Source organism: Xenopus laevis, chromosome 5S, assembly GCF_017654675.1.
Source record: "Xenopus laevis strain J_2021 chromosome 5S, Xenopus_laevis_v10.1, whole genome shotgun sequence".
Taxonomy (NCBI): Eukaryota; Metazoa; Chordata; class Amphibia; order Anura; family Pipidae; genus Xenopus; species Xenopus laevis.
The window spans coordinates 103,544,240-103,616,328 of record NC_054380.1 but is presented as its reverse complement, the minus strand read 5'-3'; the positions used below and the strand labels follow the sequence as shown (position 1 = coordinate 103,616,328).

General features: G+C 38.1%; 1 protein-coding gene across 1 annotated transcript; it reads right to left on the bottom strand.

Moving 5' to 3' along the window:
* Positions 1–34,940: 34,940 nt before the first annotated feature.
* ccnl1.S (cyclin L1 S homeolog) lies at positions 34,941–58,119 on the bottom strand. The gene is made up of 11 exons (XM_018265738.1): positions 57,786–58,119; positions 57,529–57,603; positions 54,699–54,808; positions 44,670–44,790; positions 43,302–43,366; positions 40,703–40,802; positions 40,457–40,561; positions 39,083–39,224; positions 37,609–37,708; positions 36,854–36,943; positions 34,941–35,638 (listed from the first exon to the last, which is right to left on the bottom strand). The coding sequence occupies exons 1-11, from the start codon at positions 58,026–58,028 to the stop codon at positions 35,299–35,301; spliced, it is 1,491 nt and encodes a 496-aa protein (XP_018121227.1). The 5' UTR covers positions 58,029–58,119; the 3' UTR covers positions 34,941–35,298.
* Between the last annotated feature and the right edge of the window lie 13,970 nt (positions 58,120–72,089).

Sequence of the window (72,089 nt, the reverse complement as noted above, 5' to 3'; positions counted from 1 at the left end):
AAATTCCTTCCTGATTCCAAATTTCCTGGATCAACTTGTGTTGAGGTAATTTCAATAACCCTATATTTGCTTACTTGCCAAAAGCCATCCAACCACTTCTATCTATCTTATATATTTACCATATTTACTGTCACTGGCGAATTTTCGCAGGTTAGGGAATTTGCCCCTAAGATGGAACTTCCTTTCTTCTAATCTTAGGGGATGCCCTTGTGCTTGCCAAAAGGGCTGATTGGTAAATAAAGCTTTAGAGAGTTTATTAAAATGTTTTTTAAACTCCCTTATGTATTTATACATACAGTAGTTATTATATCCATCTCTGAAGCACCATTTGTACAGTGCAAACGAACCCAACTTGGCCAGTTATTCTTTCCATACCCTTTACCAGCTTAGTTGCCTTTCTTTGGGCTCTCTCTAATTCAATAATATCCTATTTGAGCACTGAAGACCTGCACAGCATATTCTATCAGTGCTTTGTAAAGGGGAAAAGTGACATCTCAGCCCAGGAATCTATGGCCCCTTTTAATCCAGCTCAAAACCATGTTTGCCCTTTTAGCTGCTGACTGTCATTACTTGCTACAGCCAAGCTTAGTATCTACAAGTACCCCTATGTCCTTCTTCATCAAGGATTTGCCTAATGTAGTCCCATTAGGGGTACAATTGGCTTGCAAATTATTACACCCTTGGTACATGATCTCTTATTATCATTGAGTTGCGTCTGCCACTGAAAATAAATGTCACTGTGTTCAAGCTTTTAAAACGATTGATTAGAATTGTCATAGTGGAACATTACTAATAGTCATGATCAGGAAACACTTGGCCAATAGGAACCCATTCAGCACATGTTGATATTAATGCACTTGAAACTTCTAGACACCCAACCACTTTGGGTCTGTGTGGCCATATTGCAAAAGATTTAGGGGGTTATTTATTAAAGTCCAAAGTTAGTTTTTTTTTAACTATAAAATCAGAATTTTTAATGGAAAAAAAAACTTTTCAGATTTTCGGAATCTATTAAATCCCGAGGGTGTTAAAAGTCTGAATAAAAAAGTACTCCAAGTCAGACCTGCATGTAGAAGTCAATGGGAGAAGTTATCTTGAAGATATCCTGATCTGCTCTGGGTTTCGTGCAATAATCCAAAGATTTCATATGCTTTCGGGCAGAAAAACAGAAAAATTCTTACAAATCATTTTTTTACATATTTCCCGAGTTTGTTCCCGCACTGGAAATTTTGGGAAAAATGTGTAGATAAATAAGGGGGAAAACCTGTGCAGATTTGGTCGTAGTAGTTTTCAGAAAATAACCCCCTTAAAGTTCAACACTCATATTATTTAATGCACTGTACAACATCATGCTGTTTGTCCAAAGAGATTGGCTAGTTCTGTCCTAAATCTTGCAAATGTAAATCCTTCAGGATTATAGATATATATAATTTAATACCCTCTGTGTGCATTTTATGAATTCCATATTGCCCTTTCCAGTCCATTAGACGTCCAGCGTTCCATATGTCTGTTGTATATCACTGTTGGTGCACCTGGTGCTCCTGATCTTTTGTTCTGGGAATAATTAATGTCTGAACAATAAAATCCAGGAGAAATAATTGCCCACCTTTCTCAGTCAGCTGTGGAGAGTTTGTTTTTCTTTCATCTGCCCTAAAGGACATAAGTCGGTTCTTCATGCCTGTATCTGAAATCAGAGAACAATACGTATCTGTTGCACCCTCTCATATGCCCTCAATTACAGAGACATGTTGATGTTATTAGCAGTTAACCAGAACGCACTGGGAAGGTGCCTTTTCATTAATGATGTACTTCTAGGAAGGCATAATAGAGAGATGCAGTTCAGGGATTTTGCCAAATATAATGAGTTTTTTTCACAAACAGTTCCAGTACTCAATCTTCTTAGTACTTAAAGTCCAGTCCCTAAAAGGGTGTGTTACATAATAATCTCAAAGCATGAAAAAGTAAGTTATTAAAGTTCACTTTTGTTTTCATGCTGCTAGACAGACATCACCAGGGCAGATAAAAAATCACTCTTCCTTTTATATTATTAATGCTTCCCCACAGAATTATTCCCTTGCCAGTAGAGACATCACATTTTTCCTTTTGGGGGAATAATTGTGTAAGTGCAGGCATTTGTCTATTCAACAGTATTTACTGGACTGGTATTTAAGGTAGAGGTGAAATATTTATAAAGTAAAGTGCTTTTACTGTATAGCCAAAGAAGGTCTGCGACTGGAAGTAATTGGAGATTAAAAATAACTCTTAATTTCTCTAAGTCAGAAGCCCTTCTTTATAATGTTCAGATGGTTAATAGCATTTACATTTTAAAGGGTTATAGCCCCTAAAGTTAAATATACTAAATATATTCCTTTTTCACTTCTGCTATTAGATTTTATAGAATTTGTTAAAAACTTTGGAAATATTTACTTTTTGAAATCCTTTTTTGTCACGGGTGTTTCCCAATGTATGTTACTGCGAAAATGGAGTTTGCAACATACATGTGAGCGTGTAAGTCCTTTTGGCCATAATAGACAGTGGTGCCAAGCTGGGAGAAGCTGCTCAGTGCTGAGACCAGTACTATATACAAATAACTATGTATTACTATGTCACATTGCTCCTTCATAGGGAAAGTAACTGCTGGGCCACCAGCTCTGTCTTAGCTATCAAAGGAAAAGAAGCTTTAAAGCTTCATCTCACTCTCTACAGTGCTATAGGTTTACTGGCAAACCTTTCATATATGGCCAAACGTCCTGCAGTCTGTTCACTTGAATTACAGTTTGACAAGTCAGACTGAATGGAAATCAGTCCAAATGTGATCAGTTATTGCTCTTCAAAACAGTGTACCATTGTGTGCATTGTAATAACACAGCTCATGCAAATACATTTATTTTGTATTGTGTTTATGTTCCTCAAATAGTTAGAAGAAGAGCTGGAGAATGAACTTAATAAATAATTAAGAAAACTCGAGGAAACATAGCAAAAATATGAGGAAGAATCAACCATGGAACTTACTATTGAAAGACAGAAGAATGAAGAATTAATAAAACCACTCCAAAACCAGCAACAAGAATTGAAAGAAAAGGTTTGATAATCACCCCAAAATATTCAAGGTGTTAGAATCTGGCCATCCTAATTTTATTCTTTATGTAGTTTGCCTTCAGATGGTACATGCTCATATACAAGCAGAAATGTAAAGAGCTTGTAATAATAAATATATACAGACAAATACAAGTAATCATCTGCACTAAACCCACTATCAATATAGGACTGGCCATAACAGATAACACTTAGGGGCAGATTTACATAGGATCGAATATCGAGGGTTAATTAACCCTCGATATTCGATTGCCGAATGTAAATCCTTCGACTTCGAATATCGAAGTCAAAGGATTTACCACAATTAGTTCAATCGAATGATCGAAGTATTTTAATCCATCGATCGAACGATTTTTCTACGACCAAAAAAACCTTAGAAAGCGTATGGAGACCTTCCCCATAGGCTAACATTGCACCTTGGTAGGTTTTAGGTGGCGAAGTAGGGGGTCGAAGAGACAGTACTTCGACTATCGAATGGTCGAATATTCAAACGATTTTTAGTTAGAATCATTCGATTCGAAGTCGTAGTCGAAGGTCGAAGTAGCCAATTCGATGGTCGAAGTAGCCAAAAAAAAATATTCGAATTTCTACGTTTTTTTTATTCTATTCCTTCACTCGAGCTAAGTAAATGGGCCCCACAATATAATGTAAACTATGTGTTGCTTAAGTGTTCATTTTTGGGGGTATAGTTTTCCTAAGGAACTCTACATAGAAAGGAAGTGACATGCTTCAAGTCTCAGGAAACAGCCAGCTTCATTTAAAACTGCAGGGAAAATATTGCACAAATTACTGATTCCAGTACAAACAAAATCTAACAAAATAGCTGCCTTTTGCAAAACTTCTGCATGTAGTGAGACAGGATTTCTGGTGATTTTAATAGAGTGAGCTCTAATACATCTTCTAGGCAAAAGGAGCCCACCTATAAGATCTACTGGATCATTCATCTGACACCTAACTGCTGCATGAAGACCGAATGAGGAGAAACAGATGCTGAGAGAGGAATAAAGATAAACTTGATTATTTCAGAAACGGTACAGAGTTTTTAATTGACTGTATTTAGAAAAATTCTTATTTCAGTATGCTGAAGCTTATATTGAATTTTAATTTTGGCGATAGTTCCCCTTTCAGGAAACGGTGCGTTTGGAGTGTGAAGAATGCTATGAGCTCACAGAGGCATTAACACAGGCCAGAGAACATCTTATTGAGCTGAAAAGAGTAAGTGGGAGCCTTTCATTATCACATAGAATGTTTCATTCAGATAAGGCTGCGCTTTCCAATACTCTTGCCAATCCAGGTCAGAAGCATTCACTGGGCAAATCATCCACTGCGCCAGCCAAGCTAACAAGTCTTCTGGGATCCTATAACCAGGGACAGGGATCACATCCAGTATGAGCGAACACAGACACAGCAGCCATAGGAGTTTTCCATTGTTACCATCACCACCACCTCCAGCAAAGGAGAGAGTGGCATCTGTCACTGATATGAGACAAACAATAACTGCTGTTCTTAAAGGAACAGCAATATCAAAAAATAAAAGTATTTTTAAATAATGAATAATTAATGTAGTGTTGTCCTGCACTGGTAAAACTGGGGTGTTTGCTTCAGAAAGACTATTGTAGTTTATATAAACAAGCTGCTGTGTAGCCATGGGGGCAGCCATTTAAGCACATGACAAATAGTAGATACAGATAAGCTATGTAGAATAGCATTATACTGTATACTACAAGGCTTATCTGTTATCTACTGTGTAACCTGTGCCTTTTCTCCTTTTTCAGCTTTGAATGGCTGCCCTCCCAGCAGCTATAGTATAGCAGAGTTGCTGAAGCAAACAAACAAGTTTTACCAGTGCAGGCCACTAGTGCATTATATTTTAATTTATTTAATCTACTTGCAAAAAATGAATTTCTTTGCATTCTGCTTTCTAGACTCACCTCCAGTGCCGCAAAGCACGGCCTTTTCGCCTACCTTAAGGTTATGTAATGGTTAAATTTTGCTGAATTCTCTCAGTGGATGATGGAGTATTTTTACATTTATTTCTCTCAACATCAGCTGTGGGTGCTTTCAAAAGAATCAGAGAAAGGGCAGTTATTTTATAATACGTCTATGCACATTGTTGCCTAAAGCTGGGGAATTTCCACAAAAAGGGGACAGATTTATAGGGTTTTAAGAACCCTTAAGAAGAATGATGTTTCTCTTTCCTAGGCATGTGGGTGCAAATCTTATCTCAACTGCTGATGTATGTTCGGCTCCTTCATAGGGCATGGAGGGGTTACCTTTAAATTACACTGAAACAAGGCTGAAATCATTACATGAACACATTATTACATATAATAAAAATGGTTTGCCAGAGTGTGATGATGAATTTAAGTCTGATACTTCTAATTGTCTCTGGTCTACTGACTCTGGGTCTCTATGATGATATGCGGCAGTGTGACTGTGACAGCTCATTATGTAGCTACAAGTTCAAGCATCATGATCATTTTAATAGATCCTGGCTAATTTTGTATTACAGCAGTGCAGCGATTGCATTTACCACTGTTGACAGCTATACTAGCTAGCTAGGTATTTTATTTGTTCTTTTGGTTCATGAAAAAGATGTTCTTCAAGGGAAAATATCAAAGTCAAAGTCAAATTAAACTTTATTGTCATCTCAGCAGTATACAAATATACAGTGAGACAAGACGACGTGGCTCCAGCTAGTACATATCACAAAAAGGCACTTAAAAATACACAATAAATATGTAAACATGAAATGTGCAATATATTGGCAGAAATTGGATATATACATGTGTAAACCTTTAGAATTGTGCAAATAAATTAACAATTCTCAAAGTTAAGTTCACAGTTCAGGTGTGTCTGGAATGTAGTGGGAGGGCAGGCACTCGGAAAATGAGTGGTCATTGCTTTCGGTATGCACGGAACATTTCTCCGGGCACATAGATCTCGGCTAAATGTCTCTACCTAATGAGTGAAAATAGATAGTGCAGTTCAGTTCATGTTTTTCCCTGGTGTGGTCCTTTGCTTTCTTTTTAAGGAGAAATAAAGGAATTCCCTTAAAACCATTAGAACTTAAGGGCAAATTTACTAAAGGGCCAAGTGGCCGTCACTAGTGATAATTCACCAGAAATCCAATCCGCAGGAACATCGCCAATTTACTTACAGGTTTAGAGGACAATTCGCGAGTGAAAGAGTACATCACTCAAGAAGTTTATCGCCCTTTCGTCAGGTGAATTTTCACTCAGGCAAACAATTGTTTCTCCGCAAATTCACTGGTGTGAATTTTCCATTACGTTAACCCTTTCGCCAGAGTCTGCCTTGCCAGGTTAAAAAAAAAGATGTTTTTTTAAATATTTCAAAGTGAGATTATTTTTAAAAGTTGTAACTATTAAATATTTTTTTTTTATAACTATTTGAAGTAGGGATGCACCGAATCCAGGATTTGGTTCGGGATTCGGCCAGGATTCGGCCTTTTTTAGCAGGATTCGGATTCGTCTGAATCCTTCTGCCAGGCCAAATTAAGGACAGGGAGGGAAATCATGCGACGTTTTGTCACAAAACAAGGAAGTAAAAAAATTTTTCCCTTCCCACCCCTAATTTGCCTATGCAAATTATGATTCGGTTCGGTATTCGGCCTAATCTTTTGCGAAGGATTCGGGGGTTCGGCCAAATCCAAAATAGTGGATTCGGTGCATCCCTAATTTGAAGGTCATGCCACATTTGTTTTAGAGTGGGCTCATGTCTAGGACAATAGAGGATCTCTTTTGTCTTTAAATGTTCCTTGGACATTTTTAATAATAATAAATAAGCATTTACACCAACATCGCTAATAAAGACATATATATAACCTATATGTACCCGCCCTATTTAAATTGACCTAAACGTAAGTGTGTTAACAAAGTTTCACTAGGCAGAAATGAACAGTAGTGAAAGTTTGCTATGAAATGCTCGCACTGACGGAGTTTCACTAGTGTCTGACAAAGTGGCACGTCGTGTGGATGAGCCTTCTGAGGTGAAAATTTGCCCTTTAGCCACTTTCCCCCTAAGTCTCTATGTGTGACAATAAACATTTCTTGCACCAAGTAGTTATTTATTCATATAGAAATCGTCGCCTTGCAGTTGTTCATAAACTGCTGATACTTGGCATGTACCTTTCTTCTCTTTCTCATACTGCCAATCTGAGCGGCTCTTACTTGCAGGTGCAAGCCCCAGGCTTCTTCAGCATTTTTTGTACATTTGGCTTTGCAAAAATATTTTAATTTTTCACATATCTGTCTAATATGCTTCCCCGCCCTGTGATTAAACACTGAAATGCTGCCATTCAGGCTAAAAACTGTTTTAGAAAAAGTTGACCCATGGCTGGGCTTCTATTTTACTCATGTCTGGCTATCTGTTTTATTCTTACACATTTACACTGATACAATGCATCAACCTTAATTTCAAATTTTTGTCTTGGCAACTGGAGAGCCACAGGTTGGATATCGTTCCACTTCAGATAGGAATCCCAGGTATCCTGCTAGTGACTTCAGTGTCTCTATATAAATAAATATTATGAGCACTCATCAGAAATGAGCGTACCTATTTGCTGCATGTTGCATTTAAAAAAAATGCACTTAAATGCAGGTGTTTGAATGAAATGCAGAAATATAGATTCTACATCACTGGCACTTTCTACCTCTATTGTTGGCAAAGTAGATTACATGCCATTGGCAGTCAAAGGATTATGTTTCCATTATAACAGACGATCACCAGGAAGCAACCTGTGTATAGAACAGTTTCTGAACAAATTGAGTCTTACAATAAAGAGGCTCTTTTTTGCTTTGTGCCCAACACCACATATTTCTGCGAGACACTTTCAGCATGGGCGGACAGATTTCTTCGAGAGGCATTCATACATAACCATCATTCATCTTAATCAGCCTTTACATATTTCTCTGAAACAATTGACAGAACTCTGGACAAACTGCACTTTTCAGTAAAAACAAAGTCTTAGATTAGCAAGTGTCCTCGTTCAACTCTGCAAAAGGATTCTATATAAAATGCTAATCCATGCCTGCTGGGAATAGTTCCAGATAAAGGGCTACATGTGCTGCATTCAGGTTCAGCACAGGCCTGCTAAATATCATACTGTATACTCACTGACATCTTTAATTAGAAATATATCAGAACAGATTGTGTCAGTAATGATTTTCCGGTGCAGGCATAAGCTGCCATAGAAATCAATGATCTAATGTTATTTATAAGTTTATTCATTGTCTGAATTGCCATAATGATACTCATTATACATCAATATTCCTTAAACTGGGTTATAATACATATTCTATGTATTAAATTGTGTGGGTTTGAGTCTATAATGCCAAGTTAAAGTCTAGGGGTTTGTACTAATAGATAACAGCCTTATTGTTGTACTGTTTCTTTGTCTTTTAAAGGGAATGTAAAAACAAAAAAAATAAAATCACATTTTTACTTTCTTTAATGAAAAAGAAACCTATCTCCAAAATGCTTTAATTAAAAAATGTGTACCGTTTTTATAAGAAACCTGACTGTATGCAGTGAAATTCTCCCTTCACTTACTTGCTCTGACTGTTGTGAATAGGAAGCTTCAGAGGGTCCCTAACTCCTCTGCAGGGAAATAATCATACTTTTAAACGGCAGTGGGAACCCCCACCTTACTTTCCAGAACTTGAGCAGCTATTTTTGTTTCCCTTTAGAGCAGCCGGCTACCATGTAGAGATTCGTATCCACAGCAGCAAGTAAATAAAGGGAGAATTTCACTGTATACCTTCAGGTTTCTTATAAAAATGGTGCATATTTATTATTGGGGATATGTTTCTTTTTCAGTTAATAAAGTAAAAGTGGTATTTTATTTTTGCCTTTACATCCTCTGTTTCCAACTCCAGCTGCAGGGACAAAGATCATGGAGCCAGATTTAAACAAATAAACTGGGATTCTATTTGGAGGATGTTTTTTCTGCAGCCACTGGTTCTGGAGAGTTGGAGAAAGTTTGTATTAAACAATTCAAAAACATCCACATTAGATTACATGACAACACAGGACCCAGTGCAGTCTGCATATTCTGATTATTAATCAGTCTTGCTGTATCAGCTTCTGTGGCAGATATTATTTGACTTGTGCTGTTTTGAAAATTTATGACGATCCCTAAGCAGCAGCCCAGACCACACTGAGCATGTGCATGGTCTTGGTCTTGCAGAGATGTATTACAAAGTTACAAGATGGTGACCCCCAGTGGCCAACTTTGAAAGCATAAATCATTTGTTTTATTAGGCTTCTGGTGCAGTAAGTTCATGTTTAGTATACAAAATATTGCATTTCTAGCATTATTCTATTTTAGACTTTAGTTTCCCTTTAAGTATTTAAGCCAAGGTTCCCATATGTTCCAATATTCTTTACTTCTGTTTATATTGTATTTATATGTATCATATAAGTTATTTCCTATATTTGTCTCTTCTACTAGGGCCATCCATTCAGTATGTGATGGAGGTTGTAGAAATGTGCACCTAGGAATTAACATGCAGTGTTTTTATCTATAATCACATTCAATAAGATCAAACTGATGAGTGATTGATGTAGATACTGTATATACCTTAAAACTTTGTTCCAAAATGCTGTAAGATTGGGGCATGTTTCCTTTGTATTCTATTAGCCACAACCACCGCTGCCCATATCTACCTGGTGTTGATGTTTCTATGAGCAGATTGTGTTCCCCGGTTACACTGATCTGCCTTCCTCTATCTGTGTATACCACTGCATCACTGCATGTGCTTTCACATATTAACCAAAGATATGTGGATCAGCAGTCTGTCGAGTCCAGAAGTATTGGTACAAGTAGTGTTCATGCAGTGCCGTAACTAGAGGGGGGCGGGCCCTGGTGCGTGACGTGCAGCCGGGCCCCACCCCCCCTCCGTACACGACAGATTTCACTGCCAAGCGGGCTGCCGGGGGGCCCTGAGGGGGTGCGGTCCCTGGTCCGCTTGCACCCCCTGCTCCCCCGGTAGTTCCGCCACTGTGTTCATGAGTGGGACTAAAGGGCTCATTTACCAGTGGCAGAAAGCAATGCTATGTGCAATCATGGGTGCAGTACTCTTAGCACATGCACGCAGAGCTGTCAACTTTTTACTGCAGGAATCTGGGGGAGATGGCACGTCACCGCCAAAAATTTCCAGGGGAAGTGACATCACACGCATGCAGAGAACCCCTCCTGAAGCTGCAAAAACCGCTGTACCGATGTCAATCAAGTAGTCTACGAACAACGTATTTTTGTCTGCAATCGTGTGAAAAGATGCTACATCATCAGAAATGGGGGGAATGTGTGTAATTGATGGAAGACTGGGGGACACAGAGCACAATCTGCTAATCCTGATAAAATAGGGGAGTTGACAGCTCTGTGCACCTGGCAGTACAGGTAAAGTCTCCCTTATGCAGAAACCCATTATCCAGTAAACCAAATTAAGGAAGGAAATCTCCCATTGAGTCCATTAATAGAAAATAATTCAAATTTTTAAAAATAATTTCCTTTTTCTCTGTAATAATGAAACAGTACCTTGTACTTGATGGTAACTAAGCTGCATGTTTATTTAATGGGTACATGTGTTTTAGCAGACTTAGGGTATGGAAAAATCCATTATGCAGAAGACCCCAGGCCCCAAGCATTCTGTATAATAGATCCCAGATACCTGTACTAAAGAGCAGCTGTGCTGTGTGTATGCCACTTGTACATTCAGTGGAACATCTCATGCAGATAATCTGATGAATTTGATTGAACTAACGGAATGGCTGATCTCATAAAAGGTGGTGCTTTTGGCTTTGGAGCTTAGCATTTCCCATAAACTGTATACTGTATATGACTCTGATTAAACAAAAAAAGGCATGTACCATGGGAGGTGGGGACTCCCATCATCATGAGAAGGGGCTTATGGCTTTTGGTTTAATTGGTATTTAAATCTTTTCCATGTCCCTCACCCTGTTGCCTGTTATGTTTCTGTTGTATGGTGTACCTCTTCTACTGGGATCTCCTCTTTCTTCTTTGACATCAATCATGTATTACATTTATATGTTTGCTTTTCCCTTGCTCATTTGAAAGCTAAACTGATATTATGGGATCTCCCAGTGGGTCCAGCAAAGGACAACTGCCATTGACCCTTTCTTATTTCCACCAAAGGCCTGTATAACACCTGTTATATTCCTACTATGTATATCTAGTTGTTGTGAGAAGGGACACTGGAGGGCACAGAAGGCCCAGTTCAATAAATACTGATTACTATATTTTCAATGCTCCAGGTCTACTTTTATTGGTGTTGTCCCATTATGATCTACATTTTTAAAAGCATTATTTGCATTCTGTTCCATGGAAAATATTGCATAAATATTGATTTCTGAGAAAACGTATATTGTTATATATATTTTTTTTGCTCAAAGAAAAGTTTATTAAACAAATAGCAAGCACATAATACAGTGATACGTTTTCATTGTTTTCACATGTTCACAGGTTATCCAAGCTTGGTAAGCGTCATCTTAACGTTCACATATATACAGGTAACAAATATACATTAATCATTCAGCCCCCCTTGTGTCCTGAGCCAGCTATCCCAGACCTCCTCATACTTCTGGTAGTTACCATTTTTTGTGTATATGACTTTCTCTGTGTTGCATAAGTCCCCCACCGCCTTAAACCATTGTTCATAAGTCTGAGGGCAGGGCCATTCCACTGGTGTGTTATACCCTTCCTAGCCAGGAATAGCACTCTGTGGAGGTAGGGCTGCTTCCCAGGCGGTATATCTTGGGCAATCATTATCCCCAGTAGGCACATCTTGGGGTGTCTGGGAAGCGGGAACCCCAGCTGCTGGGATAAAGTATCTATTATTTTTGCCCAATACTGGTCCAACCTGTGGCAATCCCACAGAGTCTGAAGAAGGGTACCCTGTTGTTGATTACACCTGTTACAAAGAGTTGATATGGCTGGGTTTATTCTGTGGAGCCTGGTTTTTGTATAGTATGCCCTGTGGATTATATAGAGCTGTATCATCCTGTATTTATAGTTTAGGGAGACCAGTGAGGGCACCTTGAGAGCCTGGGCCCACTGGGCATCCGTGAGGTAGGCGAGATCTTGATCCCATTTGTCTCGTGCCGTCAGAACCTGGATCAACACGTTCTTGATTTAATCTGCCAGTACAGTTGCTTCAGGGAATAATGTCCTAAACTTTAGCGCTCCCACAATAGTTCCTTCTGGATATGAAGTCTCTCTAGTTTATGTCATAGATGGTGCACAGATTTCCTGGAAAGCAGAGGGACCTCCAGAATCCATCACTTCACAATAGAAAAATGTGGGGTTGCATTACAGTGTGAGCTAAGTAATTATTTTGTAATTAGTGACAGACTTTAATCTCTGAAAATCGGGTATGTAAATTCATTTATATGTATTTTAAGTTCACGTGGGGTTTGTGTGCCTTTTCCACATAAGCCCAACTAAATGAGCTCATGCCAAAAAAGTGGTACATTTTCCCTTTAAAAGACCTGTCCTATGACAAATCTGGTCACTGAGCCTTAGAGTCACACTGTCAGGTCTCCAAATTGTTTGGCTACAATTAGTAGCAGTTAGAGTCACACGTAACCTGTTTGCTCTGTCAACATAAGCGTCAGGGGTGTTCCATGGTTTAACGTGCTTCATTCTAGGAGGCACTGACCAAATAAATAGCTTCCCTCATCAAACAAAGTACACAGATTCATCATTTCTGTATAAAGAGAGAGTTTAGATTTCATCAATGCGTTACTGTCGCCTGCTGAACTGAATGCCAATGAACTGCTTTGTCATTGTAAGACCTGGGATACATTGTGTCTCAGCATCCACTTTACCATGTACAGTAACTGATCAGTATTCTTGCCTAAGAACACCCTTAATGAACAAGATCAAGCTTGCACTCCCACACCTGCTGTGTCTTTACAAGTGCACTTATTTCCTTGGCAACCACAGACATTTTTTTTAAACATTGTTGACGTAAAACAAAGTGGGTGTTGGCAGATGGAATGTGTTTTTCTGGCATTCACACAAATGTTGTTTTGTGCAAAGGGGGGGAAAAACTGGTCGTGTTCTACTTTTCTGTACTGAATGTTAAAAGAACACCACCATTAAAAAGTTCCTTTTGTGCTTAACCACAACATGTAATGAGTAAATACATAATGCCATTCAGCTTCAGCTTTTTGTTTATTTTAGTTCCCCAACTTACTGTTTTTGTTTTTACACACAGGAGCATGTTTCCTGCTACCTTCAAGAGTTAGATCTTGTTTTATAGAATTCAGAGCAATATACTTTCATGCAATATAGGATTCAGAGCAATGCATTATCTTGCTGCATAGGATTCAGAGCAATACACACTCTTGCTTTATTAGATTCAGAGCAATACATTATCTTGATTTATAGGATTCAGAGCAATACACTCACTTGCTTTATTCTATTCAAAGCAATACATTATCTTGCTTTATAGGATTCAGAGCAATACCCTCTCATGCTATATAGGGTTCAGAGCAATACATTATCTTGCTGTATAGGATTCAGAGCAATACACAATCTTGCTTTATTAGATTCAGAGCAATACATTATCTTGATTTATAGGACTCAGAGCAATACACCCACTTACTTTATAGGATTCTAAGCAATGCCCTTTCATGCTATATAGGGTTCAGAGCAATACATTTTATCTTGGTTAATATGATTCAGAGCAATACCGTCTCATGCTATATAGGATTCAGAGCAATACATTATCTTGCTTTAAAGGATTCAGAGCAATACACTCTTTTGCTTTATTGGATTCAGAGCAATACATTATCTTGATTTATAGGATTCAGAGCAATACATTATCTTGATTTATAGGATTCAGAGCAATACATTATCTTGATTTATAGGATTCAGAGCAATACACTCTCTTGCTTTATTGGATTCAGAGCAATACTGTACATTATGCTGCTGTATGGGATTCAGAGCAATACATTATGTTGTTGTATAGGGTTCAGAGCAATACATTCACTTGCTTTATAGGGTTCCGAGCAGTACATTCACTTGCTTTATAGGATTCAGAGCAATACCCTCTCATGCTATATAGGGTTCAGAGCAATACATTATCTTGCAATATAGGATTCAGAGCAATACACTCTCTTGCTTTATTGGATTCAGAGCAATACATTATGTTGCTGTATAGGATTCAGAGCAATACACTCACTTGCTTTATAAGATTCAGAGCAATTCCCTCTCATGCTATATAGGGTTCAGAGCAATACATTATCTTGCTGTATAGGATTCAGAGCAATACACTCACTTTATTAGATTCAGAGCAATACATTATCTTGATTTATAGGATTCAGAGTAATACACTCACTTGCTTTATAGTATTCAGAGTAATATACTATCTTGCTTAATTGGATTCAGAGCAATACATTATGTTGCTTTATAGGGTTCAGAGCAATACATTCACTAGCTTTATAGGATTCAGAGCAATACCCTCCCATGCTATATAGGTTTCAGAGCAATACATTATCTTGCAATATAGGATTCAGAGCAATACACTCTCTTGCTTTATTGGATTCAGAGCAATACATTATGTTGCTGTATAGGATTCAGAGCAATACACTCACTTGCTTTATAAGATTCAGAGCAAATCTCTCTCATGCTATATAGGGTTCAGAGCAATACAATATCTTGATTTATAGGATTCAGAGCAATACACTCACTTGCTTTATAGTATTCAGAGCAATATACTATCTTGCTTTATTTGATTCAGAGCAATGCACTCACTTGCTTTATAGGATTCCAAGCAATACCCTCTCATGCTATATAGGGTTCAGAGCAGAGGCTGATCAGGCCAGCCAGGTGCCCTAGGCAACCCAGTCGGCAAGCTCGCCCCAGCTTCCCCCATTGCCTGCGCAGTGATGTCACGCAACGTTGCGCGCCGTTCTCGAGCACAAGTTCTGTCTGGTGAGCAGGTGAGTCTGGTCTAGGGGTAGGCAGAAGAGGCAGCTGCCCAGCACCCCCCAATTGTTGTGCCCTAGGCAGCTGCCTCTTCTGCCTACCCCTAGTTCCGGCCCTGGTTCAGAGCAATGCATTATCTTGCTCTTGATGATTCAGAGTAAAACCATCTCACACTACAGTATATGGGTTTCAGAGCAATACATTATCCTGCTTTATAGGATTCAGAGCAATACACTCTCTTGCTTTATTGGATTCAGAGCAATACATTATGTTGCTGTATGGGATTCAGAGCAATATCATTTAGAATGAAGAAAAGTTCAAAGTAAATTAATGTAGTTTTATTGAAGCACTACATGTTTCCGATCTCAAGGATTCTTCCTCTGGTGCAAGTTACACTTGATGTACAGCATTCAGAGTAATACACTCACTTGCTTTATAGGATTCAGAGCAATACACTATCTTGCTTTATTGGATTCAGAGCAATATTATGCTATATAGGGTTCAAATCAATACACCATCTTGCTTTATAGGATTCAGAGCAATACATTTACAAGGTAAACAATTTCTCTCTTGTGCTGCACACTAGGGCTGCCTGATGTTGCTTTTGCCTAAAATACCTGATATCTGTAATGGGAAAATTCTGTCCCTGCTCAGCCATTCATTCATCTCACAATGGGTCTTTATTTATAAAAAACACTTGGCCTACTGGGAATGATACTACATAACCCCTTTGTATCAGTAATGGATGGGCAATGTGAATATATACAGATCTCATTGGTACATGAGTGGGAATCATTTCCAGACTGAGGCAAAACAAAGCAAATAAATGTAGGTTCTCTTTAATGGCAGCGTGAGGTTGGCGTGAGATTGATAGCTCGTTCCTGAATAAAGAGGTTGTGGTCGGCTGCTCTAGCAGTGGCTTCCCAAACTTCCCCTATTGTTATTACAACAGCAGCCACCAGCCTTCCCCTATCCAAATACATACCCTATCCCTCAAGCAGCAACTTTGCATTTATTTTAGAACCTGCTACACATTCAGGGTTCACTGGGGTCTCTTTAAAATGTCTCTGCATGCACTGCAGCCTGAATCCAGGGCAAACTACTTCCCTGCACAAGAATGGTTCAGCCTAATCACCATTGCAACTGCCCAGGCAAAAATGCCACTTTATCGCTTGCTGGAAATACATGCATCTGAGTCACCTGATCCCAGTGGCCCTCACAAAGAATCCCAGAGGAGCACATATATAATAAGAGCTAGGGTGCAGAACTAGATTGTTTTTTGTTCTCTTTTGTTCAATGGAGAAGATGGCAAAGTGCCTTCGCATTGATTCCTATGGAAACTCTGTGATGTTCTGTACTATCTAGGGAACAATATAAGGACCAAAAGCACATGTGGGCTTCCCTACTTATAAACTAGCAAAATTCTGACACCTAATGGCCAAATACTGAACAGTCAAAGGGCATACTCCTTGATTATAGTACAAACCCACAACTAGCTGCCCTAAACCCTCTTGGGCACTAAAGGATTTAAAGGCTGGCCCTTCTACATAAAGGAAATATAAATTGGCCTGGATTGTTGGCCACAATACACATACTGAAAATTGATTAGAGAAGTCAAGCATGGGTTTAGTAATCTACAGTTTGCTTTGTACAGAGACTAAGTTCTTTTAAAATTTGGGATTATTTGTATGTGGTCATCATTCACTTTTAACTTTATGGACATCAGGCCCTCTGTTCTGGCTATGGCTAACTCACGTGCAAGCCCAGCATACCTGGCTAAAGGCAACTCCCAGAATCCCCAGGACTTTTTTAGTGAACCATCACTGTGCTTTTCAACTCTTAATACAGTTAGGCAGCTGCATGAAACATTAACAGCTCCATGCCATGAACAGGAAGGGAAATGAAAGAATAGCAGACTCCTCTTTCCTACAGAAGCTAGGAACCATAATAAAACTGATTAAGTGTCAGAAAAATACACAGAGGTTGTACAATTCAGAGCCTGCTCATAATTATATATATATATATAGGGCCATCTATGCCAAGAGCATGACTGCACGTTGCAGTTACATTATGTTTTCCCATTCCCACCTTTGCGCAATGACCATTGACCTCTAATTTCTGTTACACGTTTACAAATGTATATTATAAATAGGTCAGCATGGCAAGGAAGGGGTTGGCATGTGAAGTAAGAATGCAAGGGGAAGTAGCAAACCAAAAATAGGTGTCACATCTCAGCTTCTTGCACAGAAGTCATAATGCTGCCTTTGGAAACCAGCCATCATCTGGTGCCAAGCCTCTCTACAAGCACTGCCTCTATAAACTGATCTTATCTGCTATATTAACTTCTGTGGCTTGTTAAAGTACTATACGAGCTGCTGAGCAGTTTAATTTCTGTGCTCATCATACAATTGGCACCACCACAATAGAACAACCTTCTACTGACAAAAGTGCTAAGCAATTCCTTAAAGGAGCTCAGGAGTCATTTTATACCAGAAGCGGAATATTCCATATAGTCCATCAATTAATGGGTTATGATTCGAGAGTCCAGGGCTAATTTTAAGACAGAGCACAGGTGGGTTTTATTTTAAGTTTCCAAACTGGGGAAGGAATTAATTAACCATAAAATATCCATAAAAGTTTTAGAACAACAGATTCAATTACAATGTTGTCAAGATTCCTGGTTTCTAACAGCCCTATTAAGGATATATACAATTTTATCATAATATTCATCCTCCGCTAGATTTCTGAAAATATCTAGAATAGCAAATAGGCAAATCAACAAGAAGCTAGAGGGGCGAGAAGTACTGATATCCTACTTGTGATCCCGGACTTGAGAACAGGCAGTTGTCCCTAGAGATTTGGAAGGTAGGGACCGGACAGGTTTTAGCTGTTGAGACGTCTAACCATTTCCAAAAAATGGTTGAATGCCTTTTAAGCAAGTTAAAGAATACAAAGTAAATATGCCAAAGTGCCATTTGTGAAGCAGTAAAGAGTTTCAGCAAATTATTTTATCCAAAAAATCCTACAATGATAGATTGTCTGGCACTTGGGATGATCTAGTACCCAAATATAGTCCAGCAAGCAACAAGGAAAAGAAACGAGAGACTAGTCTTGTCTTTCATCACAAACACAATGACTACAGGAAATAATTGGCCAACCCCCTTCTTTTCTTATGTAGCAATGAACTTCTGTACAATCCCATCTGCACATGCCTTTGCCTTATCAGATTCTTCTAACTTTAAGAGCAGGTCTCCATGGAGGTCTATTATTTGCTATAATAACTGCATTGCAGTGGAACTGTATAGAGCTCTTGGTGCCAAGGATCCACTTGTAAGAAAGTATTTTGATCTAATGACACTTACAGACAAACTATTTGTGCCCCTGTCACAGAGCTCACACTCACATAGTTTGGAAAGATGTAATGTTAGCAGACCTTTTTATTTGTTCTTGTTGTAGATGAATCACATATTTCAGTACAGAGCAGAGGTTTCCAGACTTCAAGCCTGAATCTCATGTCCACCTGTGTCAGGCTCCCTCAGATGAAAACAAGCTTCAAATATGGAGTTATTGCTCCGGTAGTTATGCCAAATGAAATTATTCACACTGAAGAGACCTCATGCTCAAACAGCTCATGTATTGTACTAGTATCTCCGCATGAATGTACCAATGGTCAACACTTTTTGGAAAAATAATGTCCAAAAGTTACATTTTTTCTTGGGTAGCTAATCTTTTTATATTATATACTTTTTTCTCTCTTTTGCTTCTTTTTCTTTTAATGTTTTATACTCTTATTGTTTTTTGAAAAATTTTAAAATTCATAAATAAAGAGATACAAGTACCTGTTCACCCAAATTTTCACTAATCTTCCAGCTGGACTTGCAGGAGACTCTCCAAACGGTTTTCTAACCAAATGTAACCATTCGTAGCCTTCAGGCTGAGCTTCTCGTAGGTCTATATGTACCAACTTTGCAGGTTGAAATCCATGATTAGTTATAAAAGTCCATAATATTCAAGGATAATGCCTTACCACCTAAGGACGTAGGGACCAGAGTGTGCCATCTCTGTGAAAACTGTGTTTCAGCCACTGAGACTATAAATGATAAATATAGTCAAATGAATACAAAATAATGCTGCTACTCACTGCACATGAATGCAGACATATTCCAATGCTAGGGTGGCCTGTGCTGATTGCTATCTATTACATTTTGGGCCTCTAGGGAAATATCATTAGTTTACCAAAAAAGCATGAAGGGTTTGCCAGGAACCCCAGGAGTGAATGCAAAAGTGTAATAGGAATATGCTGCTCATATGAAATTACCCATCCAGGCGTGCAATTACAGTGCTTTCAAAATAAACATCAAAAACAGATTATGAGTAATTTTAGATTTTCCCATGAAAGAACAAACCAAATAATGTGCTATCAAAGGAATGTAACTATAACTGGAATCCAAACAACTGATTACTTGTCACTGCTATTTTCAGCTCTTCTGCTTGTGTACGCTGAGAGAATGGCAGGAATTCTTGCGGAGACGATGCTTTAACATGATAAAAAAAAAGTCTATAGCTCAGAAAAGTCACTATTATACTGTATATAAGTAACATTAGGTAACATTAGGTACATAGGTAAGACTTATTCTAAATTGTGCCTTGAGTGATCCAGGTCAACCTATTTGCTCTGGGATACAGACCTGGTGTAAAAGCCTCACAGCTGATTGCCTATTTATAGTGACCACCATGGGTAACCTTCTTATTGAGCAAATAGTTTGCAAAAGTCTCTGAAAGATCCCAACAGTGCCCTCATATGGCTATACCAAGCTTGCAGAGTGTCATGGCATGTTTCACTAATAACAATGCTGGTGGAACACTATACTTCCACTGTCATTACTAGTCAATGGTTGGTTTATGGAGAAAGATATGAGAAGATGATAGACTTTCAGCAGTACAGTTATTACTCAAGCTCTCTGCTGCGCCATGATTTATACTGAATATTATTATACAGGAATGGGATATGTTATCTGGAAAACCTTTAGCCAGCAAGTGATCACAGAAATGTCGTCTCTCATCGATTCCATTTTATCCAAATACTCCCAATTATTAAAATGTATTTCCTTTAAAAGTAGCAGTAACAGTAAATGTACAGCCTTGCAGGGCATTTGTTTTTTAGATGGGGTCAGTTACCCCCCTTTGAAAGCTGGAAAGAGTCAAAAGAGAAAGGCAAATAATTTAAAAACTATAAAAAAGAAAAAAATGAAGACTGATTGAAAAGTTGATTAGAATTAGCCATTCTATAACATATTAAAATTTAACATAAAAGTGAACCACCTTTTAAGAGTGTTCAGAAGTGCGTTGTTTGTTAAATGTTCAGAAGTATTTTTTTTTCTTTTTACAGTTACAGTCTGAAACAGGGAGCCAGAAAAAGAATTTGAAGAAGAACAGTATTAACTTATGATTTTGTTGGGTGTAACCAGGGTCGGGCTAGGCCGCAACCTGAGCTGCTTTTTCCTCCCTTCTTCGCGCTGGTCTGGCAAAAACCGATGTGCATTCGCTTATGGGGTCCCCCAGTCAAGACCCTGGGTGGAACAGTGGAGTTTGTATCAGACTTTAGATTATAGGTGGGAAAAGCAACAAGGTGTGTAATGATTAAACTGTAGTTGTAGCTAAGATTAACTCCCATACAGAAGTAATGATCATGGCCATTTAGATGGAAGCCTAAGTGTTGCCCCTAACGTTTTACTTACCCCTTGGTGCAGATTCAGGCATTGGAGCTCACGGGTGCCATCTTCTTCTCTTCAGAAATCTTCAGAATGAGACCGGCATGTCAGCTCATGCGCAGTTAGAGCAATTTTCTGTTTCACGACAACTGAGCATACAACGAAAGTCAAGAAAATTGCAGAAGCGCCGGTCTCAGTACGAACATTACCGCAGCGACTGAAGATGGCACCCATAAACTTTGATGCCTGAATCTGCACCGAGGGGTAAGTAAACCCTTAGGGGCATTTGCCCAGTGTAACACTTAGGCTGGCGAAGGGGGGAGGGGGGGGTCTATGTAGGGTAGGGGGCAGTTTTTTTTTTAAGTTTAGGGGTTGAATTCTTCTTTAAAGTGCTGGGGAGCAACACAAGCATGAAAAAAATTATTTGGGGTTCCAAATAAGGGCTGTGATTGGCTATTTGGTAGCCCCTATGTTGACTGGCAACCTGCAGGATGCTCCGTTTGGCAGTACATCTGGTTTTTATGCAACTAAAACATGTTCCAAGTCTGAAATTCAAAAATAAGTATCTATTTTGAGGCCACTGAGAGCAACATCCAAGGGGTTGGTGAGAAACATTTTGCTACTGGTTGGGGACCACTGCTTTAAAGCTATCCAGCTCAGTACCACGCATACAATCTCTCTGTCACTTCAGCTCCTTTAATCAAACGCTGTACTTTCACTTCTTCACAGATCTGGTTCTGGCTGCTGCAGCAGGGGCTCACTCTGTAACCCTGTCCATTTGACTCCAAAGCAAGGCACTCCCCTGGGTCTTCCTCCTTCTCTCCCAGAGATGCACTGGGGCTCCCAGCCAATCGGATTGCTCTCCAGCCTGTAACCAGGCTGGATGATATAACAGACAGAAAAACAGGGGAAAGACTTGTCTGATCCCCTACATTGGTAAGGGACCTGTTATCCAGTATGCTTAGGACCTGGGGTTTTCCAGATAACAGATCTTTCCATAATAAACCCAATAGGTTGGTTTTGCTTCCAATAAGGATTCATTATATCTTAGTTAGGATCAAGTACAAGTTACTGTTTTATTATTAGAGAGAAAAAGCAAATCATTTTTAAAAATGTGGATTATTTGGGTAAAATGAAGTCTATGTGTGCTTTCTGGCTAAAGGGTTTTCTGTAATTCTGAGCTTTCTGGATAACAGGTTTCCGGATAACATATTCCATACCTGCATTCCAAAAACATTTGATAAGCTTTTTAGTAAGGCAGCTCATCTTAACCAAACCTTTGCTCACTATACACAGCAACCAACCCACAATTACATTTGATTATTCCAATGCAGAACCACAATACATTCCTAATTGGTTGCAAGGGGCTACCATACAAATGCAGTGTTGTATGTGAGTAAATGAAGGCCCTAGTCTTACAGTCAGTAGGCTTATCTTCCCTGTGTTAGCCACCGCCTCTATAAACACAGCTCACAGCAGACCCATGTGCTAACCACTTGGCTGACCTTTTTTCCAAAATATCCAATTTCAGTTGCTGTTGATTTGTGTTTGTTATCAGTAGCCTAGAGATGTTGATGAGCAATACTGAACGTTCTGTGTCATACTGAAACCGTCAACTGCCTTTGACAATGCAGAAGGTGATATAAAACGATTGTTTATTGTGCTTGTACCACATGTTGCTAAGACATTATTCCTGATATACTAATACTTATCTTCTAATACTGGAACATCAGTGTTCATTTCACATGACCGTCTAAATCAGGAGTGATGTTGTCCCATTATGATCTACACCCATAAAAGCATTGTTAGCATTCTGTTCCATGGAAATTATTACTTGAGAAAATGAAATGAGAAAATGTATATTGTTAAATTTAAACATATGTTATGTGACCATAACGTAATAAATATCTGAATGAAATAGGAGGGGGATATAGATAAGCTGTTTAATGACAGTGTCTTGAGATCTACTGATCACCAGCTAAAGATCTACTGGTAGATCCCAATCTACCGTTTGTTAACCCCTGGTCTAAATGATTCTCTTGTCCTGGCCTACCTTTTATAAATGTATTTTGAGATTTGTATTTTAAAAGATAACCTGTTGTGTGCTAATGAGCTGCATTAGAATGAGGCTGGTGCTTATAAGGAAGGCTTGGCTCGTAATAAACCCCCAGATCCCCCAGTTCTATTGAGGGCCTCTGAAGTGTCACTTTATTGCTTTTGTATTGATGGCAAGTCTCAGGAGATGCCCTGAACCCGGCGAACCTCTCAGTTAGTGTGAAACAGTAAGAAAGCCCAGATGCTTGTAGGACTATGTACAGTACTTACTGAACTGCTTTTTCCAGGAGGGCTTCAAGCTGCTCAAGCTGTCGGGATTTTTACGGTGTTGTTTTTTTAATCTAAATTACACTGTTTACTTTAAAAATAATTCACTCTACCATATGAAATGTAGTGTATTTCTGAAGTGTATTTTTTTGGTTGTAATATTGGTGTGTAGGCAGCCATCTCAAGTCATTGTTCCTGATCCTGTGCTTTCAGAAAGAGCCAGCGCTGCACTATGGAACTGCTTTCAGCTATTGTTTCTCCTGCTCAATGGAGGAGACGCAGTGGGACTTGGATTTTTACTACTGACTGTTATTCTCATATCTACCTGGGGGCTGTTATCTTGTGTCAGGGAGCTTTTATTTGGTTACTATCCCGTTGTTCTGTTAATAAACCGCTGATGGGCTGCTGGGGAGGAAAGGGAGGAGGTGATATCACTCCAACTTGCAGTGCAGCAGTAGAGTGACTGAAGTTTATCAAAAATTAAAAATGATGCCATCAATCAGTCACCTCTTACACCAAAGTGACAAGCGGGATGTATGTGCTTTGTTTCCTATAGAAACTCTGGAAAAGAAAAAAGAATAAACCCACTCTGGAAAAGAAAAAAAGAAGCCCACTCTGGAAAATAATAAAGAAGCCCACTCTGGAAAATAACAAAGAAGCCCACTCTGGAAAATAACAAAGAAGCCCACTCTGGAAAATAACAAAGAAGCCCACTCTGGAAAATAACAAAGAAGCACACTCTGGAAAATAACAAAGAAGCCCACTCTGGAAAATAACAAAGAAGCACACTCTGGAAAATAACAAAGAAGCCCACTCTGGAAAATAACAAAGAAGCACACTCTGGAAAATAACAAAGAAGCCCACTCTGGAAAAGAAAAAAAAGACGCCCACTCTGGAAAATAACAAAGAAGCCCACTCTGGAAAAGAAAAAAAAGAAGCCCACTCTGGAAAAGAACAAATAAGCCCACTCTGGAAAAGAAAAGAATAAGCCCACTCTGGAAAAGAAAAAAAGAAGAAGCCCACTCTGGAAAAGAACAAAGAAGCCCACTCTGGAAAAGAACAAAGAAGCCCACTCTGGAAAACAACAAAGAAGCCCACTCTGGAAAAGAACAAAGAAGCCCACTCTGGAAAAGAACAAAGAAGCCCACTCTGGAAAAGAACAAAGAAGCCCACTCTGGAAAAGAAAAAAAGACGCCAACTCTGGAAAATAACAAAGAAGGTAAGTGCGATTAGAGAGTGAGATTAGGAAGTGTAACCTTTATGGCACAGGGCTGCCAACCATGGGAACTAGCCACAACACTAACCACTGATGGTTGCTAAGGGTTTCTACCGAGGTGCAAATTTGCCCAGTGTTGGTAAATAAGCCCAGTGTAGTCACTTACAGTCACGGAGAGTTGCTGTCTGTTTGCCTACAAATGCTATCAAATCTCTCTGATCACGAGACTTCCAATGAAAAGAGATGGCAGCAAGCTGAGGCTCAGTTCAGGTTAAATGTGAGGTTTGGTGCCGGCTGTGACTAATTGTTATTGCTGGCTTTTTCCCAAGATTCCTAGGCTGTTGTTTCCCTTGTGGCCTAGGCAACCCTAGCGATGAGAAGGTGCATTCAGTCTGTTCTGTTCACCTGCACCTTTGGGAGATCTCCCTGTCTTGGGTGAAGATGTAGCTGCACCAGCACCCCCTGCCCCTTTATAAAATCTAGATTCAAACTGGCTATAGACTAGTGATTGGCGAATAAATTTTGCCTGGCACGAATTCACAGCAAATTCCGCGCATCGCCGCCAGCGAATACATTTGCGAATCTCCCGTGAAAATTCGCCAGCGTCAATTTTGTATGAAAACGTCCGATTTTCGTGAAAATGTCAGATTTTCACAATTTTTTTGTGAAAATGCCAGAATTTCACAATGTCAAAATTTTTGCGCGAAATTCTAGAAATTTTCGGGAGAAATTCGCCCATCACTACTATAGACGTGCAGATTATAGCCTATGTTGGACCATTCCAATCTTCCAACTGGCAACTAACCATTCAGATTAAATAAAGTAAATTTAATTTACAGAAAGAATATGTAGGAAAGTTATACCTGACAATTAGTAGTGACAGTCACTGATATCGTGAGATGCAATACATGCAGAGATCTTATCAGTAGCCAATATAAATCTTTTAACCTGTCTGATCAACCAAACAACCGATAGATATGGCACGAAAAATTTCTGAACACTCCACGCAAGATCCGAAAATTGTACAAAAAATATATACAAATATATTCATCATATGACTGAAGCTTTGCATCTATGGGCAGCTTCAGTCTATGTTTTATAAGAGAACTGTCTTCAGACTTGGATTTTCTACATTAGCAAAGCTCATAGTTTCATGGACAATATAAACCAATGGGGTCACTCAGAGTAAAGTGCTATTAGCATCTTTTCTATACACTGGTGATAGAAAGCACCATCTAAATTCCATGAATAAACTAGGGGAGAGCTAGTTTTACTTTAGTACCACTGCCACCTAGTGGATCTAGGAGGATTATACCAGTATCAGTTTATGATTATTGGATTGATGTGTAATTATACTGGTCTGGGACCTGTTATGCAGAATGCTTGAGACCTGGGGCTTTCCGGATAACAGATCCTTCCCTAATTTGGATCTTCATACCTTAAGTCTACTAGAAAATAATATAAACATGAAATAAACCCAATAGGCTGGTTCTGCTTCCAATAAGGATTTGTTTGGATCAATTACATGGTACTGTTTTTTTATTACAAAGAAAAAAGAAATCATTTTTAAAAATATGGAATATTTGGATAAAACTGAGTCTACGGGAGACAGCCTATCCATAATTTGGTGCTTTCTGTATAAGGGATTTATAGATAACGGATCCCATACCTGTATTTAAATGGGATCGGGAGTAATAATAATAATAACCTTGAACGTAAAAAATTTCATTTCCACATTTTATCGGTTTGGGGTAGATTTACTGATCAATATATTATAGTAAGGTTGTTTGCATAAGGAACTTCCACTTACCAGTACTTTTTAGTGGCCATCAACACAACGATACAGCCATAGGAAAGGAAGATTTGTGCAATTTTCGGATTGCGTTTGGAGTGTACTGGAATGAAAATGGTCTGATTTGGTATTTTTCCTACTTATTTTAATCTGAACAGTTAAAGGAAAACTATACCCCCAAAATGAATACTTAAGCAACAGATAGTTTATATCAAATTGAATGACATATTAAAGAATCTTACCAAACTGGAATATATATTTACATAAATATTGGCCTTTTACATCTCTTGCCTTGAACCACCATTTCGTGACTCTATCTGTGCTGCCTCAGAGATCACCTGACCAGAAATACTACAACACTAACTGTAACAGGAAGAAGTGAGGAAGCAAAAGGCAGAACTCTGTCTGTTAATTGGCTCATGTGACCTTACATGTGGTTTGTATGTGTGCACAGTGAATCTTACGATCTCAGGGGGCGGCCCTTATTTTTTAAAATGGCAATTTTCTATTTATGATTACCCAATGGCACATACTACTAGAAAAGTATATTATTATGATAATGGTTCATTTACATGAAGCAGGGTTTTACACATGAGCTGTTTAACTCAGTATCTTTTAATAGAGACCTACATTGTTTGGGGGGTATAGTTTTCCTTTAATGGCAGGTTGTTAAGACTGTAACAAATGAGCGTTTGTAGCAGAAAGAATAAAATCTGCAGGTCTCTGACCAGCTTACCAGTCATACACAGGCCAATCCCCCATAGTATCTGGCAATATATTTAGTATGTGTTTGGCCATATTCTATATTTTTTTAACTTGTCACCTAGCAGCACTCCAACTGGGCACTCCAACATTGGGAAGCAGCAGATGATAAGATCAATCAGATGAGATAATATAAGATTAGCTGCTGAATCAACCCCCCAGATGCTACACATGCCCAGTCTGGCACTATATTTATTTTGCAGCTCCTGAATTTGGAATCCACACTGCCCTATGGTGGCTAGGTTGCCTTAGTTCCACAGTCCCATACAAGCTATGTAGATATCATGACATGCTCCAGCAATTACATGGTTACACATGCAGCTATTACTGAGTGAGGTTTGATTTATTGGTGTTTGCACAAGGACCTTATGGGTCAGTTTCTGCTGATCCTCTGAACAAGCTGCTTCATCAACAGGCGCATGCACAATACAGTGTAAACATGCACTGAGTACCAAGAAGAGCAGGATTTTGTCCCGCAAGTGGCCCGCGAGACGGACTTTGGACATGCCTGTTCTAGCTACATACAGTAGGTCAGTTTCTGGTTTGAAAGAGAGTCATTTATCAGTTTTTGCCAAAATTGTGTTGAAGGGAGGTTGAGGGGTTTCCAACGCATAGTATAGCAGCTGTAGGAGTAGAAAAGGAGTTGCAGGTCCCCAGACAGAGTTCTGGTGAGCGAATATTTGGAAACTAGAGCTTTTCATTAAAGTATTGTAGTACTGCACTCCAGAATGTCTGGATTACCGGGCAGGACCGAAATATATGGAACATATGACTAGTGATGGGTGAATTTGCAAAACGGACGAAGATTTAGCGAAACATCGATTTTAACGCCGGCGACAATTCACCGGCATCAAAATGGGCGCCAGTGTCAAAGTTGACGCCGGCGCCCATTAAAGTCGATGGGTGTCAATTAATCATTGCCGGCGTCTAAATTTATTCGCCAGCAGCGAAACTCGGAAATCTGCCACGAATTTTCACTACATATGACATCACTACATATGACATCACTAAATGACACACAGGAGCAGATCATAGGACCAGTATCCTCTCTGCACTTGGGCCATTGATCTGACACATTTTTGTGGATTTTTGCCAGACGGTAAGAAATTTAGAAATTTAATTTGCACATACCTCATAGAAATAGACAGTTCTGTGACCAGCTTAATCGCGTCCTTCCGATCTCCTCATCCAACTCTGGAATATCTCTCCTGTCCCTGACTCTCACTCTCCTCACCTCACTCTCCATTGGGATCTCTAGGCTTACAGGTCTTACTGGAAACGACATCTTGGCATATTTGCAGATATCTAAATAGAATATCTGGATGGGGTTGAACTTCCTGTCATATTGGGTCATAGCTTTTGCATTCACCCCCAGAAACAATGTCTCCAAGAGGGCCCTCAAATGTATTTAAAGGGGAAGTAAAGTCTAAAATAGAATAAGGCTAGAAATGTTGTATTTTGTATACTAAACATAAACATGAACTTACTGCACCACAAGCCTAATCAAACAAATGATTTATGCTTTCAAAGTTGGCTACAGGGGGTCACCATCTTGTAACTTTATTAAACATCTTTGCAAGACCAAAAATAAAAGGCAAAAAAAAATCCAATACAAATCTCTACACAGTCGCCGCCTGCTCTACAGGGAAATAAACGAAGCTGCTTGAGGTCTGCACGGCTGGGGGCTCCCCCTGCTGTTGATAAATATAATTGTTTCCCTGCAGAGCAGTTAGGGACCATCTGACAATTCCTATCCACAGCAGTAATTGAAGGGAGAATTTCACTGCATACAGTCGGGTTTTTTTTATAAAAACGGTACACATGTTTTAAAGTATATTGGAGATAGGTTTCCTTTTCATTAAATAAAGTAAAAATGGCATTTTATTTTTTTGCCTTTACATTCCCAATATGGCCCTGCCCTTATGCGTTGATCCGACTTGACATGACTGTCAGATGCAGACGCTGCATCTGTCGGATCAACGCTGCGACTTCATCCGACATTTCTATCTCTTACCTTATTTCCATCACATGCGATTTGATGCCGGCGTTTTGTCGCAGCTCGTCGGATTGCGGCGAAAACATCTGTGTAGTCCTACCCGTAGGGTTATCCACAGCATTTGTTAGATGGGAGGAGGATTGTGCACAAATGACAAAGAGAGGAAAACTGCACTGGAAGTTTATTTCCATGTGATGAAATTTATTGCCCAGTTACCCTTTAAGAATCTCTGTTGGAAGCAAATTGTAAAACAAGTGTGACGTTGTTATGGCAACTGTATATTTGATATGGGCTTCCACATGCAACCAGTAATTCCAAAGCACTGGCATTCTGCAACTTCAGTGTAGGTGCCAGACATTGGAGATTTGGGGTACATGGCACTAAACTAACATAGCACTGAAATAAAGGATTTGATACGAGGCATAAATGGTAGAGAAAGCCTGAAGACAAAGGGTACACATTAGTGCTATACAAATAAATACACACACGTGTACAGGAGAATAAAAAGAGCAATGACACTAAGGGGCAGATTTATCAAGGGTCCAACTGAAAATTCTAATTCTCATATTTGTTTAATGGTCAACACTCTCCAATTCGACTAGGAAGTTATCCAAATTTGATTTTTAAAAATCTGAATTTGATTTGAGATTTATCATACATTCGAACTTGACTATTCGCCCCCTAAAACCTGCCACATTGCTGATTAAGTCAATGGGAAAGGTCCAGGGATCAATTTGGAGCTGTTTGCAGCCTTCCTGACATTCGGGGGGTTTTTTTCGGAGAAAAAAAAACTTGAATTGGGAGTTTTTTTTAAATTCTAATCGAATTAGATGAGGATAAGATTCAAGTTTTCAGGTCGATCTAAATCATCCAAGTTGTAAAAATTAGATCTACCCTAAGGGACAGATTTATCAAAGGTCGAGGTGAATATTAGAATTTCAAGCTATTTTTTGTGTACTTTGACTAGGGAATAGTCCAAATTCGATTAGAAAAAAAATTCTACAATTTTAAATTTATCATGTACTGTCTCTTTAAAAATTTGACTTCGACCATTCGCCTGAAGAATTGCTGTTTTAGCCTATGGGGGACCTCCTAGAACCTATTTGAGGTCAAATCTAAGTTTTTTATTGAGAAAAACTTTAATTTGAATTCGATCGAATGCGCTATTACTTCAATTCGTAGGATTCAAATTTGGGCTGAATACGGACCTATTCGATAGAAAATGGACCTATTCGGCCACAAAAAAACTTTGACTTAATTTCAGTTGGTCTTTTTGAATTTCAAAGTTTTTCTAATTCTAAATTCGACACTTGATATAAATATGCCCCTAAGAGTGTCATGTGAGTATTGGGCTGTGCTGGCATCCATAGTCCCATACATACATTAAGCAAACACACACACAGGAGTTCTGAACAGAATTTGGGTGAAAGGGAGTCACACAAGTGATTACTATAAAGGGAAAATATAGCTTATATAGGTTTCCATTCTGAAGGTAATGTTGACCTTGCGAGCAGATGTCTAATGTAATAGACAAAACAGTACTTCCTGCTTTTAAGCTCTCCTATTGGTTACCAGTCAATAACCAATTAGTGGTTGCTTTTGAATCTGAGCTAAATGCGGAGGATCAATTGCAAACTCACTGAACAGAAATGTACCATGTGGCCCCCCTTCAAGTCGCTGACTAACTCAGAGTTAGAGAGCTGAAAAGCAGGAAGTAGTGTTCTCGCTATTATGTTAGACATCCAGTCACTCCAGCCTTTATACATTACATTTTTGCCTAACTATATTAAAAACTTTTTTATTTTGCACAGCCTATCTATTTACACAGTTTTTATACTGAACTGTCCCTTTAAAGGATAAGTAAACCATTTATTAAAAAAAAACAAAACATACCCTCCTACCCTACACAGAACCCCCCCCCCCGGGGAAATGTTGCTAATTCTTTACCTACTTCTCGGTGCAGATTCACTGCATCAGACTTCACGGCAGCCTCCTTCTTCACTTTGGTCTTCATCGGGAAGTAAGTTGGGTATCGGCATATGCGCAGTTGGAGCAGCCTTCGGGTTTCCGTTAAAGGAGAAGGAAAGGTTAAAACTAAGTAAGCCTTATCAGAAAGGTCCATCTAAATATACCAGTAAACCCCCAAAGTAATGTTGCTCTGAGTCCCCTGTCAAAAGAAACACTGTATTTCTTTCCTTCTATTGTGTACACATGGGCTTCTGTATCAGACTTCCTGCCTTCAGCTTAAACCTCATTGCCCTGGGCAAGAGCATGCTCAGTTTGCTCCTCTCCCCCCACCCCTCCCTTCTCTACTGTAATCTGAGCCCAGAGCAGGGAGAGACTCAGACAGGAAGTGATGTCACACCACATTAATACTGCAGCCGCTATTCTAAATAAACAGAGAGTTTCTAGAGCTTTTTACTCAGGTATGGTAAACCATTCTACAGAATAAATATAGCATTCTAGCTTGCACTATTGCAGCTAATCTATTGGCAATAAAATGCCTCCGTAGCTTTCCTTCTCCTTTAACTACACATGTGTTGAAAGTCACAGAAATTGCCAAAGAAGATGGCGCCCATGAACTTCAATGCCATGAATCTGCACCAAGTAAAAAGTTAGGGGCATTTGCCGGGGGTAGCAGTTAGGCTGTCTATGTAGGGTAGGGTTTTTTCAATAAGGGGGTTACTTCTCCTTTAAAAGTAATTCTTAGCAGAAGCGTATAATGATTTGCAAGATGAACAGAGGGCCAGGCTTGTAATTTTGATTGCCAGGGTCTGTGGCTCCCCAAAAACTAGAGTCCAAGCACAATTAGAAAGAAAATTGGAAAAACATGGAAAATGACTCATGGGGTGATGTCAGAATAGGGAGATATAATGTAGGAATATACCTCTCCACTGCAGCACATTTAAATCACAGCAGGTCAGTAAATGTAACAAAGAGTGAGTAAACGCTGCGGCTGTCGTTTTCTGATTACGTGCTTTTATGGACAAGCTAGTGGTGATTTTTCTCTGGGTCACTGCCCAAATGATTTCATTATGAAAGGGATTTCCCCTCACACAGGAACTACTGTACATTGTATTTTATGGTCTGATCTAATTAGTGATCTAATGTGAGTTTATCCACATTCCAGAAAACAATGACTATTCGTTTCCCACTCCAAATTAATATCTGTAACCCTTTTAGTGAGAGAATTACACTGCATCGCTGCCCAACATCCTTTTTCGACATTAAAGGGGTTGTTCAGCTTTAGATGAACTTTTGGTATGATGTAGAGAGCGATATTTTGAGACATTTTGAAGTAGGTTTTCTGCGGTCTTTCTCTGCTACACAATAATAAAAACTTGGTTTTAGCTGACCACAAGCTAGCAGACGATTTGACGGAATTTCTAGAACTCCCTTATGTGATCTCCATAAGCTCTTTCTCTAAAACACTTTTGAATATTTATAGCACAGACTCCTACCCGCTATCAAAACCTTCCATCAAATGGACTGCATTTTAACATTGTCAAGCGTCTCCCTCTATTAATGATGACAATAAATTCATTTTAGTAGAGAGTTGGAGGATACAACACTTTAAGCTTATCCATTAAGGCTATGGAAACATTTTTTTCAAAAAATTCCCTGTATCATATTGTCCTAAATGTGACGAGACTAATATGTCACTTTTTTCATTATTTCTGGTCCTGTCCAAAAATTGTTCTATTTCGGAGGGAAGTCACTAGTTTTTTGAATTATAAATTGAAGATAAAAATGAAATTGTCTCAGTGCTTCCCTTTATTGCATCTAGATAATATAAGGTTTTCTTCAGCTCCTGAAATTTTATTTCCCATGAAAGTAAATTATGGACTATTTTCTTTCTAGCTGCTTCAAGGAAAGCTTTATTAAATTCCTGGTTACAAAAAGAAACCCCCTCATTATCAGACATCATTTCTTATATGAACCAGCTTAGTCGGCAAGAAGCCTTATTAACCAAAACCAAAGGGAATAATTCCAAAGATTCTTTTAGGCTGATTTGGTCTCCTTTTTTTGAAATTTGCAACTCTAATACTGGTGATCAAATACATCAAATTGTAAGATGTTCTTTCCGACATTCCAGTCGATGAAAGGGATTTTTTCTCTTTTTTTTTTAATTATATGTATATCCACTGGCTTAGTTAAAGGGATACTGTCATGGGAAAAAACATGTTTTCAAAATGAATCAGTTAATAGTGCTGCTCCAGCAGAATTCTGCACTGAAATCCATTTCTCAAAAGAGCAAACAGATTTTATTATATTTAATTTTGAAATCTGACATGGGGCTAGACATATTGTCAATTTCCCAGCTGCCCCAAGTCATGTGACTTGTGATAAACCTCAATCACTCTTTACTGCTGTACTGCAAGTTGGAGTGATATCACCCCCTCCCTTTTCCTCCCCAGCAGCCAAACAAAAGAACAATGGGAAGGTAACCAGATAGCAGCTCCCTAACACAAGATAACAGCTGCCTGGTAGATCTAAGAACAACACTCATAGTTTTTAAAAACCCATGTCCCACTGAGACACATTCAGTTACATTGAGAAGGAAAAACAGCAGCCTGCCAGAAAGCATTTCTCTCCTAAAGTGCAGGCACAAGTCACATGACCAGGGGTAGCTGGGAAATTGACAAAATGTCTAGCCCCATGTCAGATTTTAAAATTGAATATAAAAAAAAAAATCTGTTTGCGCTTTTGAGAAATGGATTTCAGTGCAGAATTCTGCTGGAGTAGCACTATTAACTGATGCATTTTGAAAAAAACATGTTTTCCGATGACAGGATCCCTTTAATTTTAGTTCTTATTAGTCTCCTTAAATGGTATTTCGTTTTTAATAATATTATGCCATTGTATCGAATATAACATGTTCTCTTCATCTGCATAATATCTGCGGTCATACTGATTTCATTTGTTTAATATGAAAAATCAAAAAATATTTTCAAAATAAATGAAGTTGGTTTTAATTTTTTGCGGCTTTTGAGTTCTTTACATTTTTACTCAGCAGCTCTTCAATTTCTAATTCCAACAATCTGGTTGCAAGTTACCCTAGCAACCTTGAATTGGAATATGAATAGGAGAGGTATGAATTTAAAGATTAGTAATAAAAAGCAGGAATAACAATAACTGTGTAGCCTCACAAGAGCATTTGTTTTTAGATGGGGTCAGTGACTCCCATTTGAAAACTGGAAAGAGTCAGAAAAAGGCAAATAATTAAAAACTATATCAAATAAATAATGAAGACCAATAGAAAAGTTGCTTAGAATCGGCATTGTAGAACATATTAAAAGTCAACTTAAATGTGAACCACCCCTACAGTCATAAAATAACCCCCCTTTAATAACATTAATATATTGTATATATGAATATTATCTGTAACAAACTAAAACTTTTAGTTACATCAGAGGTTTAGATCTTACACATACATATTGTTCGTCATTAGAATCTGTTGTTCACCTTCCAAACAATTTTTTCAGTTCAGTTGTTTTCAGATTGTTCCCCAGAAATAAAGACTTTTTTCAGTTACTTTCCATTATTTATTTTTTACTGTTTTTCCAAAATCTAAGTTTAAAGTTGAATGTTCGTGTCTCTGGTGTTTGAGTCTGGCAGCTCAGTAATTCAGGTGCAGATTCTAAACTGTTACAATTTTGCAACATTGAGTTGATACATTTCTCAGCAGCATCTATGGAGTATTAGTAACTATTGTATCAATTCTAACAGCTGTCTGTAATAAAACCCAGAGATTCTGCTCAGCAGGGACAAAGATAAGAAAGTATCAACTAAATGTATCAATTTCGTTTACAGGGTCAGCGACCCCACCCCCGAGCTGCTTTAGACACATAGAAAATATAAAGTAATTGGAAAAAGACGTTATTTCTGGTGATCTATCTGAACACAAATAGTTGTTTTAAGGTGAACGACCCCTTTAAGGTAAACTAAGGTATTTCAAAGCAGCAGAGATTGTGAGCCAATCAGATACATTCATGTGGGAGGAGTCAGATTTAAATACAGCAGTGCCCCACTATGGAACTCGATGTATTGTAAAATAATGCAGTACAACATTTCTCTTTTCTAATTTATTTCCTCATAAAAATCAGTTTGTTTACATGCAGACTAAAAGCAATGTAAGAAAGTTCCCACAAATACTTAAATAACCAGTCATCCTTAAATATATGTGTCTGCAACGGTTCTTATAAAAAAATACCTCTTTAATGCAGTCCATTCGGAGAAGCAGTTTAATGCAGAACTTTAGGAGAAGTCATCCTGACAAGTTATAATGTGAAAGATAAAAGTAAAAAATAAACGCAGAATATCAGGTCCATGTTGTGTAAATTCAAAGTGTCACTTTTACAGTTACGAAGTCCTAACTATAAAGTCCATAGACAAACATCTATTTATATATATATTTATTCTGTGTGTTCAGCGCCGGTGTCTGCCATGTCCAGAGTGGCTGCTGCCATGATGTTTGTTTTTGTGCGATCTCTCAAAGGACCGAGAGCGCTCTCTCCTCTCCCTGTGATGTCCATGCTCATGTCTGTGCTTCTTGGCAAGCTCCGAGGGCTCCCTGATTTTGCTTGGTGAATGAGATTTTTTCCTTTTGTGAGCGTGTCTACCTCTCAAGTCTTCCACGCGGTGCTTGAGTTTCATGTGGGGGGAGCCGTGATTATGGTGCCTACGGGGGCTCTCGCTGTGACTGCGGGATCTACTTCTTGACCTTGAGCTGTAAGTTCCAGAACGACTCCTCCTCCTGTTGTTGTAACTGGAGAGAAAAGAAAGTGTGCATTTAAAGAGGTTGTTCACCTTTGAGAAAACTTTTAGTATGATGTAGAGAGTGATATTCTGAGAATTTGCAATTTGTTTTCATTTTAAATTATTTAAGGTTTTTGAGTTATTTAGCTTTTTATGCAGCAGCTCTTCAATTGGCATTTTAAGCAAACTGGTAACTAGGGCCCAAATTACCCTAGCAACCATGCATTGATTTGAGACTGGAATATGAATAGGAGAGGCCTGAATAGAAGGATCAGTAATACAAAGTAACAATAACAATATATTTGTAGCCTTACAGAGCATTTGTTTTTTTAGAAAGGGACAACAATGCCCATTTGAAAGCTGCAAAGAATCAGAAGATAAGAAAACTATAAAAAATAAATAATGAAAACCAATTGATAAGTTGCTTAGAACTGGTAATTCCTATAACATAATAAAAGTTACTTTAAGTCTAAACTTGGCCATAGACGCAAAGATCCGATCGTACGAATCGAGGATTGGTACGATTTTTGGACCGTGTGTGGAGAGTCCCTACATTTTTCGTCCCACAGATCCGTCGTTTGGTCGATCGGACAGGTTAAAAGATTTGTCGGCTGCCGATACGATTTTCAGTGGGAGACTGTCACCAGCTTTGTCGGACATAAACTTTCGTACTATTTCTATCAGGGGCAGAACATCGGCTGATCTGTTCCTTTACTACTATATTTAAACTGAGGGTTAGTGGCAGGTCTGGAGATGGGAAAGTCCTAGAACGATCGAATCGAGCTTAAGAATAAGGGAAATATAAGATAATTTATTGGTTATCTAAATACAGACACTTTTCATTTAAAGGGGAAATGTAATAAAAGCTTCATCATACCGAAATAAGAAACTTTCTAAATACAATTAAAAATTTTGCATTGTTTGAAATAATCAAGTTTATCTTCACTGTCCCTCTCTCAGCATCTGTTTCTCTTCATTCTCTCTTCATGCAGCAGTTGGGTGTCAGATAATCATTGACAGATAATCATTGACAGATCCAATACAATTAATTGTATTTAGAACGTTTCATTTTTCAGTATGCTCAAGCTTATATTACATTTTTATTTTTGATAGTTCCCTTTTAACTACGCCGTTTAAGTGAAGCATATATGCCAAGCCGCTCCTGTTACAGTGAACACTTGTTCCACATTTAAATCAACAAAAACACATTTGAATTGAGACTTACTGTCTACGAGGAGAGTGAGATCTGGATCTTGATTTTGTCCGTGATCTTGATCTACTGACACTTCGGCTTCTTTTGTTTTCCTTACGCAATCTGAAGAAAGAATAAAGCGTCATAAGAGAAGGAAACAGTACAGAAGAGCAGCTGTGAAATGGAGGTATCTCGTGTTTGCTTCAGCAGTTCTATCTGGTTAAAATGGTTTCTTATTTATCATACCTTGTTTGCTTGTTACTCTTGTTTACCTGTAAACGGGTGGTTCACCTTTAAAGTAACTTGTATTATGTTATAGAACGGCCAAATCTAAGCAACTTTTTAATTGGCTTTCATTACTTATTTTTATAGTTTTATAGTTATTTGACTTTTTCTTCTGATTCTTTGCAGCTTTCAAATGGGCATCGCTGTCCCCTTTTAAAAAAACAAATGCTCTGTAAGGCTACAATGTATTGTTACTTTTTATGACTGATCCTTCTATTTACTGTCTCCTATTCATATTCCAGTCTCTTATTCAAATCAATGCATGGTTGCTAGGCTAATTTGGGCCCTAGTTACTAGATATCTTAAAATGCAAATTGAAGAGCTGTTGAATAAAAAACGAACTCAAAAACCATCAATAATAAAAAAATTAAAACAAATTGCAAAATGTCTCAGAATATCACTCTCTACATCAGAGGTGAACAACCCCCTTAAAAGTATATCCACAAATAAGGCAAGTAATATGCACATTAAGTCATTCATTGTTAAAGATTTAAGTATCTTACCCATTGTAAGGGCTCTTAGAAGACTGCTTGTCATCCATCTCCCGTTTAACTTTTGCAAAATTTGGGGATTTCTCTTCAGTTTTTACATCTCTTGGAGAAGCTAAAATAAAGTAGAAATAGTAGCGGTCTAATTAACAATATGTGAAATATCACAACAGAGTTTCTCAAAATAGTTTCATCATATTTAAGAAGTTTAAATTCCATAAAAAAAAACAAAACTGTAATTGAATCTGTAGAAAATGCCTTAATTTAGTTTAGCTTTGGAGAAAACTGCTTGCCAATACATGTATGGGATCAGTTATCCAGATACTCATTATCCAGAAAGCTCCAAATTATGGAAAGGCCGTCTCCCATAGACTCCATTATAATAAAATTATCAGAATTTATAAAAATGATTCCCTTTTTCTCTATAATGATAAAACAGTAGCTTGTATTTGATCCAAACTAAGATATAATTAATCCTTACTGGAAGAAAAACCAGCCTATTGGGTTTATTTCATGTTTATATGATTTTATAGTAGGTATAAAGATCCAAATTACAGAAAGATCCGTTACCCGGAAAAACCCAGGTCCTGAGCATTCTGGAAAACAGGTCCCAAACCTGTACTACCACATTTTATTAACCCAGTCTTGCTATATTCTATTCTTTGAACGTGGCAGAGCATAAATGGTAAATCCAGGTTCTAGCATCAGATGATTACAACCCTGGCAGATAAAGATACAGTTACACAGAGGTACGGAAATTAGTATTTTATGTCCACAGTTTGTGTAAAACACCCCTTGCATTTCATTAAAAATAAAGAAATAGGGACGCACCAAATCCACTATTTTGGATTCGGCCAAATCACCTTATCCTTCTTGAAAGATTCGGCAGAATACAGAACCAAATCCAAATCCTAATTTGCAAGAACCAAATCCGAATCCAAATTTGCATATGCAAATTAGGGGTGGGAAGGGGTATTTTTTTTCACTTTTTTGTGTGACAGTCTAGCGATATCCCTCCCACCCCTAATTTGCATATGCAAATTAGGATTTGGTTTAGCCTGGCAGAAGGATTCGGCTGAATCCGAACCCTGCTGAAAAAGGCAGAATCCTGGATGAATAAAAAAAGGTTTGCTGCTTTGATGTTTTACAGCAGCAACTGTCTATTCCTGTTTCTCTTGCAACTCCCAGGCAATAAAGTTGTTGTTGTTTGTGCATCTTCCTTATTACACTGTTTAACCCTTTACACTGTCCTAGTTTTATGTCATTTATCCGACATCACATTTTTAGCGGTTACTTAAAACATAACAAGCATCCAGTAATGAGATATAAAGGTGTCTAAACAGGCCAATGAGACAAGCAGCCTATTCACTCCTTTGAAGGTGGTGCAGGAGCTTTTTAAAAATATTCAAGCATGTATTTGTACCATGGCTTATAAACATTTATATTAGCATGTTTGACACTTCACTCAACAGACTGACAATAAACTCACATGGTTTAGATGCAGGAGAGAAGCCTCCCATTGATAAAATGGCTGGAGTTCCATCAGGATTGAGCCCCTTTGCTTTTAATTTTGCTTCCTGTAGTGCTACTTTCCTTTTGTCAACTTCTTTTTCCAAAAATTCATAGTTCGGCTGTTGGGAAATTAGAGGGAAGTTACAATCACTTAATGTAAATATTTTTCCGTCTATTTTATAGGTGTTATTCCTTGATTACAAAAAAGCCCAACTTGTAAACTACTTTAAAGGGGTTGTTCACCTTCCAAACACTTTTATCAGTTCAGTTGTTTTCAGATTATTCACCATAAACAAAGACTTTTTTCAATTGCCTTCCATCTTTTATTTTTTGCTGTTTTCCCAAATTCAAGTTTAAAGTTTAACGTTCGTGTCTCTACTGTTTCAGTCAGCTCAGAGATCCAGGAGTAGATTCGAAACCGTTAAAATCTGCTACATTTTGTGGATATAATTAGCTAATAAATTTCTCAGCAGCATCTGTGCAATTTGAGCAACCATTGTATCAGTTCTAACAACTGCCACAGGGACAAACATAACAAATGTATCAACTAAATATCAATTTAGAACAGTTACAGGGTCCGTGACCCCCCCCCCCCAGAGAGATGAACAATTAAACATTACAGTTCAATATTAGAAATATGGTCACAAATAAAAAGTAAAAGGAAAAAAGTCTATTTCTGGTGAACTGTCTGAAACAAACTGAACTGGAAAGTGTTTGAAGATGAACAACCCATTTAAAGGACAAGGAAAGAGCAGAAAGTCATGGCTGACAATTTTTAAGGCACCACCAAGGCACATCAGGCAGTTAGCGGTTTCCCAATCCTAATATTTCGCTTTAAAAGATTAGTAACACCATCTAGTTTGCTGTGCCAATGGTTCAACTGAATCCACTAGTGTTATTGCATAAAGTGATTTATTGGCTCAAAGGTAGACAGATTCTGGCAACGTTTTGGGGCATGCTGGGCTCTTTATCAAAGGTTATGGCTCAATGGAACATGGTAATAAACCATTGTAATAAACCTCCTAACTTTCTTACTTTGTCATTTTTCTTTTGGGAGCCAGATGTCTATTTCATATATATACATGAAGACAATTCCAGTTAAAATACAATTTTGATTAATAGGGATCATTTCTAGAAAGTATATTTTTCTTTTACAATACACACAACCTTGTAGGGATCATGTGACATTGCAATGAAAACAATGTCCCAAATGTGAAAGGGGGTGGGGGTGTTTTTATATAAACAATTTACAGGAGCAAATGTGCCATCAAAATGAAATATTAACATAAATTGGGAAGAAATAAGTAGTATTCTTGATGCTGCTGGTGTCAGCATGACACACAGAAAATACCTTTATCCTGGAGTAGAGCCTTAAAGTGGTTATACAGATGTCTTGAATGTTTTCTTCAGTTGCTCCAAAAAGTAAAAACCAGTGTGGTCTATTTGGCAAGGATAACTAAAAGTAAACACAAATCTTTAATGTTTCAGCATTTTAAATGGCGTAACAAAACAACTGTGTTTAGTTTAGCTTTGTATCTCATGCCAACTGCTTTAGTGATATTAAATAAACAAGTTTTAGCCACTGAGCAGAATTTACCTGCAAAGCTCTGGCAGCAAGATAAATACAAGCACAGGCAATGGTTTCTGCATCAAATCTCACAAATACATTGGTCCGTAAGCAATCATTCATGTAATTCCTGAAAAATATAAAAAGAGTGGAATAATTTCATATCGTTTTCTCTTCTGTTCTTAAATACAGCAACCATGGACGTAAAATGAGAGCATAGACATTTTAACAGCTTTAAATGCATCCTGAAGTATATACATATTTCAGGAAATCCACAACTGGATTATTTATTTCTAGTTCATCTGATATTCTAATAAAATGCTATGTATAATGTACATAGCCTTAATGCTATGTATAATGTACATAGCCTTATCAGGCAAGTATTTTAGCAAAATTATTTGAAAATCTTTATTTTAAAATATTACATAAATCAATACTGTACTACAGTTTAATTTTTTTTTAAATCTTTCAAAGCATGAATACATAAGGTACATCTAGCCTTCCTGACATTCTCCATACCCAGGTCCTTAGATTCCTGTACAGCTGCAATTCTTCATGTATACGTATAGTAAAATTAAGCTTACAGAAAGGTGTAAATAAAACATTTACTGTGTACATGTCATTAATCAACTTAATAATAAGAGGATTAAGCACAGGTCAGTTGCCTAAAAGAAGGGAGTCACAGCATCAACTTTACTAAAAAATCTACGAATACAGATTTTTATTAAAGGTAATATTTGGTTCATCTCCTTAAATAGAAGTTGAGGATCCGAGCCACAAAAAAAACAGCACTTATATTTAATCATAAGCACTTGATTTTGTTCAATGGAACTGAATGAACATATGCAATGTATAAATGCAAGTTTACAAAGAATTGATGGGCTGTGAAAACAAAAACCTAAGCACTCGCTATTTAAAAAACTGAAAAAAATGTAGGTACCATTTCACAGTCATTATTGTATACAATATTTAATCACATTTGAGGGGGCAATTATACCCCCCAACAGAAGCTTAATAGACAAATATATATGGCAAGAAAAGTTGAAGTGCCATAGGGCTGGACAGTATATGCATTATAGGTTTCAAGGCAGTGAGTGTTACAGCTTCAGAACCAGTGTTCAGGACAACCGTTTCTTAGAGAACCTCATCTGTTTTTAATGGTGCCATGATCAGAAAGGAGATTGCTAAAGGCCAGAAGGCTTTTTCATAGAAAAGTAGAATGTGGGATAAAACTCACACACAGAACCCCCCAAAAAGCATTTACACCTTCCTTGTCAGTTACAGGAGAACTATTGCATGAATTGAAATTTATAATAGAAGCTTTATCAAATAGGATAAGTGGGAGGGGCCACAATTCTTGACATCACTGCGGTGTCCTGCCTCCTGGTGGGAGGAGCCCATACCCAATGGCTCCTGTGTCCCCCTCCGATGTGAGAGAAATAAAATTTAGAATTCTGTGCCGTTTTCAAAGCATTCAAGTTACTCCTCACTATTGCCTCTCAGCATCAGGAAAGCTAAGAAGGCATAGATCATTACGTTTATGGGGCTGCTGAAGCTCTGTGCCGGATCAGTAAATCCAGTATAGAGCATATCTAGACTTTTAGTCTTTTGTTCTCAGTTCAGTGTATGACACTTGTCTGGTCCTTTCTGTTATTAAACCTCAAAAGCTTTATCTAGTAGAAGTAGTTCTAAAACAATTGGACTTGCTGAATAATGATTGAAGACATTTGTTTTAGAATTACTTCTACTAGATATACCATGACCTGGATGAATGAAAATCTTCAGTCATACCTCAAAGGCTGTTTTTTGTTTAAATCAAACTTGTGCTACATCTCTCCCAATGCCTCTATTAGAAATTATGGAATTATTGTGACCCCCACACTCCATAACCAATAATATCTAATACAACATATCTAGGAAAAACAATTTACACATTTGTAAATGGGCATTTTTAGATTTTTGATGTAAGCACCAATAATTGTGCCATGGATTTGCTTTAGTTGTTCAGGAAATAAATAATTCAGTTAACGCTAATAAGGCATTAAAGCAAATGATCTCTACCCAATGTAACATTATAGCCTATATTTCCATGTTAACTTGATTCTAGCAGCTACTGTGATAGTTAAGTCACACATCTTGTTTTAATGGTGCTTTTTGGTAGAGGAATGAAAGTTTTCCTGATGAACAAGTACACTTTTCCCTTTGCTTAAAAAAAACATTATAAATATAGATCTAGAAGCCAATATACAAATCCTTTGGACAGCAGGACAGAACTAGAAGATGCAGCCAGATGGGTATGGAGCACTTCAGTATATGACGGATGAGAGCTTGCACTGCATTGGCTGGAGATAAGGGTAGCCAATTAGGCCATCCGGAGGCTGTGGTGCTGAGAGCAGAGTTCTATGACTTACCATCATGGACTACCCTTTAACCAAAGAGTAGAAAAAAAAGAACAGTTAAGCTAAGGTTTATATTTGCCTATTTGTTCAAGCCATAAAAAACAGTCAGCAGAAAATATGTATGGCCTCTCTTATTTGTATGTATTTGTTTCTGCAGCTTTAGATTTGCCATACAAAGATCATTTCTGCTACCATTTCCCTGGCCTGAAAATAAAATAAATGCTACTTACCATGCTGTTTGAACAAGGGTCTGGTTGCGCTCACATTCTAAAACTTGTAGATACATAACAATGATCTGTGATATAAACCAAATAGAAATTTAGAATATCTTAAAATGCGGAGATTAACAGCTAACACTTAGAAGTTGGTCATACATAATACTAGGGATGCACCTAATCCACTATTTTGGATTCGGCCGAACACCCTAATCCTTTGCAAAAGATTTGGCCGAACCGAATCCTAATTTGCATATGCAAATTAGGGGTGGGAAAGAGAAAACATTTCTACTTCCTTGTTTTGTGACAAAAGTCACGTGATTTCCCTCCCTGCACATGCAAATTAGGATTCAGTTCAGCCGGGCAGAAGGATTCGGTGGAACCCTGCAGAAAAAGGCTGAATCCTGGTTTCAGTGCATCCATACTAAGAATTCATGATGTTTGAGAAGTTCTGCAGGATGTGCATGGTACAGTTCCAATAAGCATTAGTTCATTTAGCAGGCACTTGTGTACTCCAATAGTAGACAGGTCATGGAACTCCGAGGTTACTTCTAATATCCTCATATTTTCCAACAAGGGGTACTTTAATATAATACACAAGTTTTAGTGAGTCTTGTGACAAAAATTACATCACTGCTCACCGTTCATAACTGATGACATCACTAGTCACCATTTATAAGGATAGCATTTATAAGATATTCATGGATTTTGTGCATTACAGTATATATCTATCTATATATCTATCTATATCTATCTATATATTATATCTATCTATATCTATCTATATATTATATCTATCTAGCTATTATATCTATCTATCTCTCTATACACACACACATACTTTTTAATAACAATATTCTATTTAACTGAAGCTAAACTGTTACTTTGCGAAAAATACCATTCTGAGTTGTTACCAGAAGCCACTGGACAGCTTCATACAAGTACAATATCTATATGGGCACATTAATATGGCTTATTGCTGCATTTACTCACATGAAACAAAATATACACACTATATGGACAAAAGTATTGAGACACTGCATCTGGAATGATGTCCTCACGGCTATTTTACATATATCAATGTCTGCATAGAACCTATTTGTAGGGATCGTAGGCAAAGAAGCCTAATCTCACCACATGCAATACCAAGAAATGGCTGGAGTTATAAATGGAAATTCACCAGCTGAAATGTCTGGCTACAGCAGATATGGAAGCACATGCCACCATCAGAGACCCAGGGATAGGATGGATCACCTTAATATTAATGGGAATACTTTTGACCACATTGTATATCATCCTCAATTGCCTGTTGTGTACCATACACAGAAGGTGCTATAATTAATAGTTAATTAATATTATAAAATAAATACTGCATTAACTTACCTTGTGGGGATGCTTCACATGAACACAAAAGCCCAACTCCTTCAGTATCCTCCTCTCGGCTTTGATTACATGGTTTTTGGTATTTATGTAGCTCTGATCAAGTATCAGGGGGCTTGGGGTCCTATTTTATGGGGAATAAAGTCAATACAGCAAAAAAAAAAAAAAAAACCTAAACACTAATGTTTTTTTCCCTTCCAACCGACCAAACGGCAACAGAAACTAAATTTAAGTTGCCCCAAAGACATGTTGAAACCTTTTGACATGTGCTGTCCAAGTTTAAATTAAGCGATTATTAGATTAGATTATTAAATTAACTATTAGATTCTATTCACCTAAAATAAAAAAAGTCACAAGCCAATAAAAGGAGTTAATCACGTGGCTTATTTAAATGGAAGAAGTGTCATTTTCAGTGAACTGACTGTCCAATTCTCCAACAGAACACCTGTCCCTCCCTCGCTAAAAACAGATGCAGAGCAGCCAAAAGGCCAACTCAGAATAGGAACATTTTATGGGAAAAATAACCAAGCCAGGTCTATTCATTCAGTGTGCTTTTAATACAACTACATGCATACTAGATTTATACACAAGTAGAACAGCCAGGTCATGTTTTACCCGAGGATATAAGGGCCTCATTGCCTGGTCTTTTTATTTTGCCTCTACAAACAGAATTGCGTTTCTTTTAAGGTCCTAGTGCTGAAAAGTTCCAAAAGGAAAAAAACAGCACCGCCTACTCTATTACAGCTTCGTCTTGTCTATCCTTAGCTTTGCATTGGATAGTCTTTTTTTCTCTGCCTCTTTCCAGCTTTAAAATGGGGGATTTCAGCACTCTCCAATTCATCTTCCAGTTTGCCCTAACAAAAAGGCAGTGGTCTGAATGACCGACTGCACCCTATCAAATACATAGCTTCTGATATTGCAAACTAGAGAACTACTAAAAAAAATGCTAAATAGTTAAAAACACAAAAGAAAGAAATGAAGGCATATTGTAAGCTGCATCCGAATAACACTCACATCACACTGAATGTTAAACTTTTAAGTCTGATCTTAAAGGGGGAGTTCACCTTTGAAAGTACGGTACTTGATATTTATAATTAAAGCGTAATGGACTGGAGAAAAAAAAAAAAGAATTTAGAAGATTATTATACTGCAGGGATCAATGTACAAGTGAGAACATAGGAAAGCTAAAAATACAGAACATTACTCATCATAAACTTTCATACTAGGCACAGGCAACACAAATGCTCAGCCAAAATACAATCTAGTGGTGGTGGGTAAGACACTCACTCAGCAGTAACAAACAAAATGTGACTCAAAAAAGCTTGGCTTCACCGTGTGTCATTAGATCCCTATTCAGCACAACCATAACAATTATTTTGCTCAAACAAAAATTCTACTTTCAAGTGGAAATAAATAATAGCCATTGTGACTGCTGGATTTTTCCATTAAACTTTTTTCCCCATGTGATGGGCTAACTAGCAACTAAACAAAAGATTACGTTGCTGCACAGTAAAAAAGAAAGCAAAGGAATTTAGTTGAGCTCTTGAGCACACTACATGTCATATAATCTCAGAAGGCACAACCAGTGTTAAGGAATCCAGCTGGATTACAAAGTAATAAATCTATACAGGTATGGTATCATACCAGTTAGCCAGAAAACTCTGAAATAAGGAAAGGTCTTCCATAGACTCTTTTGTCCAAATTTTTAAAAAAGATTATTTTTCTCTTTAATAAAACAGTAGCTTGTACTTGATTCCAACTTAGATATAATTAATCCTTATTGGATGCAGAACCAGCCTGTTGGGTTTATTTAATGTTTATATGATTATCTAGTAGACAAGGTACCAAGGTCCAAATTATGGAAAGAGCCATTATGCGGAATACCCCAAGCCCCGAGCATTATGGATAACAGGTCCCATACCTGTAAAAAGCTATAGTAATATCATAGTAATTGATCATTTTCATCACTACCTAATAGTGGCGTGAAGTCACCGGTTCTTGTACTAAATATCCTCATAACACCAAGACCAATAGTACACAGGTGCATGTGCTGGGGGTTTAAGGTGCCAGAGACCACTCAGCAAGTCCTTTAGTTTAATAGAAGATGAAGGTAGCCAGCAAAGTGTACTCAAGTGTTTACTGGATGAACTATCGCACTAGTCCACCTAAGAAAATATAATGGTGTTTGTCAATCTGCAGAGGAATGCTAAAAGTGACAAACAGCAGCAGAAAAAATATACCCTGTGTGTTGTGGGTCTAAGGCGAAACCATTGGTTTTAGCTTTAGCCCAACATAAAACAATCTAACTTATATTTATAGCCACCCCCAAATGCAGGAAAAACATCTGGTGGGGATTCTTTCATTAAAAAGCTACCTAAATAAATTTTATCTGGAATCTAACAAGTATTGTAAAAATACTAAATTATGGGTATACTACTTTGCTCCTATTAAGCTTATTTCCCTGCATTTAAATAGAAAGGAGAACATTAATTATATGGAAACCATTTAAATGCATGGTAGTTGGTCATAGAAGAATGTTAACTATCACCACAAACCTATGTTTTTTATGCTGTTGCAATTCAGACACCCTATTCACCTAAAGTACACAATAGAGATTTTATACACCACTAAATGGTATAATAAAAAAATGAAGATATGTAGACTTCTGTAAGGGAATATGTATATTTAGAACATATGCTTGTTTGGGAGAGGCCCTACCATTCTGTATACCATCCAGAGCAAAATCTTTGTACTAGTAGGTATTTTTGTTAGGAAAGTGGATCTTCTAGTTAGATTTAAAGAAAACTTTTTACAAAATGCCAATGGAACTTTACACTATGGACTGCGCAGTAGGACCAAGTCTACTGCAACTTCAGAAATCGAAGCTCCGCGAGTGCATTGGCGTTTTCGCATTATAGCAGGTGGAAAGCAGTTCGGGAGATTGTCGTTCTGCAGAAGAGGCGATTAAATCTCCCCAAAAGCTTGCAGTACAATTGCGTTAATCAGTTGTCCTAGTTGAAGTTTGAATATAAAGCTGGAAATGGAGATCGCACTCACAGGTCTTAGAAGTGTTTAAATGTCTTTATTCAGTGGACAAACGCTGACGTTTCGGCTGACACAACAGCCTTTCTCCAGCCGAAACGTCAGCGTTTGTCCACTGAATAAAGACATTTAAACACTTCTAAGACCTGTGAGTGCGATCTCCGTTTCCAGCTATTTATATATATATATATATATATATATATATATATATATATATATATATATATATATATATATATATATGCCTGGGTGCAGAGCTATGTATTAGTATTTACAATGGCTCAAAAGAAGCTAGCACACACAGCACTAACATTTCGGCTAGGTCCCTAGCCGAAACGTCTCACACCCCCCCCCCCCACACACACACACACCACAGCCTGCATCAGACATAATTAGGTATGTTCACTTTAGTAGGGCTGAAATTAGCCATTATCATAATAAAGAGAAATGTAACTTTTTTCTGCTTCTCTAAAAAGTGTAATTTCACACAGATATTTTAACTGTCATGTTAATGACTAGTTTATTGTTCATTTAAATAGTGGGACTCAGGAGGTTCACTATTAAATAAATAAACCCCATCTATAGTCTTGTAGAAATGTCAAATGGAGGTAAAGAATTGAGGTTGAAGGTATGACTGGGACTGGAAGCCTGCCAGGGCAAGAATGGTATTCCTATTCTCTAGTACTAGCCATGACATAATATATCTAGCCATTGTAACAAATATAAATTGGGAGGCACATTTATCAAGGGGTTTTTTAAACTGCCTTAAATTCGCAGGAATGAATTAATTCAACTGGCCTAAATTTATTGTAAAACTTGAGTCGAACTTGATTTGAATTCGATCAAACTTGATTAGAAAAAAACTTGAATTTCAGGAAGGCTGCAAATATCTCCAAATTGATCCCTGAACCTTTCCCATTGAATAGTCGAGTTCGAGCCAGAGTATTATAAAGCTCAAACACCGAATTCGATTTTTGTTTTTAAAAAAAAAACCTTGAATCAAGTTTGCATAATTTCCTAATTTGAGTTTTGACCATAACAAAAAATTCAAACATTTTAATTTTCAACCCTTAAAGGGGTTGTTCATCTTCCAAACATTTTTTTTCAGGTCAGTTGTTTTCAGATTGTTCCCCAGAATTAAAGACCTTTTTCAATTACTTTCCAGTATTTATTTTTTTACTGTTTTACCAAAATCTAAGTTTAAAGTTGAATGTTCACGTCTCTGGTCTTTCAGTCTGAGTGCACTCAATTTTGCAACATTTAGTTGATACATTTCTCAGAAGCATCTCTGGAGTATTAGCAACTATTGTATCAAGTCTAACAGCTGCCTTTAAAGGGAACTTTACAAAAAAATTAGCTTTTTGAAAAGTAAACATAATTGCAAGCAACTTTGCAATATACATCAATTAAAAAATATGCAGATTTTTCATGATTTTAAATGGTTTGGAACAATTCCCTAGGACTAGCCCCCTGTTGATCTCTCGGACTACTTTGCTGAGCTGGCTGACTACCGTTACTTTGTGCCACCCACCATCTGTCCTCAGCATGCATCCTCCAAACGCCACAATTCCCTGCACACATGATTTCAATAAGGATTGGAACATCACCCACAATGCATCAGTGCAATGCATTGTGGGTAATGTTGTTCCTGCATGCTGTCTGTAAACTGTGGAGAAGTTGTTACAATTTATAACGTCAGTGTTTTAATCCCTCGTTCCCTGCTAGGATTTCAAATGATGCAGAAAGAGAAGAACTGTAAACCACCGGATTGCAGCATAGAAAATGGCATTAATTCATACTTTTTGAAGAAACAGGTAACTTTGATGGGTATATTAGGGTTTTTTGTGTTATGTGGGCTTCTTTATCAAATTTTGGTTTGGAACCTGGAGTTCCCCTTTAATGAAACTCAGGGATTCTGCTCAGCAGGGACAAATATAAGAATATTATCAACTAAATGTATCAGTTTAGTTACCCCCCCCCTTCTCAGAGCTGTTTTAGAAGATGAAAAATTACACTTAACACTTCAATATTGAAAAACAGTCACATAAAAAAATAGTCATTATTTCTGGTGATCTATCTGAAAACAAAATAGTTTGTTGAAGGTGAACAACCCTTTAAATAAATCTACCCCTAAATGTTAACTTACAGTTCTAAATTCAAGGATAGTCTCTGCACTGCAAACAGGGTGTAGATAATGAGTTACTTTTTGTATTCTCTTTATATTCAATTATGTGTTACATCTACGTTTTTCATGGGGGGGGGGGGGAGTAGGTGCACTGGTCTTTCCACTGTATGGTTTAAACTGATCAAACTATTCATTCACATGTTTAACTTGAGCAGATAAATACCAATATTCCATAAGAATGCATGTCCATGCTTACCTATTGGCAGTAGGGGCAAAAGACAGAATGATATCTGCACCGCTTTAGGACAAGTGTTGTTAAAAATAAACATTTAGGGTCAAAGGTAATACTGATGCAGAGTTATGTACATACATAAAAGTCTCTTCTGCTGTTTTATGCAGTACTATCAAAATAACTGGAATGAGGATTAAAGTGAGCTCCATTAAAGTTGGTTCAAATCATACATACCCAACACACTCCATTAAACAGGGACAACATTATTGTTAAACCCAGTTTTAAAATCCATAGGTGTATTCCTTGGAAACTCTTTGAAGGGGAAAACTAAGGAAACAGACAGGACATTGTGCTGTACAATGCAAGTTTCATAAATCTATATATTAAGACTAAGCTCACTAATCTACCAAAACAAGCCACATGGAGATATAGGATGTTAATACTTACTCCTACCAGTACCTACAAAAATTTGTAATGACTGTTAGCTAGCTATGATGGATAGATTTATATATGAACAGTGAATTTACATTGGAAAGTAAAAATAAAACGGAAAAAAGTTATTTAGAAGTTTTTGATTCACGTTAAACAAAATTGGGGTTCTTTCTTTGTTTTCCCTATTCCATAACGAAAAATATGACGGAATATAGTATTTTTAATTTTATGTACAAGTAGGACGTGAGATTGCACAACTCATATGAAAAGTTAGCATTAGAACAGCAACAGCACAAACATCACATAAGGGTGGGGCTACTTCTGGAATCTAAAGAGAATGCAACATAGCTCTCATAAGTGTGAATGTAAGTATGCAGATAGAGATTTTTTTGAATGTTTGTCCTTATTCTTGATTGTTAAAGTATAACATTATAGAAAAAAAGTCAAAAGTCAAATTGGTTTATGGATGTGAAGAAATTGGTCTGGTTGGTTAGGATTCCAATATTAGATTTTTCTAACACTGCCTTTATCAGATACTGTTATCACTAGCATTAATGTGATCTCTTCGCAAAACAAATAAGTTAACTTGCTTGAGAACCTTGCTTATACAAAGTGAAAGTCTGGAAAGACAGGCTTTGCTACAATACGGTTAACTAATATTTCAACTATAAAAGACACTGGCTGATACAAATGTATTTGAGTGACTGACTATGCAAGTCACTAGATTAGAGTAAATAACTGCTGTGTTCAAAATACATTAATATATTCAGATTGAGCAGATTTTGAAAAGTCCAAGCATACTATTTTGACTGTTATCCAACAGGGATACGCACTTTAGGCAAAACCCACATATCTAGTAGTTTATGGTTCAGTTGGCACATCCGATTTTAGTGTATAGTGAATTTAGGGAAGCTATATTGAACACCAGCATCTATGTAATTCTTACATGTGGCATCTGCACAGTACATTCCAGAAATACATTTCGCTCTTTTTGACTGCAGCAGCTTGTTTTACATTGAAGAGTTTAATTTGAATGCCTATTGTATGAAATGCTTCCATCACAATATTTAAGTAAATGGATTATTTCTTCTAAAATGTCTTGGATACAAGTTTTATAAAGCTCACCCTATACTATGTTAATGGAACAAAAGCAACAGTTAAGGTTAAAATAAACTTGGACAGCACAGAAAAAAGGTTCTTAACATGATACAGGAGCTCCTTCAAATGGTTCACCAGCGGCCAACCTGTGAGTCCCCGATTCCAGTGACCTGTTCTCAGAGCACTGGCTTCTCCATGGGGATTTTCGACACTTCACTCACTGTTGCCAAGACGACAGCTTCATCTCAATGTACCACTCCACATCACCCAGGCATTGGTAAATGTAGCTGGTCGCTGTATAGTCGGTTGCAAGGGAAAAAAATATAAAGTTAATAACTATAGAAACAGCAAACATGAAGTTAACATCAATTTGTTCTGCTTGCTTTACAAGTCATAATCAATTTTACACCATCCGAAGTGGAAGAATTTAACGCTGAATCCTTTTGAGGATAGAACACAAAAAAGGGTGTGTGAGGGGGAGGGGAGTCAAAAGTACTGTAAGACCAAAGTTACCATGGTTGGGAATAAAGAAAGTGTTACATCTGCTTTAAGGAAATTGAAGAAAAGCAGATAAAAACGACACTGCAAGTGCAGCCTGTGTGACATTTTGATAACTGTCATTTTAGGTTAATAGTTTATTTGATGTACGCCTTTTCTAGAAGGATGACATTTATTGTAAAGCAAACAATTTGACAATATAAACACACGGAGATAATCACAGGTTTAGTAGAAGGCAGGGATAGAGTTTACGGACCAGTTATATATGAACAACTATCTGACCGAAACAATCACAAAGCAGTAAATTTGGTGTCATGGGAAAAGAAACGTTAAGACATTTTAGCAGGCTGAGCTAAGTCAGGTCTCTGAATAAGTAATCAAACTATATCAGCAGACAATACATTTTACTACAGCTGCACATTAGGTAAGAGGATTTATAATTATTTACAAAAGCCAAGCATTTTTCTCTTAGCCTGCTTGAAAAATAAAATACTTTGTTGTACTTACTACTTTACTACTTTATTGCTAAGTTCCAAACTAGTGCCTTTTAACCTTTGCATTTTGTAGGTTCACATATTGCCAGTAAACAGGCAGGACAGGATCGAAATGAACAGAGAAATATATAATTTTGGCACATAGGCCCTTTTTGTCAGCAATGTAGATACTACATTTGCCTGCCTGTAATATTACACTTCGTATATAAATCTGAATATTTACATGCTTTATGATGTACTATTCTGAGGGGAGGAACATGATCTAGAAGTTATCAGTTAGCAAGTATTACTGTTCTCTAAGTAATTAACCAGCTTTCTTTAAAACTTGCATTTTAAAATTAGCTAGCCAAAAGAAAAAAGTTCAATGAAGACACAGAATGTCTGCCGTATTTGGCCACCCAAATGAAGCCAGATCAGACTAATGCATTATTTGATTCCTGGGTAATAACTAGATAAGGCGGAGTCCAAGGAGCATCCAAGTCCCAATGCAGTCCCCACCAAATGTAATTTTTCATCCCACTGGACTAAGATTTGAACAAGCCCTGTTAAATTGACAGGTTAAGCAGTCATTAAGTCCCCATAACAAGGTCTTCATGCTGACTTGTTCAACAGTGGAATGTTGGCAGCATACATCTGCCTGATTTACTGCCTTCTTAACAGTAGAAAGCTGAAATAAGTGCTCTTGAATTACTTTAGCTGCAAGGAAACAATATGAGAATTTCTCACAGCTCCAATTCATGCAGGTGTTATACATATACACAGATAAAATACAGTCTGCGGTGGTAGAGTCTATGGAGCACGAAGAGCTCATGTAAAAATAGTTTATATGCTGGCAGAGCAATTTAAAAACAGATTTAATCCTACGAGAAAATACGATAACTTTTATTAAATATCTGAACATAGAAAGAAATAAAAAACACCACCACTGGAAGATAGTGTATTGACTTACATACTACAGACATACAAAGGGCTTCCATGGTTATGAGCCTGTTTGTGACAAGTGTTATCCTGGGGGCTCTTCTGCAGACACTAAATGCTTTGCCATCAATGATATACTTTTTTTTCTAAAGATTTTTTTGAAGTTGTGGAAATCGTGGCATGGCAAACAATAGATCAGGATGAACATAACTTCATGTATAGTGGAGAGTTGGGAAATAGTTCACTATTAACGAGATACAGTACTAATATTCACTCCCAATTGAGATCTTTTTACCCATCATTTTACATATAAAACTTATAAGACCACCTGGCAGCAGTCTACCGAAAAGAAAGGTACTTAATTCTTTCCTATCTTACCTAACAAAAACTTTAATTGACGTCTTCAAGTGTTTCATGCCTCCTCTTGCTTTAATTTCTCACTTATTTTTGCTGCTAAAGGTAATTTCGTCTCTCTACTATACATAACTTTTGTTTCCTCCTTTTTTAGGAGTTTATGCACAACACTATGCACAAACTTATCTGCAGTGGATATTTGACCATTTACAAATGCACATTGCTCTCTTTCAATTGCAACTTGCAAACAAACCCTACTTGGTTATGTCTGGTTAAAAGACACCATTTGATATTAAGAATCTATGGCCTATTGTGCATCAGAAATATTTTCAACTTGAGAACACTGTGGTAAGATTTTATATCCAATATTCCGTTCTAGTGAGTTACTTTGCATACCTTCTAGAGTTCACAAAGAAAAAAATGTTATGCTTGAACAATATCAAACCCATGCTTGCGACTTAGAACTTGGGAATTCTGTTTATTGGGTTTGGGCACCCCATACATAGCTAAATGTTAAAATGGACAAAGACTATATTGATATGAAATAATGTATGCCCCATCAACAAAATGCTATTTTCTAAACTATAACGAAAAAAAAAAAAAGTTTTTTCCTTTAAAAACTTAGGATAGCTTTAAAACTGTACTATTTCTAATGCAGCTCGGCCCAGATCTAGTAAGACTGGCAAATTGTGTCTGATGCCAAAATCCTAAGTGGATGTATGTTGTAGAGGGTAGATGCATTCCACATTAAATACAACCTAAAAGGGCTGACAATGAATTATTATGAGCATTATGACCACACAAGAGTTCTAGTTAAATATCTAAACAAAGATACATACCTTTTTGCTCTTATCTGACGTAAGTGATGACAAACATTTATCACATCTCTAATTCGTCTGGGAGCTTCTTCAATTTTGGAAGCGAGATTGATACATGCCATGGCAATAATCTGAAAAGAAGCCACCTTTGTGAGTTTTCTATGGATCAAATTAAATGCAGCTCTACGCAATGGCTGACAGTATGATCACTGGGTGACCGTTTAAAATGCATCCAATGTAGCATTCACAACTACATCAATATTTCCCAGTTACTGGGGAACCACTTATTGTACAAAGTTCTAAACGGTTAGCAACAAGACCAATCAAGACAGCACAACTGTTCTACAATCAGGTTGGTTTTTGCTGCTTACTGGTTTAATTAAATGTTTGTTTCTCCCTTGATAATCTATAAGGTAGACAAGGCTGTGAGACCTGTGCCTACCAATGCCAGGGAATCTTTTCCATGGATGTTAATAAGCTGGTTGGGGAAAACGCTGGGAATTCCTGTTACCAACCCATTTTCATAGAGCTGTGCATAAATGCAATCAGTCTGTCTCACCCCGCATGTATGCATGGATTTCACACTGAAACCACACACTTGAGTTAGCTTTGGAGGCAGATCCCATTTATGCAGGTCATTAAAGGTACAGTAATACCAAAACAATTAATTGTTTTAAATGAATGACAATATAAAGTACTGTTTCGCTGCACTGGTAAATCTGATGTGTTTGCTTCAGAAACTCTACTACGGTTTATATAAACAAGCTGCTGTGTAGACATTTGGCCTGACATTCAAGCACAGGAAACACAACAGATAAACTATGTAGAATTAAATGAGATTCTTCAGAACGTATCTGTTATCTGCGGTGTTACCTGTGCATTTTCTCCTTTTTCAGCTCAGAATGGCTGCCACATGGCTACACAGCAGCTTGTTTATATAAGCTATATTAGTCTTTCTAAAGCAAACATGCCAGTTTTACCAGTCCAGCCCAACGGAACGTTATATTTACATTACTTTAAGAGACTCATTTTTTTGTTACTGTTCCTTTAAAATCAAGGGTAGTCAGGCACTCTTATTTCCAATATACCATCTCTTGATGGTACAATTAAATGCACCCATGTTCAACTATAAAACATATTCCTTCAATTTAAGCCCTATGCCACTGATGTAATTCCGTACAAATATGAAAAGCTTCGACCTGTAGAAGGAACCCTTTTTGATGGGTAGGGTGCTTAACAGTGGAAGGACCATCTGCCTGTGATCCAATAGACATGTAGAAAACCAGGTACACTTTAGCACACCACAGACTTGAAGATTAGTGTATCAAGGTTGCTTTATTGGCCCCAAAAAGTGTGTGTGTGTATGTGTGTGTGTGTGTGTATATATATATATATATATATATATAGATAGATAGATAGATAGAGATAGAGATATGCTTTGGGTGTCCGCACTCGATCTCCAATAGAGTAGAGGTGCACGATCAATGTTCATAATATGCAGTAGTAATGGATCAGCACACTCATTTTAGAAGTGATTAAAGTGTCTTTATTGGTAACACAGCATTGTTATGCTGTGTTACCAATAAAGACACTTTAATCACTTCTAAAATGAGTGTGCTGATCCATTACTACTGTGTGTGTGTGTGTGTATATATATATATATATATATATATATATACACATACATACATATATATACATATATATATATATATACACACACAAACACACACAAGGCAACGTTTCTGACCCCACTGGGCCCTTTTTTAAGCCTTTATGTGACCTGTACCACATATAGGGGGAAATTCACTAAAGGGTGAAGTGACTAACAGCGCAAATTCGCCAGCGTGACGTCATTTCTGGACTTCGCCGATTTACTAATGGGCGCAGGTGTAACATCGCTAGTGAAGAAGATAAGACTCTAGCGCTACTTTGCACTCTAACGCCTGGCGAAAGAGCGTTACTTCACAAATTCACTAAGATGTGCCTTTTACGCAACAATACCCATTGCACCAGACTTGCCTTCGCCAGCTCAGACCAGGCGAAGTGCAATGGAATGTATAGGGCTTCTTCAATTTTTAGTTGAAAGTCCAAAAAAATGGCGTTGTCTTTTACTTTTTCAGGTTGATAGTCCGTAAATCTTTTTTTGGGTACCCGGGCTCCCCCATACAGGGCAATATAACAAAATTAATTTGGCTCATGTGTAGGGCAATACAACAACTTTATTTTATTAAGGTTTCCTGGGCTTGTGTAGTGTAATGTATTTGCTGCAACATATACGTCCATTCAACTTTAACTTCCCGCCATATGCAAAATTAGCCAACGCTAGAGCAACTTCGCTTCGATTGGCGCAGAAACGCTAACACAACATCGGATTTTAGTGAAATAGCGTTGTCATGGCGAATCTACGTCTGGCAAAGTTTTGTGAGCGAAGCTGGCGCTGGTGACTTTCCGTACGTTACTGAATTTGCCCCATAGGCTTGAGAAAGGGCCCAGTGGGGTCTGAAACATTGCCTTGTATATATCTACTTTTTGGGGCCAATAAAGCAACTTTGATGCACTACGCCAAAGATGTGACATAGAAAACATTCACATCTATTTAACAGTCTAAGGCACAGAGTATTATATTGCTATTTATACCCCTTGTTTGATGGCAGCACAAATAGGGTTGCCAGAAAAGGCTACAAGGCAAATCACATTACACAAAAGAAATTACTTTTTCCTTTTTATAAATAGAAGTAAAAAAAACACTTGAAGATTCAATAATGGGCAGGAGCAGTGCTTAACAGAGAGACACAGGCGACTCTTTGTTCAGGAACATAACACAGTCAGCCTCTATCGGCTTTCTCACCTCAAAGCTGTGTTTGACAAAGGATTTGGAGTAGAAGAATCGATGGAACAACACCTGCCCAGTCGCCATTGCCACCTGAGGAGATAGAACAACAAGATGACAGAGGGTAAATGTGCGCTGAGGTGGGAGAGAGTAGACGCCGCCATCTTGAAGGCCCGTCCGGATGTGGATACAAGTGTATTGCTCCCGATTGCTGCGTCACAGGCTGACAGAAAGTCGAACACTCGGCACTACTCCGGCCCCTATATGTCACTTACCTGCGGAAGGCGGAGGAGGATACCGGCCGACTGAATTAGCTCACATCCCAGGATTCGTAGGTCGGTTTCGGTATTCAGGTCCAGGCCATCTGACATAGACGGGGTCGGCGAAAGCCGCTCCTCGGGAATAAGGGAGTAGTCGATTGTGAGGTAGACTTCGGAATATTGCCGGTCGCCGATGAGGATACCATCGGCCGATCGGGCAGGAGCGCTGGGAGCGGAAAGCTGAGGTACAGCCGCCATGTCTATCAGAGAGACAACGTCTCTGCAACGTAGAGAGAAGGCGGCAGTTCCGGCCTGTGACGTGCGACGTCTGAACTGAGACGATCCATATACTTCCGCCGCTTTCGTCAACCTCAAAAATAGTCCTGTTAAAGTTCTGAGAAGCCGATTAGTCTTAAATACGACTCTTGGGAAAATCCAATGCACCTACTATTCATTTGTCTCTATACGTATGTCCAGGAGCCTAACTACAGATGTAGCAGACCCTGCGGCTGAAGGGGGGCCCCATGAGGCTCTAATTCATATAACATTTCAATAAATATTAGTAAAACAGGACAGCCTCAGGATATGTTGGGGGCCCTAAAATTAATTTGCTGTGGGGCCAAGTCAGGCGTGTTTCAGACCTTAATGCCGCCTGAGGCGACGTTCCAAATGCCGCCCGATGTGCTTACCTTAATATCGCCGACAGGGGTCAGAGGGGGACATATCGCTAGTGCAGAGAGCGAAATTGCGCTCTCTGCGCTAGCAAAGCCGAATAAACTGGAAATTTGGCTCTTAAAGTTACAAGAGCGGCTTTTTGCCACCCCTGGTAACTTCTGGGAAGCTGCCAGTGCCGCCTGAGGCAAGGTACTCACCTCATGGCAGAAACACCCCAGGGCCCAGTAGTTACGCCGCTGCGTATGGCATTATACAGGGAAAGCAAACAGGCTTGGCAAAGAACAACCACTGTGACAATAAAAGCATCAGAAACATCGTTCAAAAGCGAGTCACTTTGTTTCATTTCAGATTAAGAGAAGACACTGACTGAAGAAACAAGAAAATGTTTAGGCCTATGTCTCTCAAAGTGTCTGTGTGTATGTGGGGGGGGGGCTGGAGAGTGGGAGCAATGGCAGGGGTCTAAGCATGAAGGTCAGTTAGGGGCTAAATATGTATTTACTGTCCTAAATGTTCTTGTGACTACGAATACACATCAACTGATATTTTGTACATTCTGTACCTTTTTTAAAGGAATAGGAATCAGTGTGAAAATAAAAACTGGGTAAATAGATAGGCTGTGCAAAATAAAAAATGTTTCTAATATAGTTAGTTAGGCATAAATGTAATGTATAAAGACTGGAGTGACTGGATATTATAACATAACACAACAATACTTCCTGCTTTTCAGCTCTCTTGGTTTCCACTGACTGGTTACCCTGGTGACCAAGCAGTAACTAGGGTTGCCACCTTTTCTGGAAAAAAATACCGGCCTTCCTATATATTTATTTTTTTCCCTATTAATAACATTGGGATCAACCATCATTTTTACCGGCCAGGTGGCAACCCTAGCTGTAGCCAATCAGTGACGTGAGGGGGGGCACATGGGCCATAACTAGGGTTGCCACCTGGAAGGCACAGGTATAGGATCTATTATGCAGAATGCTTGGGGCCTGATTGAAATGACTTTAAAAAATTAGAAATATTTAAAACTGATTCTGTGGGAGATGGCTTTCCACTAATTCGGAGCGTTCTGGATAATGAGTTTGGTCATTGTTTTTAGAGTATCAGAGCTTTTGAGTTCAGTGTCTGCTGAACTTGATTGGCTAAAGTCCTTTCAGATCCCCAAGTTCAGTAGGTCCCACCAACATATCCTACATTGGGCCCCTGCAATTGCTAAAGATAACCCTCCAACAATGTCCACTTGTGATCACTTAATATTCTTTAGGATCCAATCCAATTACCTTTTAAGTCAGGAAGCATAGTCATATACTGTATAAGGCAAAAGCTAAATAAAGATTATTTCTGTTACTCAATCTCCAAACCCAAAATTGGTTAATTATTTGTGTGATGCGTATTAGAAATAAATACACCAGCCAGTGCTAGTTATTATGGCTAGCAATAAATACAGTTCCTCTAGCATAATTAACAACAATACATTCAGTTCTTTTAGCATAAATTCATCCCTCTCATATCTACTATGCTAAGAATATCTCTTTGATTACCTCAAGGAGACAGATCTGTTGCAGTTTCATTCCACTTTGTTTTAACTCAAGTATTAGCCCCTATTCTTTGAGAGTTTTAACTATATTAAAATGTCCCCTCTCAACAGCAAGATGCCTTTCCCAGCCAGTCTCTGCTATCAATGTAAGCACCAAGATGAAGAAGGATGGAAGACGTATCATGCTGTCCCTTGTAGGTAGCATGGTATAAAGGGGTTAGGTTCTAAATATCAATTTCATTAACAGCAGCCCCTTGTTTCATTAGTAGGATTACACTCTCTGTATAGCCATGTCCTGCTGCTCGGTGAAATGGAGTTAGACGGTTTATATCTGATACATTCACTAGGGCAGACTTGAGCAGACACTTTAAGAATCTGTAATAATTTGAAATATATATAATTAATATTTACACTTGCTTATACATGAAAAGCCATCAAATACAAATTACATTATAAAGGTCACTAAAAAGTTTGGAATTCATTCCTTAGTATTCAATGCCCATAAATTCCTCCCCATAGAATTTGTTATAGTTTGTTTCCACTTCTAATTGTATCATTCACTTGATTGAAGGGGTTCTTCACCTTTGAGTTAACTTTTGGTATGATGCAGAGAGTGATATTCTGAGATAATTTGCAATTGGGTTTTCATTTTTTCTTATTTGTAGTGTTTGATTTATTTTACTTTTTAGTCTGCAGCTTCCGTTTGCAATTTCAGCAATTTGGTTGCAACCATGCCTTGATTTGAATACAAGTGAACACTTGTATTTCCTACATTTCTCATCAAAGTCAAGGGAAGTTGATAGACTGTCATTGACTAACTTCTGGGTAGATGTTTCCATAATACGTACGATTAGTTATAGCAGAGGTAGAGTTATGCAACTTTCCTGGTGGTCATTGTGTTTGCCTGTTAAATATGTTGTGTGCAGTATTAGATCAAAGATGATGATCACCTACATTGGAGATTTCAAAACAGGTCTTAGCAGGAACTGAGAATTACCCTGGCATGAATGTTTTGTGCAAAGGAAAGTTCTGGTGCAATATCATTTGTACATGTAGTCGTCAATGGAGTAGCCTTCAGTCCGTGAACGATTTGAAGACACAATCCCTACCTGTGAAAGCTTTATGGAATTTAAATTTTGGAATGATGGCACTGCTAAAACATAGCAATTGTACCTAAAACTTACCAAAGTTAGTGGCATATCAAAGACAAAATTGGAGAACTCGTCGTAGCCCATGTGTGTTTTGATCAATATAAGTTTTGTCAAGAACCGAGGAGACATAATGATATTCTAAATAGCTACATAGTTAGACTGGGTTTAAAAAGGGCCATAGTCCATCAAGTTTAAACCCTCCAAATGAAACCCAGCATCCATACATACACACATTGACACTGACCCCTCCATACACTCACATAAACTATATATACCCATCTACTGTATACTAACGATAGATTTTAGTATCACAATAGTCTTGGATATTACCAGGGCTGCCATCAGAAATCGCAGGGCCCCATATGAAAAAAATTCCTGGGCTGCGCCCACCACAAGCCCGACCTACAGGTCTGCCCTCCCCACCCCACAGGTCCACCCCTCCACCCCCCACCACCACACATTGGTGGCTATGGTTCCCACATGTGGATGAAAAAATATTGTTGGTCAGGGCCCCCCCATTGAAAAAAACATTTGTGGTCAGGGCCCCCCCAGAAGTTTAAAAGAAATTTGGTGCCCAGGGCCCCACCACACAACAGGGACCACAACGGGTTGCCTTTAGGGGGGCCCTGCCATGTTACACTTACTTCATTAGTGTGGCCCACCTGCTGTCAGTGAGCTGCCAACTACAGAAGGGCGGAGGGGAGCACAGGTGGCTGCATCTTCTTCCAGTGACAGCATTTTCTTCCCTTATTGGTCATAGAATTTCAAGTCCTGGTAAAGCTGCATGGTGATTGGATGAGCTGGAGGAGAAGTTCAAACCTCAGCTATCCAATCCCTGAGCAGCTCAACTGGGACTTAAACTCAGTGACCAATAAGGGGAAGTAATGGACAGAAGATACCTTCCCTTGTGCTCCCACCCTTCCTTCCTGAAGTCAGCAGCTCTCAGAAAGCAGGGGGGCCCGGCTAATCAAGAAAGTGTGTCGTGGCCGGGCCCCCCTTACCCTCGGGGCCCCCTACAACTCTCCCCCCTGTCCACCCCTGATGGCTGCCCTGGATATTACTGTATGCTTGTACAAGAAATCACCCAAGCCATTAACAGATATATAAAAGCATTAACAGAAACAGCCATCACAGCATCACCAAGCAGTGCATTTCACAACCTCTAGTCTAAAAGGGTGGCCTTTGGGGCAGTGATCCTCTTTATGGGTAAAAATGTCCCCTGCTATTTGTCCATAATACGCCAGACTATAAAGGTGCCTTCCAGTTTGCATGAATGCATAGTACCTGAGGCAGTCTGGTAACATGTAGTATGTTTATGAGAATTGATAGTGTGAAAACAGTATACGTGTTTACTCCTACACATCTGTCTGTGCCTATCCATATACAAACACATTTATTTTAAAGCAGGTACTTTATTCTGCATACTTCAGTGAAGTATGGTTACAGTTTTTGTATTTATATACTAATTTCCCCTTTCATTTAACTGTGTGTACCTGCATTCAGATTAGCTGAAGATATGTATCAAAAGAGAGACAGAAATAACCTATATAGTTGCACCCTCCCATCCATTGGATCCAAGGCTCATGTGTAATAAAATTTAACTTTTAATAAAACATTAAACAATGTCCAGTATATATAGACTAAAATATTGGTTAGTAACAAGAAGGTGGGTTGACAAGAGGCAAATTATATATGTTCTATTGGTTAACTAATTAAACGGCTATATTATAGATATACTTTTTAACAAGCTTCGTGACAGAACTGTCTTGCATACTCAGTATGCCTAAATAGTAGATTACAATCCACAGCGAAGTAACCCAAATAATTACATTCCATTGCCAACCCCTTCACCCAGTTAGAGATCTCTCCCGTGGAAAAGTTCAGTAGATGCACTCTTATTAATAAACCATTGACATATTGCCATAATTGGAACTGCTTGTCGCGTGTATTGTACTGTGCCTCAAGCACAACCCATTATAAGTACCCTAGCATAGACCATCGAATCTATTAGAACCTCCAACACCTTCACCCACGTTGAGTTCAGATTGCCCGTATTCTAGGTCCCTATCCGGCATCCTGCCTAACCAGCCACTAAAAGTGCGCCTGACGTGCGTTTCACCCGCCACTTGCAGGCTTTATCAAAGGCGTAAAGGTTAGCTGTAGACACTGCTTCCATTTTTGCATTGTTATGCGTTAAATAAAACTATGAAATTGTAGACTTCTGTGAACTTTATGAATACATTCCGTGCCATCTGCTGGTGATATTTGACTATCAAATATCACTTTTGTTATGTTACCCTTATATTGGAACTGAGATAATAGGACAGTCAACTGGTAATTCCTGCAGCAATAATAATTGAAGGGATATGCTGTGTACCTGTCGTACTCAAAGACTAGCACGATGTGCTCTGCGGTCATTAAGTACATTACAAAATGTTCTTGTGCTGTTAGACATATTCAACCAGCAAATGATCTGACATGTTTGTGATATTCTAGATTCCAAATATAACAATGATTTTAATGCAGAGACATTTATTACAAAAACGCATCATAAACATCCAAGTAATTGCTGCCGATGAACTCATAACCTTCCTTGGTTTGGAATCAAAAAGTACACACTACAATTTCAGTAGAACACAGCTTGCAGACAATTTGACTCTTGTGGTAATTCTGCAACAAACACTGTTGAATGTCATTTAAAGACAAAGTCATGTGATGTGGACTTGAGTTAGAAATAATCCCCTCCTGTCATTTTTCATGTTGATCTAGTGCTGAGACCAAGTTATTTTCCCCATGATTCCAATGAATTCTTAGGGCTTAGCAAACAGTATACAGTATATATTCATCTAAAGCTCTGTGAAAGATCAGTTCCATACAGTCAGCTGATTGAAAACATATCTGGTTGCTATGAGTAACTAGAGCCCAGCGTAAAGTCGTCTGTTCCTGTTATTATAGTACAGATATGGAATCTGTTATCCGGAAACCCATTATCCAGAAAGCTCTGAAATAGACTCCATTTTATCCAAATAATCCAAATTTTAAAAAATTATTTCCTTTTAATAATAAAAGAGTACTTTGTACTTGTTCCAAACTAAGATATTTTTAATCCTTATTAGATGTAAAACCAGCCTATTGGGTTTGTATGTATGTATGTATGTTTAGTAGGTTTATTTAAGGTTTACATGATTTTCTAGTACATTTAAATATAAAGATCCAAATTACTAAAAGATCCATTATCCGGAAAACGCCAGGTCCCGAGCATTCTAGATCATAGGTCCCATACCTGTACTCTGTTTACCTACATAGAAGAATATGTTCTGGTCGCATTGCAACTGAGGTTGAGAGGAAGTTACTCATCAGTTTATTATTTCCATATACTGCTCATGTTACCGCTATATACAATTAAAACTGTATATAAGTGAGAGACTGTAACTAAGTAAATCAGGTTTGTACTGCCCGCAGTCAAATTACACAAGCAATGGAACCCAAGGACCAGTGATGGGCGAATTTGTGCCGCTTTGCTGAAAAATTGACGAATTTCCTGCAAAATGGCGAAAAATTTTCATTGACACCCGTGTCAAATTTTGGACGCGCGTCTGAAAATTCGCTTGCGTCAATTTTGACGCTGGCATTAAAGTCAATGGGCGTCCAATAGTGTTCAGGTTTTTTATTTTTTTAAACCCCTGGCCACCAATGTATCATTTTAATAGTCTATAGGCCTCTGCCACCAATGTTTTTTTTAACTTGCGCCAGTGTTTTTTTTTTTAAACTTTTATGGGGGCCCTGGCACCAATGTCTTTTTAAAAAAATATTCTCTGGGGCCCAATATTTTTTTTTTTATTTATAGGGGGGGCTTTGGTCACTAATTATTATTTTTAACTTGTAGGGTGGGCCTGACCACCAATTTTTTTTTAATATAACTTTTATGGGGGGCCCTGACGTTACAGTTTTTTTAACTTATAAAGGGGCCCTGATCATCAATAGCTTTTTATAACTTGTGTGTGTGTGGGGGGGTTGACATTTTTAGCACTGATGTCTGTGTGGTCTTTTAATTGTGGTGTGGAGTTGGCGGGATCTGGGGTGGGGCCCCAAAAATTTGTTGTATGGGGCCCTGTGATTTCTAATGACGGCCCTGGTAGAACTGTAGGCAATATGGTTAAACAAACCAAAAAAGCAAATTGATACTTTTTTTAGGTCATCGAGCTCTGTGTACTTACCTCACTATATCACCAGCCGTAGCAGCACACACCGGTCACAGAAATCGCTTACTTCAGTATTTCAGGTCTCTGAGGAAGTGCCAGTGCAGATAAGTGTAGCAAGGTCATAACTGTGGTGCTCTTTTCTTCTTGGGAGGCTCCAAGAGACACCCAGCAGTCTGGGACCTCTATTTGGCCATTTATGGAACACCACTGTAATGGTGTCCATTTATTGTTGTCTTTGATATCGACTGCAGCCTTGTTTTGTATTAGTATTTTAACACAAAGGTGCCCATTTGCTGCCGCTAAATGCAGTGAAGTTTCTCGGAAGTACCACATTGTAGAAGGTACTCAGTTAACTCTGCGTGCCCATTCCCAGCAGCACAATGAAGGGCAGTATAACTGCTGACATCACGGAGGTTGACAGCTGCACCTTTCTGTAAGAGGTATGTCACTAGATCTCCACAAAAAGCAGAACTGTGTAATAGAGACCACCCTCTGTAGTACCTGTTAAAGGACAAAAAAGAAAATTACAATCAGGTTCTTTAATGGTGTTTTTTGAATCTTGCCAATAGAATTATACAAAAGGCAAAGCATCACTCTTTGTACAACATGTTTCAAAGGAAAAAAATCCTGTTTATGTATACATTAAGAGATTTCTAGTTTCCCAGAAAAAAAAATATATATAGTGGTAAATACAGGTAATATATTCATGGAAATAATGTAATTTCTTTTATATTGATACAGTATATCATTGGTAGGCACTCTATTCAATCTTTTTAGATATTGTTTTTATATTTTTATTTTTGGCACCTTGGGGACCTAGGAGAGATGACATTTCAAAACACTAACAGGTATAAAGCTGTATTTACAATTAAGTTTTCTTGATAAACAATTTCACTTGTGGTTTGGAGGCATGTGCTCTGTTTTATTCCGGCATGCCAAATTAAAAACCATCATGGTCTATTTGAATTAGTATAGCACATAGAGATGGGCGAATTTGTCCCGTTTCACTTTGGCAAAAAAATCGTGAAACGCAAATTTTGACACCTGCGTCAATTCTGACAGTCGCGTCAATTTTGAGGCCAGCGTTAAAGTCAATGGCCATCTGAATAATGCTGACGCACAATGGTTTTGACGCTGCAGAATTTTCGCCAGCAAATTTTCATGACAGTTTTGCGAATTTATAAACGCAGAGATTCGCAGCGAATTTGCGCCGCCGATTTTATATGCCTGTCACTAATAGCACATAATCATAGCATATGCATATTTATGGCACAGAAATACAGTAGCCTAGAGAGACATGGTTATTCAATGGGTAGGTTGGTAAATGTCTATTGATATTGTTGCATCGTGCATAGAAATTAACACACAGAGGGGACATTGAAACATCTGTGCCATGTAATTTTTCTGCCTATAGCAGATAACATTGACATTGGGCTTGGATTCTGTTTCTTTTAATAAGAGCAGGCAAGAGTGAGACACACACACACCCAGAGACAATAGAAGCAGATTCATAGTTGGAAAGACACTGTGGGGAACAAAATAGATAATTGCAAAAATTCAAGCAGGAGGTCAGGGTGGGCAGGTCGAGAGTGTCAGTTTGCATGGGTACACACAGACGACTGATAAGGGAGATCAATTCTTTGACATGATAAGATTGGAAAGAATGGCTGGGAAATAAATAAGCATCACCAGAGAGCTAACACTTTGCAGCTGGAAGATAAAATGGAACAGCTGAGCCTTATTTACTACACAGGCTCACACACAGATTTTATTACTATTAAAACTATTATTTATTTATTATTGTTTTATTATCCCACCTAGGGTGCAAATAGCCGGGGTGCTTTAACCGGTGCCAACATTTAGTAGTGCCAGTTATTGCAAAACTTGCAGCATTAGTAAACCTGTCTCACTGACAGGTTGTCAGTTGTGGCTGCAAAATAGTTCTTGGAAGATGCTGCAACAAATGTTTAGGGAAGCTTTGCTTCGGTAGGTAGCACTGCTCCAGTGAACGAGTGTCTTTCTTTACAAAAGGCTTGACACAAAGTATGTAATATCTGTGACATTTTATGATACATCAGATTGGAAATTTATAAGCACAAAGAATTTGCCTTTGCATTATGAGGAACGGCAAGTGCCACAGTGTGGACATTACTGGTTTCATTACTTTATCACTGAAAGGAAAAAAAAATCACACAAATGGGGACATTTTTAATATAAATGTCGCCGCTCTTTTCCATCTCACAAATAGCTTAATTCAACCCTTGTAATCTTACATGCCAAGAGCAGTACAATCAGTATAACTTAGACTTTTGTGAATCATTTGAGATGGCTTGTCCTCAGCTTAAAGAAAACATAAGAGACAACTATTTGAAATAAAGATAGCACTGCAAGCAGGAATTCAAACATACAGTAAATACAGGTATAGGACCCATTATCTGGAAACCCTTTATCCAGAAAGCTCCGTATTATGGAAAGCCCATCTCCCATAGACTCTATTTTATGCAAATAATCATTTAAATAAACATTTACTTTTTCTCTATAACAATAAAACAGTAACTTGTACATTATCCAAACCAAAATATAATTAATCCTTATTATTCTAGGTATGAAGATCCAAATTACAGAAAGATCCGTTATCCAGAAAACCCCAGGTCCCGAGCATTTTGGATAACAGGTCCCATCCCTGTACACAGAATGCTAAAGCATCATAACAAGAAAATGGGGTTTTGTGTATTCCACTAAATGTGAAAGAATGAATGGAGATACACTGCACCCTTGTTGTATATTCCAGGCATTACATTTGAGTATCAGCAATGTTTTTTGCTTCTTTTGAAAGGAGCAGTTGCAGACAAAACAAGTTACTGAGCAGGGACCAAGATGGACTCTTTGGGGCAGATTTATGAAGGGTTGAATTTCGAGTTGATGGGAGTTATTTTAAACTCCCATCAACTCGAAATTCAAATAAAAAAAGATCAAGCAAAACTATTTTTAAAAATCTAATTTTTTAACTTCGGGAGTATTCGATCATTCAGATCGTATTCGAGGAAATTCGATTCATAGTTTTTCCCAAAAAAAACTTTTTCAAAGTCCACCAAATGACTCAAAATTGGTTCTAGGAGGTCCCCCATAGGCTAAAACAGCAATTCGGCAGGTTTTGGATGGCGAATAGGCAAAGTCAAATTTTTAAACAAACGATAGATTTTGATGTTCCATTTTTTTAAAATTTGATTCGAATTTGGAATATTCCCTAGTCGAAGTACACTAAAATTACCCCGTAATTCGAATTTAAAAATTCTAATTTTCACTTTGACCCTTGATAAATCTGCCCCTTGTTGGACCAGTTGTGCATAATTGGGGCTGGCACACAGGTTTATTACACTAAGGGGCACATTTACTAAGGGTCGAATATCGAGGGTTAATTAACCCTTGATATTCGACCCTCGAAGTAAAAACCTTCGACTTCGAATGATCGAACGATCGAAGGAAAAATCGTTCGATCGAACGATTAAATCCTTTGATCGAAGGATTTTCCTTAGATCAGAAAAAGCTTAGCAAACTTATGGGGAAGGTCCCCATAGGCTAACATTGTAGCTCGGTAGGTTTAAAGTGGCGAAGTAGGTAGTTGAAGTTTTTTTTAAAGAGACAGTACTTCGACTATCGAATGGTAGAATAGTCGAACAATTTTAAGTTCAAATCGAAGTCGAAGTTGAAGGTCGAAGTAGCCTAATCGATGGTCGAAGTACCCAAAAAAAAACTTTGAAATTCAAAGTTTTTTTACTTCGAATCCTTCACTCGAGCTTAGTAAATGTACCCCTAGGTTTTTAACAACTTCCACAGATGGCATCTACAGTACTAACACAGAACTACAAAATGCTGAGTTTTGGTGTTACTTGTATTCAACAATTAAACAAAAATAAACAAAGGGTTAAACAGAGCAGGGAAAAGGGCAACAAAGGTGGCTGGTTTGGCACAATAAATAACAAAATATACACTAATGGGCCAGATTCACTGTGATTAGAAAACATATATGTCTTTTTTAGTGGTGATTCACGAATATGTTTGGAAAGGGAGCACTACTCACACTTCTCTGGTGCTGGTTTCACGGTGGTGCTATTCCTAGACGCACAGCACATAGCAGAATCACAAACAGATAAAGCCCTCTACCATTTTCTTGCTGTGCAATGAATCCTTTATTGAGCCAGGTTTACCACAAAGATCTGCAAAACAATGTTTCGGGGAGTCTACACCTCCCTTCGTCAGTGGTGATGCCATAGGTGCTTAGTGATAACTCTTTGCCCCTTAAACATTTGTAAGTGTTTATTTAGAAACCCATTTCCCAGAAAGCTCCAAAATACTGCCTTGCTATTTTTCAAATTTAAATAAGCAAGTTTTTTTGGGTTATTTTTGCTTTTTCTCACACATATACACCACAATAAAAAAACAAGCATAAAAAATAGTCAAAATTAACTCTAAACACACCAATATTCACACAGGATTAATCCATACATTATTTTACCAGTCAGTTGTGAATTAGATCTTTCTCCCAGTTATATTAAAAGGGTGCAGGTTTGTAAACTAATTGGTGCAGCAATTGTAGATTTGATGTTAGCATATAGTGAAGTATTTACCACTGACCCCTTGAGTGAAGACCTGAGGTTCTCTTGTATCAGACAAATCCAGTAGTACAGATAAATAGACACAATCACAATAATAGCTTGACACTCCGCTCCTCATACAGTTCAAGGATCACTCGGGTCCCTCCATGCTCAACATCTTATAAAATAGCACAATTAATTTTTTTGCATCAGGCCACCCACAAGTATAAAGAGATTTTTGCAAACACACAATTGTACTACTCAGCAGTTGCAGTCGCTGCAGTCCCTTGGGGTCTATCTATTCAAGTGTGCTGTGTCTCCACATGGCAAAGATATGTTTGTGTTGGGTGGGGTGGTATGGGTTCTATTCCTATTCATGCAGCCTGTTTCTGAGGACATTCAGTTTGCTGACAACTTTTAAATTGTTAACACGTCCAATCAATAATATCATATTTTAAAAGGGAAAACTTTTTTCAATACAAACAAAAGTATTGTTTTTATAGCAAATTATCAGCATGGTTTGCCCAACGTTTGACTGACATCATGATAGTTCAACATATGTATTTATTCTAGCAGCAGATTTAAAGGGTCAAAAGGTGACTACAAGATGTATACAGTGTTACAGGTTTTATTTGCATAACAGAGGAATAACACACTCCTTTTGTGTATGTATGTCTATGGCAAGTTATGCCTCAACATTGCTTTTGGACACAGGGGATTCCTTTACTACAAATGTGCTGTTTGTGTGAAACCGCTTCTTCTGTTTCACATCCAGTACATACCAGAAAATGTAAGAGGTGATGCAGAAGTTTAAAATATTGTATTTAGTGATAGATCAAGGTAATAGGGGGGGGGCAGAAAGTAACAGTGAGAGAGAGGGCTACATGCAGTCAATAAAAAATCTGGGGCTCATTTATCAACACTGGGCAAATTTGCCCATGGGCAGTTACCTATAGCAACCAATCAGTGATTAGCTTTTTGAAGCTAGCTGCAAGTAGAACAATGAATGCAGCAATTTTATTGGTTGCCATGTGTTACTGCCCATGGGCAAATTTGCCCAGTGTTGATAAATGACCCCCATGTGTGGGATAACAATGGAGGGAAGACTATTTCTTTTAATGAGGCACTTACTTCCCTTTAGAACAGTGATCCCCTAACCAGTGGCTCTTAATATGTAGATCAACAACCCCTTGGATGTTGCTCCCAGTGGCCTCAAAGCAGGAGCTTATTTTTGAATTCCTGGTTTGGAGGCAAGTTTTGGTTGTATAAAACCAGCTATACTGCCAAACAGAGTCTCCTTTAGACTGACTGTTCACATAGGGGCTACCAAATAGCCAATCACAGCCCTTATTTGGCACCCCCATGAACTTTTTTTCATGCTTTTGTTGCTCCCCAACTCTTTTTACAATTGAATGTTCCTCGTGGTTAAAAAAAAGATAAGGGACACCTGCTTAAGAAGAAGGAATGCTGTAGCACTTCTGCTTGCAAAGGTGAAAAAAGTGATTTTTTTTTTAGGTCACACATCAAGCGTTGATGAAGGGCAAGATAAGACCTTAAAGGAGAACCAGACCCTTGCTAATTAAAACCCCTACCCCCCTACATAAACCCCCCTCCCTGCCCCCCCAGCCTAGGTGGTACCTTTGGTAAATGCCCCTAACTCTACCCCTCGTTGCAGATTCAGGGCATCAGAGTTCACGGGTACCATCTTCTTCTCTTCAGTAATTTTCGGGTCTTCTTCCGGCACTTCGACAATTTCCATGACTTTCAGTGCATGCACAGTTGTCGTGAAACAGAACATTACTCCCAACTGTGTATGTGGCATTACTAGGGGCACAAATATAGGTTCATAAGTATCTTTGAGTTTATGGAATGTGATTTTTCAAGACTGTGCTGGTTGGGTATAAAAGGTCCTTACGTCCATTGAAGGCATGCAGGTTCATGTCTCCTTCAAAAGTATTTATGGGGAATAAAGGTAATAAGAAATATATAACTAATTATATGCAAAATGCAGTACAGGGTGCATGTTCAAATATTTTAGAAAAACTGCTAGACTGCTTGTTAAACATTTCTATCAAACCATGATGGTTCCTTGCTTACAAGGGGAACATACTGATAATAATCTTTATTAGGGTCTGGTCACACGGGCAGATTCGGGGAGA

Excerpts from the sequence above, each read along its gene's own strand:
- ccnl1.S (XM_018265738.1), bottom strand. The coding sequence starts at position 58,028 with ATGGCGGCTGTACCTCAGCTTTCCGCTCCCAGCGCTCCTGCCCGATCG. Across the intron at positions 54,809-57,528 it reads TTGTCAAACACAGCTTTGAG|ATTATTGCCATGGCATGTAT; the intron begins GTGAGAAAGCCG and ends GCTTCTTTTCAG. Across the intron at positions 35,639-36,853 it reads TCTCACTCTCCTCGTAGACA|TTACAACAACAGGAGGAGGA; the intron begins GTAAGTCTCAAT and ends TTTTCTCTCCAG.